The 52,891-nt window shown below is 46.9% G+C and overlaps 1 protein-coding gene across 1 annotated transcript; it reads right to left on the bottom strand.

Moving 5' to 3' along the window:
- Positions 1–3,757: 3,757 nt before the first annotated feature.
- On the bottom strand, positions 3,758–38,969 carry BLK (BLK proto-oncogene, Src family tyrosine kinase). Its single transcript, XM_075089817.1, has 13 exons — positions 38,779–38,969; positions 31,497–31,599; positions 29,325–29,373; positions 22,736–22,829; positions 21,594–21,692; positions 20,481–20,584; positions 13,827–13,976; positions 13,181–13,333; positions 12,086–12,265; positions 11,435–11,511; positions 7,590–7,740; positions 4,895–5,026; positions 3,758–4,518 (listed from the first exon to the last, which is right to left on the bottom strand). The coding sequence occupies exons 1-13, from the start codon at positions 38,856–38,858 to the stop codon at positions 4,310–4,312; spliced, it is 1,581 nt and encodes a 526-aa protein (XP_074945918.1). The 5' UTR covers positions 38,859–38,969; the 3' UTR covers positions 3,758–4,309.
- Positions 38,970–52,891: the final 13,922 nt, after the last annotated feature.

Below are 52,891 nucleotides of genomic sequence, written 5' to 3'. Positions count from 1 at the left end.
AAAAATCCACATTGCAATGAATGCCTGGGTGATGGGAAAAGGCTTAGCTGTAACTCACACCTTACTAGACATCAGAGAAGGCACTTGATTTCCTCAGCGTTGTTGCTTCCAGCAGCCCTGCCCTCTCACTGGTTTTCCTTTGCTCTCCCTCTCACTCCCACCTCTCTCCTCTGAGCACCTGCTGATTTTTCCATGCCTGTCTCACCCCACAGCCCTGGCTCCAAGTTTCCAGATGCACTTTCTGCTTTGCTGAGATGTCACAGTGCACAGCTATTGCCTGGAGAAGGTTATTTCTACATCTGCTAGGTGGAGAACTGAGAAATACCACAGAAACCTTCCCACCAGTGCCTCAAACCACTTGCAAACAGGATGTTACTGCAGATGAACTCAACACCAACAGAAGGCCAGACATTACCTGCACAGACGAAAGTTCAGACAGAGGATGGGGTGAAGTAACAGGACCAAGGCTGCATGGCAAAACAGTAGCAAAGACTGATAATGGAGGTCTGGGTCTTTCGGTATGAGAATTGGAAAGACCATTCCAGTGGTCTTTGGAAAGACCACCTGGCACCTGAGGAAGAAATTAAAGGGCTATCTTGGTTGTCATGCAAGACACATATCATTACGTACACCTTTTAATCCTTGTCTTCGCTATTCAGAGAGTTCCTACTCTGTTTACCATAAAAATTCCCTCTTATCTTGTAAAACACCTTGCACCACCCAATACCTGCAGAAAATTATCAACATGCTGTTCTTGGGTAGCTTTACAGGATCCTTGTAGCCAAGCTGTTTGTGTGAGTGATAGGGTCCCTGCTGCAGATCACGCAAGAATCGCAAACTGAGTGTGAGAACCTGGGTCACTTTTATCACCTTTCTCCTGCTCTGAGACTCACCTGTGAGTCTCTGGCTGGAGCTCACCCATGGTGAAGAGACACCTGTTAGGCTGCCAGGTAAGTATGGGCATGAAGGGGCTCTTGCAGAGCTTGTTAGGGCCATTGGAGCTGTCCTGGTCCCCTGGAGTACTGTTGCCTCCTGAGCTGGAGGTCACAGAAGACAGCATCCCACTTCTCACCTGGGTTTTTGGCTGAGGTCCCAGGATGCAGACAGGGGCATAGGTCCTTTTCTCTCCAATGACCTCTGCTGTGGTGGAGCTGTGTGGAGGAACCATTTCACTGTCATTTTAGTAGCTGTTGCTTAAAACCACGGCTGCTCATGGGGCTCATGGTCTCGCTCCACCCCCTCCTCCAGCCCCAAGTCGCACTTCCCTAAGCAAAGGAAGAGTTGCCAGTGGCTTCTGCAATGGCTTCGTGGTGGAAACACGTGTGACTATGCCTCCAGGTGAATGTCTTCCCCGTTCATTTATCACAGGCATGACAGGGAGCAAAACTCAACAAATATTTGTGCAGCATGAATAAAAAAGGCTATGGTATCCAGTGCAGAGGAAGCACAGCTTACAGTCACTTTGTTGTGTTCACCCTGCGCTTGGCCACGTGTTGCTGTTGGCCATAAAAATATCCATTTCCTTTCTAAATTGAGCTACAATACTTGACTCTTTGGCCTTAGGTGATAATGCAATGCACAAGTGCTTAGCAGAAACCCTGTAACTCTTCTTCCTGTTTTTTTCGAGCACAAATGATCCACCGTTTTCAGTTCAATAAAATATTTGCAGCCAAGGCATCGTATATTGTTCATCTGTATTTATTTGAAGTGTGACACCTCATCAATAGCAATCCCCTCATTCCAGATGGAGTTCCTGGTAAATGTGAAAGACCAAGCTAGAGTTCAAGCAGGGGGGAAGATGGTTTCTTCAACGCCAGTGAAATTATTGAATAAAAGACTAATAAATGCTTCTTGTTTAAAATGGGCTTTGTATAGTTATAGCACAAACAGCTTGTACTTTGGAACCATGAAACAAGTGGACTAAGCCTGTTTCATCTTAAATTAGCGCTAGGACCTACTAGCACTGGGTTCACGGGGCTCAGGAACCAGGCTGTGAAGGTAGATGGATGGGTGAGGTTTGCTCATGTTTTGAGGAAGAGACTTTAACCGTGTCCAGGCCCTGGCCACACAGTTGCTCCCCAGCTGTTCGTGCTGAATTGGAGGATGACTTCTGATGAATCACAGAAATCCTTGGGAGAAAACTTCATCTTCTCCCACAGGGAGTGAAGCTGCCCATGGGTCTGCTGTGGAAAGCTGTTGTAGACCAGATGTGTTATGGGTGGGATAAGAAAAGAGCTCTGAGACACCAGAGGTTGATTCACCTGCGGGTTTGGACAATTTGGGGGTGGGGGAAACCCACCTCCTGAGCACAGGTGTCTAATGCTCTTTTCCATACCCTGGTTTCCCATCCAGCCCCAGCTGCAGTCCTAGAGGGGAGCAGGTCTCCCATAGACCCTTATCCAGCAGCCCGGTGAAAACATCCTGAACACCCTAAGATCTAGGATTTCTGAGGCTCTATCATCTCAAGCAGTTCCCTTCCTCCTGTGGCTGGGACACCTGTTTTCTGCTATTAAAGCCTCCTTCCCTCCTGAGGATGCAGGGAATGACATCTCCAATCTGTGCAAACCAGCCATCTCCAGAGACTTTGGCCTCCTGTGAATGCCAAACCAGTCCCTATGTGCTCTTTCTCCCAGCTGTGAGTCTACAAAGGAGGGATAAACAGCATTTATAGCCAGGCAAAGTGCTATTCACACTGGCACAAGCACACTATCCTGTCAGGAACACCTGGAAAGCGATGCTGGCATCACTGCGGGGGATTTTGTCTCCTCACAGGCATTATGGCAGTGAAGATCAAGGCCTTGGGCTGAATGTAGCTGCTCATAGCCCAGTTGTCCCCACAGATTCGTTATGAATCTTCCCCCTCCTTTTTCCTTCTAGGCTGTCTTGCAGCAGTGCATGCACAGGTAACTCTGTGTCATGTGTTGGTGATGGTCAGGTAGTTTTTCTGCCACACAGGGATCCTCTCTGCTGTTTCTTTCTCATAGCACGTTGTTGACGTTACACTATGAGAAGCTCCCTCTGCAGCAGGACACAAAACCTGGTTCATGGGTAGGAAACAGTGGAACAAGCACCCAAGGGAGATGCTGCTCCGTGCCGTAACCTGAAGGGGAGCCCACCTGGGTCCCAGCCTGGTGCTCACTCCTGTGACCTTCACACCCCTTCAGTGTGCCATGTGTGCCTTATGCCTTCATCTTCCACCCCCCAGCCCAGTGCAACTGCAGATCGGAGACCACCCTGCAGCGTGACAGGGGCATTAACCCGGGGGCTGTGGGTCTGAGATGCACCAGAGAGCAGGGAAAGGGCATTTGAACCCGCCTGGTGCCGAGTGCGGCGCAGCACCTGCTGTGGGTCTGGCACGACGCACCGATGCTGCATCGGGAGCTTGTGCAGTGAAGGGCTCGGCAAAGCAGGGAGGGTATATTTTATTTTTTGCATATTTTAATATTTTTTTTATTCTCCCCTCCAGCAGCCGGGTGGCAGGATCCACCCAGAATTGCGGGGAAGGAGGGACATCTCGTGGCCACACCACGAATATCTCTCCTGCCTCCAAGCTCCAAGGCCGCCTGTGCCTGCAGTTGGTGAGGTGCACCTCGGGCATCCCCCCCTTCCCTCCCCAGGTACCACCCCAGCATCGCCCCGAGCTGCCCGGGGAGCCCCATAGCCTCTCCCCTTCTCCTCCATGGGCTGGGGGTGGGCACAGGGGCCTGTTCTCACCCTGACACCTGAATAAAGAAATGGGAAATGGTTGTATTCAGTTCTTTATTATTAACTTGGGCAGAGGGGTGGCACCACCTGGAGAGTTTGCTCCAGAGCTTGGGGGCCTGGCATGACCCAAGGAGGTGCAGGCAGGACACATTCCCACCCCTGCCCATGGCATGAAGGGGGTTGTAGTATTGCCGGCAGTGGCATCAGAAGGGGGGGAGAGAGACTGTGCACCCCCCATACCGCCACTCCAGCCATGGTCCTTCTTTTGGGGCTGCAGTTGCAGGGCTGAGGGGCTTTTCTTTCTCCAGGTGGGTCACAAAGGAATCTGCTGTCCTTCGTGGCAGAGGCGATGTCTGCGAAGTGGGTACAGACCTCCAAGGTGGATGGGGAAGTAGCTGTGGCGGCTCTCAGCCACCTCTAGTCTCCATGATAACCACAGAGCTGGCAGCACCCACCTCCCTCATGTCCCTTCTCGTTCCCTGTCTCCAAATGCACCATGGTGGCACACAGGAGAAAGGGAAAGGCCTGAAACAAGCCATGGCCGGGCTGCACGGGGTGGTGGCTTTCCCCCAGATCTGTCCCTAGGCGCTGGTGGGACCGTGGCTTACTGCAGAGGCTCTGGCTCATACTGCTTCTCTGTGGCAGTGTAAAAGTCCTCGAGGACCGACTGCAGGTACTCGAAGGTCGGGCGCTCCTCGGGTTTGTTTCGCCAGCATTTCAGGATGATGTTGTAGAGTTCACCAGGGCACATGTCTGGGCAGGGCATGCGGTAGCCACGCTCCAGGTTACGAATCACCTCGGGGTTGGTCATCCCTAGAGGGAAATGCAGCCCAACGGGAGTTACTCAGCACCCTGGGTGTGAAGCTCGGTGCTTCCAGTAGCTCACACCCAGGCAGAGCTGGAGAGGCGTGAAGGACTGCGATGCTGGGCCACATCTGGGCACCATCCCTTCTTCAAGGTTGCACCCTCCGCTCCACCCCTCTATCTCCTCCCCAGCTCCCCACTATAGGTTTTGTCTAGCACAGGTATAACTGAGGCTCATGGGAGCCTAGGGGAGGAAACCCAGCATGAAGAAACAGGGCAGTGCCAGCATCTGTGCACACACTTGGGCGTGTGTCTGCAAGCGTAAAGCAGCACTAGATGCTTCGAAGCTGATGCACACTCAGCCTGCACTCGCAGCGTGCTGTACCTGGGTAAGGGATCCTGCCGTAGGTTATGATTTCTGTCAGGAGGATCCCGAAAGACCACACGTCAGATTTGATGGTGAAAACTCCAAAGTTAATGGCCTCTGGCGCCGTCCATTTGATGGGGAATTTGGCACCTGTCCAGACGAAGCAAAGGGAAATAATGCATGGATGTACAGCATCTCCCTCTGCCCCCACAGGCACCGGCAAGCAGTTCCCCAAAAACCGAGCCCTGGGTCCTGCGGGCTGTTGACCACATCAGGGGGCTGCTATGGGACTTGTAAATCCATAATGGGAGATAAGGCCAGAGGAACGTAATTGCTGCCTGGCTCTTGCTTTCATTAAAAGGTTATTTCTACCTGGCATCTCTTTGCCTTTCTTCGTTCTTTTTCTGGTGTAATCAAGGCTATTTTGTCTTGAAAGGCATTTCCATATGTACATGTTTATAAACATCCATAGATACTGATACACAGAGGCCAAATAATGAAAAAACTTAATTTATTAGGTACGTGATAAAATGCTTATTAAAAAAAAATCTAGGTAAACTATTTTACTGATAAATTTAGAGGAACCTGCAGTCTTATAACACCTTTGCACCTCCTGCGTGTCTAGCAATGGGCTCTCAGGAATGGAGCCAAGAACGGTAGCGCAGACGGGCACCTTGCACGCCGAAGGCATGATGCCGGGGTCGAGCAGCGCCTGCCACAGCCCTCGGGCATCAAGCAGCTCTTGCGAGAGACACATCGCTCTTCAAGTAGCAACCCGCCGTGGGAAACCAGCGTGTTCCTGCAGCCCAAACTATGTGTCTGTGCTATGCAAAGCCAATCACTAGAGTAGGTTTATTAGAGGACACTAACAGTAGAATATTATTCTGTATGAAATCACTCACTGGAAGGGGGCTGTTTTTAGCAAAAGTGCATAAACAATACATCAAATATAAACTCTTCGGGCTTTTAAGCTGCATATGTATATTAAAACCAACAAAAGCCCCATTTTATTTTGCCCACCAAGATTTAGTTTTGCATGCTGCAGGCAGCAATGACAATAAGATTGCAATTTTAGTTTAGCTAAGGCCAAAAAAAACCCCGCCAAAACCCCAAAACACCTTGATATGTAGGAACTGAATGTGTTAAAGGCCGCAGAGGAAATCACATTTTTATTTGTATATATCCTTTCAGGACTGAAAGCCCAAAAGCAGTGGGTGAAATAAGTGCCTTTGTTCTTGCATATCATACTTCTGACAAGTAGACTGACGAGGCTCGGAAATGCGGTCTATGAAGTGAAAATTTTCAAAGTAGATAGAGGGGTAGTTGTTATTTCAGATTAAAGCTAGCTGGAAAAATGCCAATAGGAACTGTTTTCCACTGGAAATGTAAGTCCTTTGGGTATGTTAACAGAACGATACTGATTTCACCAAAACTTCTCTTAAAGATAAAAACTGCCTCAAAAAATTACAATTTCACAGTACCTCTTCATGACATTTCACAAATTACATTTGTGAGCTTTCACTACTTTGAAATAGTTTTACATGTTGAAATTGGCATAATTTGTATCATAAAGTGTTTTGGGAGCAGCAGATTGAAAGAAAGGTTTCCTAACTTGTAAGAAAAAGAAAAATCTACTCAACTTCCTTCCCAGAGATTTTTTTTTTAATGGGGAATTTTAGCTTCATCCCAACTCTAGGGCGGACAGACTTCCAAAATATGGACATCTTCTGGTAAGTGCCACTTATGCCAGACTTAATTGTTTTATTTCAATCATTTCTGCTTGTTTCCCTGATGCTCTATAAAGTCTCTTTGCAATCTGAATGACACTATCTGAGAGTCAGAGGTCAGTACAGAGAAAAAGCTGCCCCCAGAGAAATTTGACTCAACCCTCTTGTGAAATGGCTGTAGATGGACATCTGCACCAACCAAGCCACCCGTCACCTCATGGATTCTCTCCTGCCCGCCACCAGTTCAGATACTCAGTCTCAGCAAGGGGCTTGGCTTTGCAGGCAGAGTCATAAGGAGATTTCACATTAATATGGGGAATACTGGGTTTTGTACGACTTTTTTGTTCGGTTGGTTGGTTTTAGGCGCTTAAGGTACTCTGTTCCCATGAGAAACACCTGCCAAGCTGCAAGCTCTCTCCCATGTTTTGTAAGTTGTCCCTGTTATGGAAGGGACTTGATCTGATCTGGGCTCGGTTTGCCTGGGACATCTGGAAACTGCCATTAGGTCCAGATTTGTGGCTCCAGCTCCCCTCTGCAGTCCCATGGTGCGCGGTGACTGAGTTACACTGCTATTTCCTTCCCTTTGGACTGACTCAGTATGAACACGTAGGCACAGGCAGCAATTTTCATTAGTAGAGGTCAAATTTCTCCAGGAACACAACCTGAGATTCAGCAGGGCTCCTCCAAATGGTGCCAAAAGACTTTTTTGCCTGTTTCCCTCTGCAAACCTCGATTACACTTTTTTGTCCCCAAGCGCTGCTCCCTCTGCTGGGACCCCATTTTTGGCTCTCTTGCTTGCTCTGCCTGCTGCCTGAGTGCTGACAAGGGCAGCAATAGGGGCTCTGGCCTCACGCTGTTGACGGTGGTGCCCCATCCCTGGTCCCAGCCCGGCCCTTGGACACCCCATATCTTGTCACGTCTGCATAGCAGGAGGATTAGAGATAAGGGAAATGTGTTGGTGAGGCAATGCTGGGAACGACACCCACCTTCTTGTGCCAAGTATTCATTCTCGATGATCCTGGCCAGGCCAAAATCAGCAATTTTGCAGCAGAGCGTCTCTGAGACGAGGATGTTGGCAGCTCTCAAGTCGCGGTGGATGGAGTTCATTCGCTCGATGTACGCCATTCCCTCTGCCACCTAGGAGAGGAGGAAAAGTCCACCTTCATGAATAACCTCCCCACGACTACAGGCTAACCAGCCTGCGTCTTACCCACTTTTACAAAAGCACAGCGTGCGTGTAGGGTTGCTCCATAGATGGACAGATAGACAGCTAGATCAACAGACAGACAGATAAACAGGTAGACAGATACATACATAGATAAATAGATATTGCCCACGTACATGTGCATATGTGCAGCTCTACCAGCATGCACCCAGCCTCCAGAAGCTTTAAGCAGCTAAGCCAAGCAGAACAGAAGCATCACTCTCTGTTTTGCTCAGAAGTTCCAGCTGTGAGTCGTGTCTGTAGCGAGAGACAGAAAGTGGAAGCAAACCTGAAGCCACATCACTGGATTCCCAGTTTCTGCCGCAAGATCCTACCCTCTGGTTGGGATTTTAAACACTCCAGATCAAATATGTCAATTAAAAAAAAAACCAAACCCAAAACTCAAAATGCTCATCTGTCCCTCGGTCACAGTAGCAAAGTCCAGATCTAAGAGGACAACTAGATGTTCTTTAGCAGCCTCCTCTGTTCTGCCTCACTGGTCTGCTTTGGGCTGTGGGGTGGAGACCCCTGGACATCCCTCTGCAGTAAAACTGAGACTGGCGTTTGCTTTCCCTGTGCTGGATCCAGACTAGGATCCAGGACACAATTCAGTTCCCCTCTCATACGTACAGGATGCAGTAGAGCAGAACACCCAGATATCGATAGGAACATGACTGGGATAGAGAGTACGTTCCTGGGCAAATCCCTTGTCTTGGGCACGTGGTGCCTTCTTCGACCACCTCCAAATGGCACTTTGGGAGGTTCTTGCTCCCAAGATCATCTTTCACTGCTTAGCTCCTTGGAGGAGGGAGCAGCCCTGGGGAGATGTCTGGTGTGTGGCCAGCCCGCATAAATGACGGCAGCAATCTTTTATTGCTGGGTGGTGGGAGATACAGAAAAAAAGAGGTTGCAAAGTTGCTCTATCTGTCAAGTCTCAGATTTGGGTTAGGCATTTATCAGGAGCATGAGTGGATGCACGCAACCCCTGCTAATAATGGTTAGTGCCTATTAAAGCTTTTATGCGCTTGTGGTTAGGGGCAGAGCAATTTTCCACTCCATACAGATTCACATCAGCATCTTGACTTACATGTGGTTTCAAACAGGATACTAACACGTACTTTCCAATGCTGCATTTCTAACCTGTGTCAACACCCCTTCAGCGCAAGTGCTGTTTACTGCAGTGGAAAATGGAAGAACTGATGTAATTTCCTGACCTGATGTTAATGAGATAGTACCTGGCGATGGGGCTGTTTCAGCCTAGCGTGCTTTCAAGCATTTCCCCTCGAGACTGACCACAGGACCAAGTGCATCAGCCCAGATTTCTAATTTTAACTCCAACGGATGCTATTGGATCTAAAATTGTGCTTGAGCGGGTTGGGTGCCTGTTGGGCCGTGATATCATTCCGACACCATAGATGAACAGATTGCAAAATAGCTTGAGTGACTGCCCTTCTCCTCCTCCCCCCAGAGCTACCCAGTGCGTGTTTGAATACCTGCCCTGGGGAGGTGGTGCCAGGGTGGGAGGGGAATGATGAAAGCTGTCCTTCTGATTGATGCCCATGTCTTGAGGGATGGGCAAACTCCTCCTTACCCCACATGCTGCGGGTGGCTTGTGTGGGGTATTGCATTGCTGGGGTGTGTGAGTTTGGTCTGCATTTGACTGCCCGGGTCCTGGAAGTGGTGCACGGTGCAGGAAGCTGCAAAGAGCATGGAAGGATGCGAGAAGGGTGTGCAGGGTGGGGGAGTGCTTCCAGGTGCCCATGGAGAGGTGACATCCACGTGTAATTGCTCAACCCCAGTGATGGTGCCCACTGTGGGGACTATTTGATATTGTAGTGGACTGGCTTCTGGCCAGGTCAGGCCATGCCAAATGACCATATTCAAGACTTTGACCCTGAACTTGGAGAAGATGTTTGAGTGCACAAGGTTGTCCTGGGACGGGTTTCTCCCAGAGGCTCCAGCAGCCATTGCAATGTCAGACCTATACCCCCCTCGTGCCTGGGGCAGAGAAGGTCACTGACCTCTCCCCAGATGCTTCCACATACCTGCCTAGAAATGCTTCATTATTCTGCATGCTCAGTGCAAATTATAACGTTGCATTAAATAAATGCACGAATACTTGTAGCTTCTGCTGTCCCTGCCTCAAAGCTGAGTATAGCGTTGGCCAACAGCTTTGCTCTGGGTCATCGCTGTGGCTATAGCTGAGGGCAGGTTGCTCTGGCTACGGCACTTTCCTCTCGCATAGAAATGCATCAAGCCAATTTCTGGGGTAACGCTCCCACCAAACCTGAGGGCTCTGTAATACAGATGAATTTGGGTGATTCTGATTATCACCAGGAATTTAAAACTAACCACAAGCTATACCTTTAGAGAGAAGGAATGAAAGAATGAGAAAGGGAGGGAGGGAAGTGGGGAGGTAAAGAGAGAAGGAGGGAAAGAAGGACGAAATTAAAAGAAAGATACTAAACAGGGAGGCTGCCGTTGGCCCATAACTTCTCACAGACAACTAAGATAAAGCTGCAGATATGGAAGATTTATCAGTAGTGAAGAGTGAAGGCACTTAAACATGTTCCCCTACGAAGGGTGAGGACGAAAATGAAAATGATGGATGGGGACATTACTTTAAAGTATTTAAATATTTTCATCCTGGTTAAAGCAAGAAGGAAAATCTTTCGCTATCGCATAACATTTGCTCAAATATTAAGTTTCTCCAGCTTTTAATACATTATAAAACAACCCTGTGTGATGGCTGGAGCCAAGTGGCCAGCCTTTACATGTTGTTTGCTCAGGCTCACTTTGACCCAGGGAGGCCGAGTGATCTTATGGACAAATCCCAGATCTGCGCATCAAAATAGCTGTATTCAGCCATCACACTGATGTTTGGTGGCTTTTTTCCAATATTTCCAAAATTAGCCTAGCTCTTCTCTGGGTGAGCTGAACTCTGTCAACAGCTGGCTAGGACCAAAGTGGAGCGATTTTGCCGATCTCATCCTTCATGTACAACTTGTTGCCAGGTTGCTGCAACAAGTGGTTGTGGTTTCCCTAACTTTGACATGTTTGAGTTTAGATGCAATTGTGGACGAAAATGTTACGGTGCAGCTGCAACTAGTAATATTTACAGACTGGGGATGCTTGGAGGGAAACAACCGTATGAGGACAAATATTTGTTCTCATAAGGAGCAATATTCCCAGATTTGAGGGTCGAGACGTCCTTAATGCCTAATCATCAGAAGGGAAGAATTGCTGAAAGCCAGCGTGTATCTACATTGAAAGTCTCTCTTTTGAGCTTTTTCTCCGCTTTGGTAAGAAGAGAGACAAAATTATTTCTTGCTCAGCCAGATGGAAAAACAAAACAAAGCAAAACAAACCCCAAAACCAAAACCCAAGCCCCAGGTCTCTAGCACTGCATTAAGTTCCCCAGAGGCTGTCCTAAAGACAGCAGAGCGTTGCTGAGCTGACATGCACATCAACACCAGGGCTGAGAGAGAACCCCTAAGAAAGCACACCAGGAGGTGCTGTTTTTCTCCATGAAATCAACGCTCTGGCAGACTTCAGACTTGCAAGAATTTCACTCAGGCAATAACAAATCATGGTCTTGAGTCTGTTTCCCAGAGGCTGTTCACTAACCTGAGCAGACATATCAATGAGTTTTGGGAGGTTCAGCTGGCTTCCTTCTTCTGTCTTCAAGTAATCCAGCAAGCAGCCTGCAAAAGAGGGGAGACTGCTGTGAATCAGCCTACGTATTTGCCTTCCCTGGTGCTTCTCTGAATATATGCAACAAATCTGCCTGCAACCTAGAGAAAATTTGAAGAATCACAGTGGGTGTCCGCTGGAGCATCTTCTATTAGGAAAGTTCCTAAATGCAGCCCATTTGCCCCCTCTATTTTGCACAGACCTTTTGCAAACTGCTGGGAGTACTTCACTCAAAGCCTCATAGACAAGAGGGGCAAAAGAAAGGACAATTTCACTTTGAGAGGAGTAAAAAACTGAAAGAAACTTCCAGTAGGAACAATGGAGATGAGAACTTTAAATACTCTTCAAATGGAACATCACCATCTTGTGAAGTATCTCATGAAACACGAGACCACAAGAGGCAGGATTTCATCACCCACAAAGTCCATTCCAGTACTGGAAACAAACTTGTGAATCACTTCATCCTTCTGCTTACAAATTTGGTACAATGTCCTTCTCCCCAACCCCCTTATAATGGGAGTATGAGCTACCTCGTTGACCTGATTTTGCAGAAACCCAACACAAAAGCTCCATGAGGCTCTTTACCATTGGCCATGTACTCTGTCACAATATAGATTGGCTGCTTCGTGACTACTGCATATAGCCGGACCAGTTTGTTATGCTGGAGCCTCTTCATCAAGTTTGCTTCTGCCAAGAAGGCATCAGGATCCATGCTGCCCTCCTTCATGGTCTTTACAGCCACTTTGATGTTGTTCTTGTAGTAGCCTGCAGAGAGATAATGATGCACTGAGGAATTTCAGCCTCTCTACAGGCTCTATCAGGCTCTGCAATAAGGAACAGAAGAGCCTGTGGATCAAGGAGCAGAAAACCACAGCAAAAACACTTTCAATTTCTCAGAGAGAAACGAATGGTAAATCTCAGTCCCAGTGGGCTCTGAGCAACCAGCAGCTATGAGAGGAAAAGGGAGAGACACAGCACAACTGTTAATCCATGTGGCTTCATCAGGTATCATGCCTGCTCTGGGTGGTGGACATCAATGCAATGAGCCCATCCTCCCAGCCCTGCAAGACTCTTTCTGGATGAAACCCCTGGGGCCTCCCTCCAGCTGAGTTCTCAAATAATCCAAACACCACCAAGAAAGCCAGGACGCTGCAGTCAGGATGTCGACTCAGTCTGATCCTGCCCGCAATCTCAATTGCCAAGGCAGCAGACAACCACAAAAAGGACAGCAAAGGAAGATGAGTTCACCCCATTTCCTCTCCCACTGGCTAGCAGTGGGCAGGAAGGTGTAAGGGATTCAGATCTGGGTTATAAAGTGGAACAAGGAAGCAGAAAAAGTGGGATAGTGTCACCCAGGTACCATATTGTGTGTAACTTAGGATCCTACAACCATGCCCAGGGTTCCCAGGAAGAATGAGAGCACGCCTTAGAAGATGAGTATGTAGTTACTTTGACACCTCTCACACACATCGAACCTGTGAAACCCATGCTCAACCACTGATCTGTGCAAACACAACCTGTTTGGTTCTTCCCAGGAGTATGGCATCTATTGCTGCTTGTATGCCCATAAATATGTGTTTATATTTTATGCTCCCCCCACCCAGACTAGTCCTGTCTTAGGGCTTTCCATCTCCTCTGTTTATATACTTTTTTTCCAGGAATGGGGGAAATTATACTTACCCATCCACACTTCCCCAAACTGCCCACTGCCAAGTTTCTTCACAAGCTTCAGAGACTCCCGTGGGATCTCCCATTCGTCCTGTGCCCAAGGTCTCTGGGGAACCAGGGATATGCAGGGGCTTGTCAGTCGCTGGCACAGGCCATCCCCTTTCTCTGTATGAGGATGAAACACAGGACAGTTTGATGGGATGGCAGAGCTAACCTCCTCCTCCATCTACACGTGCCAGGAAAAAGTCAACCCATGGGAAACCTCCACACAAATGTTTCAGCTACAGGGATCAGGGCACCCAGAATGGACTCAATGAAAAGAAAAAGCTCAAAAGGAGACACAGGGGAGCAGATTGTCCTGCTCAGCAAGTCCAAATCCTGCTTCCCAAACATCTCTTCTCTATATCCCTTCAGCATTCATCTCTTTCCTTTCCCGATGGGAGACACTCCCTGGTTACAGGGCTGTGGGCAGACCTCACCCTTGCAACGCTCTAGGATGAAAGACAGGATGTGGGTGCCCAAGTTCTGCTTGGAGAAGCTCACCTTGACCATGAGAGTGGATGGAGTGATGGTGGCACCTAGTAAGCCTGTCCTCCTTCTGCCCACATGCCCACCTTCTTCTAGAAGACAAACCCATTAGGGGAGGCAAACAACTTACGGCTGTAATGATGGATTAGCTCTGGCAGGCTGGAGAAAGTCATCCTGGGGGAGATGTAATACCCCCCGCCATCTAAGGAGCGGATCCTGTAGTGTTTGATGATGTCCCCGTGAGCAGAGTCACCGTCTCTCACGGACAAGGAATAGGCACCTGAAGAATGAGCAGAAGAGAGAACTGTGAGGACTAGTATGACCCGACCCAGGGACCAGCTGTGTCCTTTTTCCTTGCCTGCCTGCAGCTGCAGACACCCATCCTAGCCCTTGCAGATGCCTTCTCAGGGCAAGTCCCACCAGACTGCAAAGTTACAAACTTCCCTTTCTTCAAGGAAAGTGAGGAGGATAAAGGTTCATCAGAGCTTAACTGGGCCTCTCGAGGCTTGGTTGAGTACGACCCGTCTATGCCATGGCCAACTGCCCCAAAGAAGCAACGTGGCAATTCATAGCACATCTCCAGCCACAGCAATCAGACGTGCCTTAGGCCATGATGGTCTTGCCACAGCTCCACAACGCCCGTCTGAGCTCTGTCAAGCCCACCATCTCATCTGGACGAAGCAAGTGACTGCAGTCTCATCAGTTCGTACAAATGTAGGACTGACAAGAAGGTGAACCACCCAACTAGGACAAACAGAATTTTGGTTAGTGGGAGAGATATGGTCAAGAGATACATGCCCCTTCTCAGCATTATCCAAGGTCCCCATGCCAAGGTCAGTTGTTCAACTGGGAGGTACAGAAGGAGGTACAGAAGAGGGGTGCAGGAGAACTGCCTTGCTCATCCATAAACTTGTGACTTTGGCTAAACCACATCCAGATTCACATCTAGATTCAGGTGCCTTTTGACCTCAAGGGAGCTACTCAACAATCTGCCATTCCAACCTGTTATTGTCTCCTTACAACAGGTTTATAATCTAAACCATGGTTTGTTGGGGTTTTTTTTCAAGCACAAAAACATCGCTAGATGTTGCTACAGAGCAGCAACTTCCAGCCTATGTCAGTGTAAATTTCATTGCAGCTTGGCAATGTTTTCTTTTCCTCTTTGTCTGGATCATATTTCCGGAGTAAGTTGTTACAAGCCTGCTGGGCGGTTAGAAGTCTAATACATCACCTGGGTTGGTAGGCTGTCTTTTTTAATGGTTGAAAAGGTGAGGCTATATATGTTAAAAAGCATGTATCTGTCATGTAGGATCATAAACAGAAGTGGGGCCTTCCACGGTGACTCTGAAACCCTAATCCTTCATGTGAAGGCAAAGTTTACTCAGATATAACACTCACTGGCTGGTGTTCCTCCATTGCAGCACCAGCAGTTCCCTACACTGCGACTGGAAACCATTTGCATTTTTGAAAAACAACAAAAGAAAACCACCTCTGTGGATATTTGATCTGTTGCAGTGATTATAAATCCTTACAAGCAGGATTTGGGTGAGTCTAAAATTTTTCCTAGTGCTAGCAATCGTTTTGCGGGGACTCCCTTTCTGCAGAGATCAGACTACGAGATACGGTGGCATAATGTTCATGGACGACCTGCTGGTTTAAATGCAGAACCAGGGAACCTCAAGACTGGAAGCACACAGGCTCAGCATGGTGGGGTCTTTCTCAACAGAGGTTGCTCTTCTGAAACTCTCCTTCTCCATGAGTGTCAGGCAGAAGACAGACCTGAGAAGCCCTTATGGCTCTATCACTCTTGCAGCTGAGCCTCGAAGAAGCAGCCCTGCAGTGTCTTTAACAGGGCAAAACCAATCTCCAGGGAAGGGCAAAGGAATGGCTCATTTTTGCAGCCTATGTCTCAATGACCAAAGGTCACTACACAGCTAAGGGTGTCTTTCCCAGGGAGTGAACTCTGGTCCCTGGTGGGTGTAGAGAGGTGTTGGTATGACTTGTGCTCGCAGTACTCAGCACAAGTCCTTCTAGAGTGGATTAGTCGCATTCACACTCCATAGCACTTGGCCCCAGAACTCCTCTGGCTCCTCTGTGGTACTTATATGGCCCTAAGCTGCAAAGAATAATAATAACAACAACTTCTATTATTGTTTTTGAGGATGATGATGTTATCTGAATATCAAAGTGATTGAAATAATGTACAGGCCAGGCTGCAGCCCATCAGAGTTGGGCTTATATAGCACAAGTCTAGGAGGTTGCTTTGCATGCCTGGGACATGGTGTAGGGTATGTGTGGGTCTCGTACAATGCAAGGCCTGCTAAAGGAAGGAGCCAAACATGGTGTGAACCCAGCCGTACTGACGACAGACAGCATTGTAGAAGGGAACGCAGGAATTAACAGCTGACATGTGTGCAAGTCCGTGCTTGGGGCCAAGAGTCAGCAGAGAAGAGGAGACCTGATCTGTTTGTTAGCGTGGTTGCACCCAAAATGCCTTCTGTCCTGCAGGACCTCCTCTCCAGACCCCACTGACCCTCCTGCATCTTTCAGACCAGTGACATGCAGCATGCAGAGGTGACAGGGGCTCCAGGCACCCTCCAGGCCACTCCATCAGCTGCCTACTATCAGCATTAATACTTATCCTGTCATTAGAGCTAATGACTGTATTTCACCCAAGACAGAGTTTAGTTTGCTGGAGTGAGTGTGGTAGAGTTTTCCCTGTCATTCCCCATGACCGATTACTCTTCCCTGGGGACCTGCAAAGCACTAGGGCTGAAAAGCTTCAAATCTCTCTTCTCCCAGTGACAGCAGCAAATGAAAAATGTTAAGTGGAGCTGGACAGATGGCAGGGCTCCTAATCTCCCCAGATGACAGCCAGGATGGCCGAAAGGAGTTCCTGCTCCTCAGCCACAAGGGACAATCACCCATCCTACAGTCCTGCATCGCATCCCAGCACAGAGCTGGGCTGATACAGAGGCCCACGCCTGCACTCGACACCAGCTCAGAGCAGTGTGAGCACAACCCAGCCTTGCCCTGGGCAGCTCTGGGTGTCACACCCTCCTGTTCTGAGTCTGGGATCCCCAAACCATTCCACAAGGGCTCTCAGGTCCTTTCTGTTCAAAGGGTCGCAAGTTTTGTATGGGAAAGAGCACCAGAATATATGAAGGATGGGATTCAACTTCACATCATTCAGTCATCTAAACAGGGGTGTCTGGTACCACTTGAGGTGCTCTGGGACATCTACATGGGCTTGTCAGATACGGTGAAAAACCACACCTTCTACTGGAGCACCTGGAGATGACTCCAAGACTTTCAGGGCTTGGCAACCAAAGCAAGCCCCACTGGCTACAGCAGGAGCCCAGGCAACAACGTGTGGTATTTACATTTTGATGCCTGCATCTCAGACTGAGTCCCATTTTCACGTTGCACACGTGGCATCTCCTGTTCCTACAGGTCTCATCGGGCTCTCAGCTCCTTCCTGATGGGAAACCCAGGAGCTCAGCTGGATATGGCAGCTGAGCTCTGTGAGGTCCCTCCTGCCAGGAGCACAGACACAGCGGTCTTGCTGCAAGCCGAGAGATTGTGACTCGGCACAGCTGTGCAACGGCATTCTCGCAGGTTTCAGAATGATTACTGCTTCAGGGGAAGATTTGTTTATTTCCAGCAGCTTCGGCAAGGCTAGCTCTCTGCCAATGACTTCACTGCTGGTCTGCTTCCCACACGAGGACCCATCTTCCTGGGATGTTGAATGTGCCTTTCATGGCCTCTGCAAAATGTTGGCTGAAAGTGAGGGCCCCAGGTTTGCAGGTCTTCAGTATCTTTAATCATGAGCAAAACGAGACACTGCTTGGGATGGGCTGTGAATAGGTGCTACTCTTAGGCAGGGTGCAGAATGCATCCTGCTGTGGCTGAGACAACCCAATAGGAGACAACAACCCTGCAGTGCAGGCAGCTAAGGGCACTACACCCTTAGCTTGCATCAGTGCTTGGCCCTGAAGGTCAAATGTCACTGATGATGTCCAAAGCAAATGAAAATATGTGTCAAGGAGGAAGAAAATAGGAAGAACCTGTGGGGTTTGAAGGGCAGCATTAATTCCATGGCATTGCTCTGGACGTGTCATGGTGGGTCACAAGGTACTTTACATTAGCGAACTCAGCTTCACAGCATGTTTGGAGACGCGGGGCTTTCTTTTTTCTCCTTCTCTTTGGAGGGGAGGAAGCTGTGGTTAGGACAGATCAAACGGTGTCACCATGTCCATTCAAACCATCTAAGGTACAGGGTATTCAGGTAGAAGCTGAACACACAGGATGATTCAGAGGATGAGATGTTTGAAGGAATAAAGCTGTATTTTGAGACAAAATACTGAATATCAGAAAAGGCACAGGTGAGGCTCTCATTTCAGAGCAGAAGATGATCTCTGACCACTTGGGACTAACATGGGACTTTCACGGAGTGGAACATGCCACATCTGCTAATGCAGAATATCACACACCTCCAGCTAAGTCTGCTTCTAGCCAGCAGAGACAGGGCATTAAAGACTGGGTCTAGCCTGGTTATTTCTCTTGAATCTCAGGACTCCACCACCTCTGTCCAAGCCTTGTGCAACCTAGACCCAAGCATGCTCCAGGGAACTGCAGGGAATGCTTTTTTTCCTGTGTTTGTAGTTCATGGCTAGCAGAAGCAGGGGACAATAGTCCTGAGCAAATATGGGGAAAGGTCTGATCCCATCCATGTGTGGCATCTAGAGATGCCACAAAGACTAGGCCAGAGGGCCTCACTTCTTCTTAGCCCCTCAGATACAATGCACAAGTGTCTGCTGGTCTTGTGCACGGCACATGTGTTGCTCCCTACCCTTCCTAGGTGCAATGCACAGTCATGCCAGCTACCCAAATACCCCAGCGAGTGGGAAGGGGATAAACAGAAGAGAAGCATGTGGGGACTAGTCCAAGCCTGATCATTTCAAAGACACCCCAAAGGCAGTGGGGAAAACAATATATGAGCAGAATGAGTTCCTTGTAAAGGGAAAGGCTTAGAAATAAGTTTTTTCAATGTTTCCTCACCTGAACATTCCCTAAAAATTCTGAAAACTGCAAATCCACATTGAAAGCAGCCTTCTTACTTGGCATCAACTCAGCAGGGACATGTAGAGGTGAGCCCAGGCATGGGGCAGGAGGGAAAGTCAAAGTAGGCTGTTATAGTGCTAACACAGCACCCCTGCCTGGTGGCTGGAGGGAGAGGGCTACAGGAAGATGAGCATCTTGTTGCCCCACTTAGCACACTAGATACCACACCAGTTCAAGACCAGCTCTCTAGTTTGACTCTGTCAAATCCTGCTGTTGGAGGTGGCTGGAATGGCCAGGTCTGCAACCCAGCCAAGGCTCAGAATACATCTATGAGTAAACTACACCATGCCAGAGCCTGCTTTCTAGCCCTGGCATCACATCCACACCACGATGTGCGGCCTCTGAAACAGGATGACTGCGCTCAAATTGGCTATTGGGAATGGTGCCTGGTTGACACGAGGACAGAGACTGTGTGGATGACGCAGCTGTTGCACCCAGGCTCTGGCACTATTTAATTTACTGGTAAAGGTGTAGCCACAGAGGAAGGGGCAGACACTGCCTTGGAGACCTCCCATGTGAATGGGGGAAAACAGAGACAAGAAAGAAAGAAGGAGATGTGACTGTAGGCAAGAACTAGTTGTAAAATGGAGGATCCATCTATCTGTTCCCACTCTTACAATTTGGCCAGGACCTTGTAGAAGCATTTGGGAAGCAAGTCAAGGAAAAGAAGGTCCCATAGTACTTCAGGTGGATGCTCCAAGTCTCTACTGATCTATCAGGAAGGCACAAACCACTTTTCCCTTGTGGCAAGGAAAGACTCCATTTCACAGGAAAGAAACCAGAGCACAGCAAGGCTGAAGTACTTTCCTGAACTGCTTCAAGGAGCTGGTTCAGAGCAGAACCATAGGACCACCATGAGCATCATTTCCTCCATGCTATAAACATACCTGCTGGCCCAGAAGATGCAAGGAGAGAAAAGTAGGAAAGAAACAATATGAAAATCCCATGCGACAACCTAAACTAGCTTCCAGACTCTCTACAAATTAACAACACAGAACAGAGAAGTTTCAGTTACACTCAATTCAATATCCGCTGCCCAAGAGAAGTGACCACAATGCTCTGCCCTTTGGATCATGTCTTCAAAAGCCAGCCACATTCATAGGGAAGGAAGGTGGATGAAGTCCACCTTTCCTGCTCCAGTCAGTCCCCTTCCAAAAGTCCTGGTCTGGATCAACCCCCCCTGCTACAGACTATCAGGAAAAACAGGTTTCCTCTGGGAAGATGTTTCACCAGAAGGCTTTTTCCAAAATTCTGCAAGTTTCTGCTGCAACCAAGAGAAATGCTTCTTCAAGAGTGCGTAAAAGAATCTTAATTTGCTGAAAAAGTAACGTTTCCTCCGGGAGAAAAGGACAAGAAACCCCCTACACATTGTTTTGGAAAGTCTTTTCTGATTATCTGTATTCCTGCATGTCTGCCACAAACTATGGTGACAAAAAGCACCCTTACCCCAGCCTGAAATACACATACAAGTAGCATCATGAGTAAATCTTTGCCCTCCAAATCCCCAGCTCACTTCTACAGCCCTGCTGAGCCTAGAAAGTGCTATTTTGCCCAGCCAAATCCAAGAAACACTGACATGGCTGAACTTTGCAGCCCAGCTCTGAAAGGTTTTCGAAGCCATGGCAATAACAAGGAGTTATCCTTGCTCGCTATATCTCACCTTTGCTGGTTTCACTCTCTCGGACAAGGAAAGAGCCGACTTTGTTACCAGAAGACAACAGCAGCCGTTCAGCATCTTTTCTGCTCAGAGTTTTAAAATACCATCTGGGAGACAGAAAAGGCAAAATTGTTTTTTGAAAAGGAAAAGTTCTACAAACAAGCAAATTCTGTCCAGTTAGGTTTGTTTTTTTTTACCGTTAGACTCCGAAACTGAGGGTTGTTTTTATCAGCAAAGAGTTTTTTATCTGCTGGAAAGAGCCAGTAATAGACTGTTCTCAGTAGATTAACACCAGATTTCAGTCACTTTGGGCTTGTTTCACAGCCTAGAAATTCAAGCCAGAGCAGAGACTACACGGTACGTGCAGTACCCTGTATGCGGGAGAGGTGCAGGCTCAGCCAGAGCACAGCCTCTGAGGCACACAAGGACCCACAGCTCACCTGGCGAGTGAGTAAGCCCTGAGCAGTGCCCAGGCAAGCTGTGTATAAAGCAGTTACGTGAGCTGGAGGCTGAGCATAGGGTGCCCATAGCCATTTAAATGTACCCTTTGGATACAAGGAGTATTTATGTCCCAACCACATTACTGGTTACTGTTAAACATTTGCTGAATTCAGCGATGGTTGGGTCATTCCAAGAGGAGATTGCAAGAGGGGCTGATCATTTATAGCTGAATGCCATAGAGGAGAATAAGTAATGGAAACAATTTCTTATGCTGCTTGTATTATAGGCATAATAAATCCTTTTGGCTCAAGTCTTTCCTACTATCTTCTTTGCTGGGAGACAAACATGAAGGCTGCATCTGGGCTAATTTACCAGTGCAATCATAAGCTTTATGTTCTTTCCCCCAAGTCCTTGTTTTCCACAGCAGATACAATCAATAGGACAGGAACCTTTGCCCACATTCCCCATAACAACCACATCCTCCCTGCTCCTCACCCACATGGTGCTTAAAACTCCTCCTGAACTTTTGGGCGGCATTGCTGAGGATGATGAAACATCTTTTATCACCCAGCCCAGCAGTGACGTCTTCCTGCTGTCAAGTGAATCTGTTCCCATAGCTTGTTGAGAGGCTGGGCACTGCATCAGCGTTCACCATTCATAAGCTTATGTACTTACTTTTCTTCTTCCAAACTGTCCACTTGTGCAACGAAGTTACTGGGGATGTAGCCTTTCCTCCCGCTGCTGAGGGATTTTGCCAGCCACCAGTCACCCTCGCTGCAAAGCAAGCGGAAGAAAAACCATGAGTGCTCAGAGCAGGTTTCGTGCCAAACTAAGGCTGCGGGGACAGCGTGGTCTCTGGGATTTTGAGCACTGCAAATAGGCCAGCACTCCTTATATCCATTCCACAGGTCCCTCTCGATTTCTTAGGACCACCAGCAGGTTGAACACTCTTGGCATCTCAGGTACTGCTGGAGGTGACAGTCTTTCTTCATGAATGCAGAGGAAGTGTGGAGTGACCACAGATCCAAACATTTGCTATGCACCCCAAGTGAGAGGAGGGAAACCTGGGTCACCGTAGGTTGTCGCTTGCATAAGGACATTGGAGTTCTTCTCTTCTGCAACGTCCTTCATCTGCCAGACACCTCAATGCTTTGGTCTCCCACCACTGACTCAGCCACTGGCCGTGACCAAAAGCCATCCCCACCCAGCAGGCTCCCCTGCTCCATGGGTCCCAGCCAACGGCATCTGGGTGAGAAATGCACTTCCGGAGGCCACCTCACAGAGATGTCAAGGATGGAGCAGCCCTTCAAGGCCAAATGAGCAGGGGACCCAAGTCCATCTCTGCCCTGTTACGGACTGGGCAGATGGACTGTCTGCTGCTCCTTCTCTCATGACTTTGAGAAGAAGGTGAAATGAAACCACGCTCACCTCTGGCTTGATTCTGTCCTTTCCTCTGACTACACCCAACCCACATCCTTTGCAAAAGCACAATCAGCACAAAATAAGAAACAGGAGCTAGGTTATTGTTATTTATGCTACTTCTGTGCCCACGCACACCGGCAGTGAAGAAGGTCCCAGTAGTATCCAGGCAGGGACACTACCTGACCCCAAAGTATCCATAACTCAAGGAAAGCATGGAAGTGTCACCTTTTCCACCTTGCAGAGAGAAGAGAGTGCCCAGAGTCTCACTCTGGAGCAAATCTAAGACATAGGCTCAGCTCTGGTGAGCTGCAGATTGGTGTCTGACCCAAAGGTCCACCCTTTCCCAGCCTCATGATGGTCATCTTTGAACCTCCCTTGGGCAGCAGGTCACTTACTTGGAGAGGACTTGGAGTTTTTCCCCCTTGGACAGCTGCAGGTCACGGTCACTTGAGGCAGCAAAATCATACAGTGCAACCACAACAAAGGTATCTGAAAGAAGAAGCAGCACCACTGAATCCAGCCTGCTCCCTGCCAGGGCAGTGATGCACACCCGGGTGTATGGTGGGGCATTTCACCCCCCCGCACACAGGGGCTGTCACCCCACCTGTCCCCCAAAAGCCAAGCTTTCCGCCCACCCAGCTTTCCTGCCAACCACAACTTCTGCTTGGGGATTAACACCGATTCACCAAAGTGTTTCCTGCATATGTGTTTTTAAAGCATTCCAGACCCCCCCAGTCCACAAAACCCAGTGTGTCAACAAGAAAAAAGGGTTTGTGTTGAATAAGAAGGGTCATAAATAACCTGTCAGTGTCTGGCCTGAGTTTTACACGGCGGTAAATGAAAACTGCTGTAGCAACATTTCCCAGGGTGGCTCTGGGTTTTGACTAAATAAGATGAGGCTTTCTTGATTGAAAAAGGTATAAAGTCATCTCAGTTTCTGTTGTTTGAGCCCTTTGCTAGGATTTAACTCTCCCTGCAGATGCTCTCAACTCAGCCTGTATCTTGCCATCCCTTTTACGTCCTGTTCCTTGCAGATGTGCCGCCATGTTTAAGTCATGCTGCCACTTCCGACCCAGCGCCTCTACAGCGCCTGGCTGCTTTGCTCAGCTGAAAGTCCCAGGGGAGCGGTGAGGGCTCCAGGATCCGCTTCCCCCTCCCTGGTCCTGATGCACTTTAGATGCTCTGCACCACAAAACTGATGCTTTGCGTCACCCATTTCACTTGCAACCTGCCTGGACCAAGGCTGTGAGTCCCCATCCCCTACCCTAACACATGCTTTTACTCCAGCCATGTTGGTTGAGCCTAAATTTTGGCACAGTAGAATGAAGTTTCGCTCTCTGGTGCGTGCGAGCCATGCTGCGCGTGGCCAAGCTGCTGCCTGGTACGTGTGTGCAAGGCTGCTAACCCACCCCGGGCAGGTCTCTGCGGGCTGGAGCTGAATCACTATGTTTGCATGCAGGCTTGCACCTACTGAAGCAGAAATGAGCAGCTATTTTGGGGCAGATCAAACTCTATAAAGAGGATCAGCACACACTCAGAAACACAAAAATCAGATCAAAACACAATGGTGAAAAAGAAAAAAGAAAACAAAAAATAAAAGGAAAAAGAAGGAGAAAAAGAAAAAAGGAAAGAAAAAGGAGAAAGAAAAAGGAGAAAGAAAAAGAAAAAGAAAAAGAAAAAGAAAAAGAAAAAGAAAAAGAAAAAGAAAAAGAAAAAGAAAAAGAAAAAGAAAAAGAAAAAGAAAAAGAAAAAGAAAAAGAAAAAGAAAAAGAAGAAAAGAAGAAAAAGAAGAAGGAAAAGAAGAAGAAGAAGAAGAAGAAGAAGAAGAAGAAGAAGAAGAAGAAGAAGAAGAAAAGAAGAAAAAGAAAAAGAAAAAGAAAAAGAAAAAGAAAAAGAAAAAGAAAAAGAAAAAGAAAAAGAAAAAGAAAAAGAAAAAGAAAAAGAAAAAGAAAAAGAAAAAGAAAAAGAAAAAGAAAAAGAAAAAGAAAAAGAAGAAAAAGAAGAAAAGAAGAAAAAGAAGAAGGAAAAGAAGAAGAAGAAGAAGAAGAAGAAGAAGAAGAAGAAGAAGAAGAAGAAGAAAAGAAGAAAAAGAAAAAGAAAAAGAAAAAGAAAAAGAAAAAGAAAAAGAAAAAGAAAAAGAAAAAGAAAAAGAAAAAGAAAAAGAAAAAGAAAAAGAAAAAGAAAAAGAAGAAAAAGAAGAAAAAGAAGAAAAAGAAGAAAAGAAGAAAAAGAAGAAGGAAAAGAAGAAGAAGAAGAAGAAGAAGAAGAAGAAGAAGAAGAAAAGAAGAAAAAGAAAAAGAAAAAGAAAAAGAAAAAGAAAAAGAAAAAGAAAAAGAAAAAGAAAAAGAAAAAGAAAAAGAAAAAGAAAAAGAAAAAGAAAAAGAAAAAGAAAAAGAAAAAGAAAAAGAAAAAGGAAAAGAAAAAGAAAAAGAAAAAGAAAAAGAAGAAAAGAAGAAAAAGAAGAAAAAGAAGAAAGAAAAGAAGAAGAAAAAGAAGAAAAAGAAAAAGAAAAAGAAAAAGAAAAAAAAGAAAAAGAAAAAGAAAAAGAAAAAGAAAAAGAAAAAGAAGGAGAAAGAAAAAAAAAGTAGACCATTTGCTGTGGAAAGGTTTTAGTTTGTACACAGCCTAATTAATGCACCGAGAGCAATGGATGGTCTATTATTAGCATTTTTCAAAACAGACTGTCAAGCCACAGTCTCTGTGTGACCTTTTCAAATAATGCCACCAGCAAGAGAGCCAGACTGGCCCTTTGTCATCACAAGATAACACGTCTCTGGGGCGACTTGGGTTTTGTGTCTGTGCAAGGCCTGGCTGCTGCTCTGCCGGCAATTTGTTGGAGAGGAGGGAGGAGAAAGGGTCAGCGTGGGAGGAAATGTAGCTTTGTAAACTGAAGCCCTGGGCAGTTCCTTTCGGGCTTACAAGGAGGAACTTGGAGATCCATGAAAGGTTTCAGCAGAGCCCCGCTCTCTCCTGCGTACGGGGAAAAGGATGATTGGTCACAAGGGAGAATGCTTTGAAGTCTTAAAATAACCTGCAGGGTTGGGGGCTTCCCCTCGAGGGATCTCAAAGCGTTTGGTGTTAGCAATGCGCCCAAACCCTTGTTGCCTCCTTGAGAAAGTTATTATCACGCAGCTTCTCGGACGTGAAAGGTTTTGGCGCGTGCGTGCCTACTGCAAGCTGTCCACAACAAACACGCTCATCCACACGCACCGTCCTGCTCCTCTTGAAAGTAAAATCATACAGCGGTCACACTTTTGCTTTGAAAAATAGAAGCAAATGTGTCAACATCTTCAAGCACAGAGTGGCTGTGTGTTCCAGAAAATAAAATGAAAAATGTAGTTTTGATCATGAAGCTACTGATGTAAACGAAACAAAAAACAAAAAGGAGAGAGGGAGAAAGAAAAATAACAAATATAGGTTCAACAAAAAAAGGACAAAAAGGTTTTATATGCTGAAAAAATATTATGATCACCTCTTACCCCCTGCTCAACATGGATGTTGAGAAACACTGCACACTTAAGTGAGCCAGAAGAAAAGCTCTCTCTGCTCAAGCCAGCAAGACTCGCTGTCTCATGATGAAAGTGACTCTTCCTGTCTCCGAGTCTGTCACCCCACTGAGAAACAGTGTCGATAATACTTTCTTGGCCTATTTGATCAAGTTAGGCCATGAGTGACTTTACAGCAGAGAAGCCGTTGGGGCTGCTAGGAGTGACTGCCTTGCAGATAATGCTAGCAGCCCAGAGACTTTGATTGCAAGCCAAATACATCTTGGCTCAGAGCTGCTGTCAGGAAAGTTAGATACCAGCTCGGTTTGCATAGGCTGAGCGCCAGTTTGATGGCTTAATAGAAATGATTCAACCAGTTCTTCCCACCGCTGCCCCTTCATGAATGGAAGGTATTTGTAACCATCCCATGGCCATGGAGCCAGGCGGAGACTGTCCCTCAGAGGACCATGAATTGGTTTAGAGCCATGCTCGGGTGGTCGTGGGGTAAACGACAACTCGCACACACGCGTCGGTTGGCTGGGTGCGCTGAACTATGAGTTACTGCTGCTGAAAAGGGCTCCAGCTTTCCGTTTCAGCGTGGCATGAGCTAGTTCATCAAGGTAAACGTGCTAGAAAAGCATGCCTTCAAAACACAGAGCTGCTGGTGGCACTCCGGCCTGGTTGCTGCCCTTGCCACGAGGAACGCTGTTAGATGCCATTGGTGGAGATGCAGAAGACTGTGGCCTGGGACTGCTGCATCTCCCAGGTGTGGTTGCACAGGAGGTGTCTCCTGCAACATCCAGCCTTGCACGGAGAGAGGGCTTTCTGCCAAACACCCTTCTGCTTTGTGTTTTGACACACTGAATGTTTTTTGCAGATAATTTCTGCTTTCCTCATAAAATCATATCAGGCCCAAGCTCATAACTTTTTCATTAGGAAATCTGAACACTTTGGGCATTTCCCTCTAATCTTCCTTCCCTGTCTTACTTTGGATTGGCAACGCCCATTTTTTATGAGAAGTTATAATTTCTTGTTGAAAAGTCAGCCTTTTCCATAGAAGCAACCCGTCCTATTTCTAATAAAGCTCAAAAGCACATTTCTGACAGCATTCCTTTCAAACTCAAATCCGTATTCAGGAAACAACAAAAATAACTAAGGGCTTTGATGTTAATCTTGAGATGCCTCAAAAGACCTCAGTCTCCAGACCATGCTTAGCTCCCACCCCTGAAAATCAGTCTTATTCATACTATGGTTAGCCAAAGCAAGTGAAAAGAGCTGAAAGAAGTTGCAGTTCCTCAATCAGAAGAAACCGCCTCGCAGAGGGACTGATTCTTTGTGCAGTCACAGGTTGTTATAATGTCTGAAAGACATACATCCAAAACAACCATCTCTTTCCACCACTGGTACTTAAATCCAGCTGTGAGCAGGTGGCAGGACGAGGGCGGGGATTATTCTACCTGTCTGCTATGTCATATCTATCCAACGTAAGTGAATAGCAGCACCTGTATCAATGGAGCTGTTGTGTTTGCCAACCGCCATCATGGGCCAAGACTTTACTGTGCAGGGAGCTTTAGAGGTAAGTTTTGACCCTAAAGAGGTATAGAGCCAACCTTAAAGATATCATGAGTGATTAGGGAACCACCTGAAAATGATGAAAGACTCAGTCAATGGAAGACCCCACCCCACGTGAAAAGTGGATTGGCGATGCTGCCAACACCTCAGTCAGATTCAGAAGTGTACTCCTTGCCTGCCTTTGTGTTACTTCTGTTAAGCTAAATAATGCCAGGAGGAATTAGGCTTTTGTTAACAATTAAAAAAATAAATTCTGAGGCAACTGTGAGAAAGCTGGAAACTGTGAAAGAAGTTGCACAGCACCAAGATCTGAAAGAAAATTAAAAAATCAAAATGCAAGGAATGCAAAAAAAAAAAATGAAAGAAAACCTGAAAGAAAAAGGTTTTGATTTTACATTGCACTTCTATAGTCAATAATTTTGCCTGATTGAACCTGAAGTGCTCCCACAGGATATAATTTGGATCTTTGATTTTTTAATATGATTGAATTGTCTGGATTTTGTGCTTTCTCTAACAATTCACTTGAATTGCCTTCTTTCACGAGAATCTCTCCAATATGTCAAATATTGTGCATGGTCCTATCAGCCCATTTTGCCACATAGGACAGTCAAACTTAGCATCATTTCTGCAAACTCAGGCACTGGTAGAGAAAAATAAGAAGTTCCCCAGGCTGTCACCATGAATATTCCTCCAAAACTGGAACCGAACCTAACAAACCAAAATATTTTTGAGAGCTGAAAATGGCTAACATGGTGCTTAATGTATTTTTTATCATCTTTCCACTTCTGCCTTCTGGCATGAAGCAGAAGTAAAAGCTGCCTCCCTGAAGTTAGCTTCTGTTGTGCTTCTCACCAGAGTGAGAAGGTCGATAAAAACCCTGTGAAAAACGGGCAAAATTTACTCGGTTGTGGAGGTGGGAGAGCACGGCCACTTGGAAATGTGCCATGGAAACAATTTTGCAAAAGAAAGGATCATTTCTGGAAAAATGGCACTTCCATAGAAACGCACCCCGATTCACGTGGTTGAAGAGCTACACCTCCCACTAATTTCACCTCTGTAACAAATGAAGAACATTTTGACATTGCAGGAGTTCCTCTCTCTGCCCCATGGCAGAGACCATCCGTCATCATCCATAGCACCTAAGACCTAATTCTGCTGTTCCACCCATCCTATTTATTTGTCACCTCACTTTTTCCTTTCCTCCTGCCTTGTCTCCCCTAATCCTACACTTTCGCCCACAAGGGGAACTTTTGTGTGTTGGTGCTTTCTTCCAAGCTTCCTCTATTTTTTGCCCTCTTCTAATTCTCTGTCTCTCTCTATCCTTAATCCGCAGAACTTCTTTGACAGAAATATATACAAGTTGCTGTCAGAGACTGGGCGAGGTGGCAGAGGACTTTCTGCTAAAATGCAGTCATTTACCAAACGGCATCTGCAACCTGCAGATAATCGCAGAGGTGGATAAAGCCAACAAACAGGGGCTCTGCGCATCCTTATTTTATACTCTTTTCTTTCTTCTCATTCTCTTTGTAGTCCCTCTGGGCTCTCTGATGCCTGCTATTTTCTCCGGATTTTTCAGCTGGCTGGATATAACATCCACAAGTTGTCATGCTGCAGACAGGGCAGCAGACAGAGAAATCTCACGCAGTTGATGTCTCAGATGTCACTTTCCTCAACCGATGAAGAAAGAGTGCTTTTCCCGCTTAATTTCTTTGATGAGCAGGGGAAACTGGCAGCTACAAACAGTTAGTGATGTAAACTGAATCTTCCGAAACATGCTGATAAACTCCCCACCTGTCAATGCTAAAGATGCGGAAACCGCATGCCTGCAGCATGACGGCTTGTTCTCAAGACCTGCTGTTGGGGGACCACCATCTTGCAAAACCCCACGGGAAGGTGAAGAAAACAGCAATTGAGCTGAGAATCTTACCTTGTACAGAGGCTTGGTTTAGATGAGAGACGTTGATAAATTGTCTGTCCTTTGGTAGAAATAGAAAGAAAAAAGAACACATTTATTACTTTGTTGTGTTTGCAGGAAGACCTGCTCTCAGCTTCACAGATGAGTGGGATTCTGATCCAGAGCCCACTGTAGTCAGTCAACAGCCTCTGCATCTGGCTCCGTATGTGTCGTGATGGCTTTAGCACATTTTGCCATGATGTGTTCATAGCTGTCTCGGCAGTCAGCTTGAATAATCCTTGGCTCCCCTCTGAATAAAAGCATAAATCTGCTATCCACGCATTTAGACCCTGCTCTGTCTAACTCTTGCTCATTGACGCCAGATTTCAGATCAATGAGGGATGAGACATGAATGGTCCCACTGAGAAGTGACAATTGCAATATTATCTGAAGCAGAAAACCCAGGATACTCTGCCATAATTGTCCCAAGGCTCGTGGGATATCCTTTGCTCAGGGGTACGTTAAAAAAATATGGAGGCAGTGGTTATATGAGCAAAACAGCAGCAAGGCACTGCAACTCATCTAGGCACACTTTTAAAACATTGATCTGGTCCCTAGTTTGGTTTGGCCTAAACCCTAAGAGCGGCCAATTGACCATAGACTACTCCTAATCCACAGCTGGGGTGCAACCACCTTGTTTTGTGGACTAAGAGTTTAGTACTATGGAAATGGCCAGGTGGGTTCTATCCAACTTCAGACGCCAACCCTGTGATCAGTCCAAGGTACAGTACCTAGTGCCTAAAGTGGGTGTTTGAACACTGCCAGGTATTTTTATACACATGCAGAAGTTGTGAATTACAGGCACTGAATTAAAAACATCTAGTGCTTTCTGTCCGCAACACACTTTGACTCCTACTTAGAATTACTGTGGGGTGGGAAAACTGTTCACCCACTGCCCTTTCTAATTTAACTGAAAGAAATACGGACCTTCCTTGACATGTGAGAGCTTGGTGCCCGTGGGAAAAATATGAGTGTCAGAAGGTGATTGATGATACTCTATTTACACTGATAGTTGTTTCTCTCCAGTGAGCTGGAGAGAAGGAAATTTAGGAAAAGAACATCCTCTTGAACAATCTGACGTTTGCGGTCATGAAAACTGGACTTCATAACCATAGGAGAACCCAGAAATGAAACTAAAGGAGGAAATAGAACTCCACCTGTCATCAAAAGCAATGACAGGTAATTCCTTCCCCCTCTCAGAGCTCAAGACCTAAGATGTTTTTCACATGATAGTTTCACCTACAGTTTCTCTTGTGCTGGCTGCTGGATGCAGCGCTGACAAGTGCAAGAGAAGAGAAAACAACTTCATGTTCTCTGTACAGCAACAGACAGATACATAAAGTGATTTCCAAAGTTTAAACAAGAAGTTTGTCATTTGAGGTCTCCTAAATCCTGGCCCAGTGTCTTACTGATTAGTGCCCACGCAAGCAGAGGCCATACAAACTCAAAGGAAGCAGCAGATGCTCAGATTTCTGATTCTCAGCCCACCCCAACACAGATTAGTTATGGACCCTCTTTATTGAACCTGTTGCCCTCCCTGATGGTAAAGTTTCCATTGCGGTTTGCAGCTTTGAATCTTAGCCTGAATCTGACCCATCTTTGTGCCGTTTGCAAGTCAGCAACATCAGCTTGGGTTGCAGAGTGCTGAGGGCAGCAGCCCTGTCCAAGAGATACGGGTATCAGCTCAGAGGACTTGTGTCCAAGCGATACAAGGCATGCAGACCATGGCCTCTCGCGCCTTGTCTTCCTGAGCCCTGCCCTGCTCTCCAGTCCAGCCCATGCAAATAATTGTGGGAGGCTTGACATGACATAGCGCTTCAGAGCATCACCATCCCTAGCCCACTCAGAAAATTCATGGCCATAAGATATCCCCCCCCAAAAAATGGCATCCTTTTTGACAGAGAAAAAACCCAGAGCAAGGAAAGGTTGATTGAACAGTTCAGCCCATATAAATAATCTCGTTGGGGAAAGCCAGGCATAAACATTTGTTTTCTGCCCTTTAAACAACATTTCCCAATTGGTGACCCAATTTTAGGAAATAGAAGTACTCAAGTTCCTGCTGGCACACACAAGTATTGCCTGCATCACTGCAGACACTAACTGAGTGGTGGAGGACCCCAAAAGGACATAAAACTGCACGCTTACCTTGGGTGGGGCAGGAGGAGGTTTACTCCTGTGTTTTGGGTTGCTTCCGGAAGCATGTTTGTCATGGGACATCAGCTGATTTTTGCTCCCAAGCAGCCCCATCCTGGAAAGAAGACCAGAAATGTCTTTTTAATGAGACAGCTCTTGGGAAAGGGAGCAGGCTCCGAGCAACAAAACAGTCTTCCCATTCGTGAAGAACAAGTTGGAGAAGATGAGAATGCAGGGCAACGGGACAGTGGAGAGAAGAGTATAAAATCATTTCATCTACAGTCCTCCTACTACCTTGGACCTTGTGAAACCCATAGTTTCTGTTCCCACACAACTCTGGTGTTTCACACTTTGCAGACGAGGCTTAGACAGACGTTATAAGTCACCAGAAAAAAATGAGCACAAATGACTACTTTGGATATGTCCCCTCTCCAATGCAGTGATCCCCAGCTGGCATTGAGCAGACTTGCTCCAGAGCTGGGTGATGCTGCAGGCATGCATAGCATGAAGACGGGGTGCTGGAGATCCTGGGAATATCATTGTGCTGAGCTGTTCAGATGTACCAGGGCTTCAAGTGTGTCACTATCCCCAGACCAAGCCCAAGCCCTACCCATGCTGCTCAGTGCTTTCTGTAGGTCATGTCCCTCCTATGAAGCAAAAGCAGCAGATAGATGTGATAGCTTTCTGCATGGTATCAGTCCCACCCTTCCTTGTTCTTAAGCAGCACAGACACACACTCAGCTTGCCCATGAAGGCGTGGGTCCTGATGGGACACTTTGGATGACTGCAAGACGTTTAGGGCGTCAAATACAGTGAGTTTGCATCTCTCCCACCTGTAAAGTGTGGGCCTAGGGCTTGACTCAGTTGTCCATCTGCAGTGCCCTAGTACCTTTTGATGTGCGCTGGGGTCTCACAAGGTGTGGGTCTCCCATACATCATGGATTATGTTTCCCAACCCCCATCTGTGTGTCTCAGACATTCTGGACACCTCCAGGAGCACTAGACACAAGGGAATCAAACCCTTTCCATGGACTATCCTCTGGTTCACACTAGGGTTTCCACACTTGTGCTTAAAGGCTCGTTTAACTTGCAGCCAAGAAATGTAATTTCAGCTCTGGTCAATACTTCTAGCGTAATACTGGATCTGGGTAGCCAAGATAGCCAAACCACAGCAAACTTGGCCTGCTCAGCCCCCTGGAAAAGTAGAGACCAGTTGAAGCCAGCACTACAGAAGTGCTATTGCTATGTAGGTACCTTATATAAGGTATCTACACCACCCAGCACCAAAGTCTGTCCCAGTCCCTGCTTTGAACCAAAAGCATTGATAGGTGTGGGCTACAGGTCCAGCTCTTGCCAAAATACCTCAAGGTCTTCAATGAACGTGAAGGACTGGGGACTGGATGTCCACGGACCAATGGGATTAGTCAGTTCCCCCAAATGTCAGTCTGGCGCTGTGTTATGACAGCCAAACTCCAATAGATGGGTTCCAAAAAGATATTCCAGCAAACCAGGCTTGTTGGAAAAAAATCGTCCAGTAAAAGCAACTTTTTTGATTTCTAGCACATAGCTAATATTTCAAAAACTGGGACTCTGAAATGAGGTTTCTAACAGAGCCATCCCAATATTTTAAGGTGCTACTTTTCTGAAATATCTTCTCCCTTCTGCCTCATTTTTATTTTCACTGATAAAGTGAGAAAAACGGAAGGAATTGATGAAATATTTCAGGATAGCCCAACACACAATGTTCCCCCCAGTCAAAAGTTTTTAACATCCAAACTTCTCAGAGCTTTTCTTTGCCCTGAGTTCACAGATGGCCCATCCATCTGTACCCAGGTCTCAGCAACACTCCGGGCACTGAACACACAGTTGGAGGGGAAGTTTTGCCCACTGAATCAGCCACTGCATTTCCTGCAGCAAGTTAATTTTAATTTGGCAGTCTCCAGGTTGCAGAAGATCTGGTTGTTGTGCAATGGCACATGATTTAAGTGAGCTTTTCCCACTTTCCCACTTGCAAATTGGTGGAAGATAACTTTGTGCCAGGGTTTCTGATTCTGAATGGTGTTATTTGCCAGGATAGTTAGTGAGAGAAGCTGGAGTTCCCTTTTCACCCAGGGAACTGCAAGGTATCATTTTAAGTCAAAGCTGGATGATAGACAAGTTTCAGGTACCATTCATTACCAACCATGAAAGGCACAAGGTCTACCTATGTGTTGTACATCTATCAACGGTCCTTGTTACTACCTCACCGGAGCATCTCGGGGTCTCTGATGTACTCTGCTCCTGAATGGGAGATACAGACGTGGCAATTACCATCCTTTCCACAGAGTTAGGGGACATGAGATACAGCATGAGTCAGCCACATGGTTCGACCCCCAGTTGTGTCACCAGGATGGCCTTATGAGAGGATTGATGGACTGCCTATGGGATGGTGGATGCACCCTTTGGGATTTCAGGCTGCTCTCAGTGATGGCGCTGGTGGGGCAGAGTGGAGAAGGGCATGGGGGAAGGTCAACCTCAGCAAGTCCTATAGGGGCCCAACTCCCCTGGCAGGGTTTTAGAGGAGTGGGGACCACGCTCTAACCTCTCTATCTCCCAACGGTGCTCCTGTGTCCAGGGGAACATTGCATCCCCCTTTCTGCACCGTGCTGAGACTGGAAGCACCTCTCTGCATGCTTGCACAAGCTGAGCTTTTCCCCCACACATCCGTGCAAAGCAGCACAGCAAAGTGAGCAGCGTGTCCCAGCATAGGTGGGAAATGGAGCCGGCAAAAAGCCTCCCACAAAGGCCACTTGCTCCCACCCACACACAAAAGACATTAGCGCAGCTCTAGGTATTCACAGTCCCTACGAAATCCACGCTTTGCGCTCTTCGTGTCACCTCTGCAACCTTCGGCAGTCAACACGACCATCCTTCACGCCGGCAGGTGCTATATGAAATCCCAAAATAGTGCTCAGATGTGGGGAGCTGCTGGTGAGCTCCCAGCCTGCAGCTGGTGGAGTGTTCATTTCTTAAAAAGTAATTTTTTTTTTTTTTTTTTTTAAAAAAAAGGTTTCTGAGTTGAATATATGTTGCTCCGCAGTGCTTCTGCTTCTGATTAATGTTTTTTAAAATTAGCTTCACTAAAAAAAAATTTGAGAAAAGTAACTTTAGTAGTTTTCCCAGCCCTTTTTCTGTTTTTACCCCAGTGGAAAAGAGTGCTGGGGAGATAAGGGAGATAACAGTAACTCAGAAAAACATGAAAATTTCCTTTTGTGAATTTACAGTTTTTCACATCTAAAAATGTTTGCTTATATTTAATAACTTTAATAAAGTGGGTAAACTTGTTCCCTCAACTTTACTCAAGTTCAAAAAAAAGCAAATTTATAAAACAAATTCTTTTTAAAGCAACCAGAAATCAAAACACAACAAAAATTTTTAAGGCAAAGCAAAATTTTTCCATATGCTTGAAAAGTTTTAGCAAAAATTAGTCCAGCTTAGCTGCTGATAAGTTTTAAGTAAAAATATTTGACGCAGAAGTCTTCCTGGGAGAGTCAAGCAAGCCTTTGCTGAAGAAGTCAACACACACCAGGATGGTGAGCCCTGTGTGGCGTCCAGCTCCAAACACGTGTAGGACAGACGTGCAGGCCACAGGAACGCTGGATGCTTATATAGGGCCTCAGAAACATGTTGCGTGCCCCGTGTTGCAGGACGACAGAAGGTAATTTTAGTAACCTTCAGAGGGGCAGTTGGGGTGACGTTTTTTCTAGCAAGAGCTGCATGCAGGTACAGATGTTCCCACAGTAATGGGCCAAGGGGATGCCTTCTGAAGATGCCACCACAAGGGTCTGCTCCAGCAACGCTTCCGCTGGCATTTGGACAACATCTTTGTGGTGGAGAGGAGATGATGTGACTAAATGTCCTATCGCTTGCCCATCTTCAAAGAGAGTTGGAGAACATACCAGGAGCAACCCATCAGGCTGAACTTGGAACTCCAGGGGGACCAGGGTCCCGTAGAGGTAGATACAAGTCTCATTGACCACAGGGTTTGGAGACCTGCCTTACCCCTACTCTCGACACGTTTTGAGTGCCCAGGATGGTCTAAAGCAAACAAGACAGTGTCGAATTGGACCTACCGGATGCACTTGCTCCTTGTGTTGCAGCAGATCAGAGGGTCGGCTGCAAGCATTTGCCCATCTCATCTTTACGGTAAGCAGCCCTGCATCATGGGCGCACCATCTACTGCGGTTGGCTGGTTTCCGCTACCAGAGCAAGAGAGCTCAAAAGTTGTTTCAGACACGAATGCAGCAATGTCTTCTGCGACAGGGATGGGGAAGACACAGACAAACAGCCTTGGGATTGCATGGGCGGGCATGGGGAAAAAACAAGACAGAATCTAGAAGAAAAGCAGAAGTTTCGGCTCATCATTTGCCTCACCCCCGTGAAACTGTGCCATGGAAAAGTAGGTTATGACCCAAGCAAGCCAATAATGTTTCACTGTGAGGGAGGCTCCAAAAAAACCCCCAAGTCCAGTGAAATCACAAAATGAGCCCCCTTTCCGTTCAGATTCTAGGGTGGGTCCAACGAAGTGTTTTCATAGTTCACCAACATTAGATATTTTACTTCATTTTAAAACTTCAGAATGTCTTTTTTAAGAAATTGCATTTTAAAAGGAAATGGTATTAAAAGCCCTAAAAATAATACTTTGAAAATGCAGATATAGACAATTATGAAGGGTTTTAAATGCTTAATTTCTCTTTGCAAGTCCTCCCCCTTCCAGATGCATTAAATTCTCTTTTCCTCAATAAAATAGCTCTTCAGTACACTTCCCAACATGGCACTCTTAGATTGCTTTGCAAGACACAAAACCAGAGAATTACCAAAGATCTTGGTGATATCAGCTACTTAAATAGGAATGAAGATTATCTATCAAAGCGTTTTTTTATTGTAACTGTTTTCCACTTTTGCTGGGTTTTGGTAAAGTTCTTTTTATCTTTTTTTTTTTTTCAATGATTAGTGGGTTTGTTGCTGGGAGGTGGTTAGAAGACAGCTATAAACAAACGTGCTGTGCTATAAACAGCACTGACCATGCAGAAGGTCTTTCTCGGAGGCAGAAGGCAGAGGCTATGGCCACCCTCCTCTATAACACAGTGGCCAAAGTCTTGCTGAAGACGTCTCCCTGCAAGTGGGAGAGCAGTGAGACCTCCTGTGATGATACACACAGTGCTGGGTCTCCAGCTAACATCAGGGGGACTTTCATAGCCAAAAGCTGCTGCTGCTCAGTAGGACCAGGCTGTGCCAGCAACACAGAAAGTCCCCATGAAGAGCTGGAGAGCTCAGAGCAAGAAGCATCATGGTCTTTGCTGAGGAGTGAAGCAGATGTCTGGCTTGCATGTTGCATCCTTGCTGGACAACTGGGAATATCCTACTGGCAATGTTCAGATCCCATCCAGTCCTGGTCCTTGTTGGATAAATATACCAAGTTGTATTTGTGCTGCATTGAGGCCTCTTTCAAACACTCTGGCCTGTGTAAAATGTCTTTGAGGGAGCATGAAGCGCAACCCCCAGGAGCAGCAAGACTCTTCAGCTAATGCTGGTGAGGTGCTAATGTGGGTGCTGCGCTGCTGCAGGTCCCAGTCTCGAGCAGAGCCAGTGTGGCCAAACTGGTCTCAGCAATGTCTGTTCCCTGCCAGCCCAGGGCAGCCAGAGGACAAACCCAGGAGTGCTGTGCTCCTGCGACTTACCCCCCAGGGAGGGCTAGGCATTGCAAAAATGAGATTGGAGCCCACTGGTTTATCTGGGGATCTCTTGCTACAGTCAGATCCTAGCCAGCTTGACATTTCCATTGCAACTTAAGTCTGCCCTGAATCTACCATCTTTCTTAAGCCATGCTTTGCAGGTGAACGTGGCCTAAACAAATGAACCAAACAGAAAATCTGGCTGTTTCAGGCCTTTCTGAAGAGCTGGGACACCCCCATGGGAGGAGGCTGTGTGCAAGGCTGGGGGGTGGGAGTGCACAGATTTCCAGGACCCTGAGTTTAAGCAGATGTAAAAAGTTTCTTGACAGGAAAGGAAAAATGGGAAAAAAAAAAAGATAACAAAAGCTTCTTGCTCTCTCCTGAAGTAGAAAACAGCCGTCTGCTGCCAGAGTGGTCATTCACTAATCAAAACATCTGTCTGGAGGAAAAATGGCTGCTTACATTGAGCATTGCGCCCTGCTGGAACCTGGCAGATGCTCAGCTGAGCTGCCAGAGACTCTGGGCCAGGAAGCAGAGCCAAGGCTCAGGGTCCCGGCGGGGGGAAGAGCAGGAGGGCAGACTGCTTATCCCACCTCCCTTAAGCATGCTTTCCTCGTGAGCTCACCCCAGGCATGGCCTCAGCCAGGTGGGATGTCTGCTGGGGATGGCTCTGGGGGACCTGAGGTCCTGCAGCACAGGGAGGTGGGATGCACTGGAGCAGGGAAGGGGGAGGTTGGGGCCAGAAGCAGGTGCTTCTCTTCAGGTACGTGCAGCATCTCTGGGGCTCTTCAGGTGTGAGAGGTCTTATGAAACTGCATTGATCAACAGCAATTTCTGTGGTGGCTGGAACTTCAACCCAAATCTATCTGGTGCCCAAAGCATCTGGGCAGACTTGTGGACGGGCTATGGACAAGTTGGAGCACGGCAGGGAGAAATCCTCTCCAGAGGCCACCCCTAACTGAGGTCTAAGTCCTGTGGAAGTGGGCACAGTCTATACAGCTGCCTTTTCCTAATAAGGGGACAGCATTTATTGGGACTTGCTAGCCATGTCCCAAGAGGAGCAATGAAGCTGGTGGCAGGCATTCGATGCTCCCTGGGTCGGGTCTCAGAGGGAATGATGCTCCCTCCCACCACCCTCAGGTGAGGCAAAGGGCTGTAGGGAAAGATGTACAACTCCAGTTCCCCACCTGAACACCTCCAACCACCTGGAAAGCCATGTGAGAAATGCTGGATGGATGCAGAGCACTTCTACTCATCACAGCTGTGTCCAGCTCCAGCTTTCCCCACACATATACCCTCTCTCTGCCCCCAAGCCCTGGCATTTACTTGTCATCCTCTCCTTTTGCAGTAAACCAAGGGAAAAACAACTCTGCAGACCATCCCCTCAGGCTGAATCTTAGCAGTCACTGGGTAGTGCCCCCATCATCTGTCCACCCCACAGATTTTGGGGAAGAAAAAAAGCGCAGGGGCATCATCACGTGAAGGAGAAATAGGAAAGAGGAACAGGATACATAAAAACCTGATGGGCTTCTTCCCACCCTCAGGGGAATGTGGATGGGGGTGCGATATTCCCTACTTGCCTGCTTCCTACGCAGATGCTCCTGGAGGCACGATCCGAGGATGGACGAACAACCGGTCCGACCCATGACAGATGCTCCATGGGGCTGGGGGCCCTTGCAGAATTTCTCTTTAGAGACCTCTGGCTCCCACTGCGTCCACACCATCCATGGGACTGACTGCTTTGAATGTTACACCCTCAGATTGCAGGAGCAGCCTGATTTTGCAAATGCTTTTAATGGACTTTCTTTTTTTAATCAGGTCTTTGTGTCAGAACTGACTCTTTCCTTCCCCCCAAGGATTCCTTGCTCTATTTTGAATATAAAAATTATCATCTGGGAGGGGGTGGGAGCTGCACTTCCCAGACAACCTGGCCAATGAGAATAACAGTGGGGAAGGCGAGAAACCCAAAGAGAATCCAGACACAAAACCCAGCAAAACTCACAGGCTATTAACAACAGTCATTAAAAACAGCTACAATGACTGTGAATGGGTTGTGTTTCCCCTATGCAAACCACCAAATTTTAGGAAACAGCTGAACAAACTGGCTTTGCAATGATCTTTCCTTTCTGTGATTAAAAAAAAAAAGACCTTTTTCAGATGAAATGCCTCTTGTTCCAGTGAGCCCCAACCCTCTATGAACCTACTCAACCGTAGCAGTGTGGTCTAACGAATGAAGACCTGGACAGGGACTCGTGGGTGACTCTGAGAAAGTGACTTTCTCATTCTGCCTCAGCATGTTCGATAGGGAGACTGAAACACCTCTGTCTTAGGAGATAAATATTGTATAAGGAGCAGGATTTGTTTCTACAGACTCCTGAGGCTTTCTGTAGGGTGCAAAAAGAGCCGGCTTCTCTGGGGTGTTTTCAATGTATTTGTTTAAGCTGTTGCAGAGATGAGGCCTGCAGAAATCCGCTGTGTAAACCTCTGCGGATAATTGCATGACATCATTTTTGTGTTATACGGGGCAGCAGGGGGGGAACGGACTCCTGGTCTCAGCTGCTTTGAGGCTGGAATGACCTCGTGTAGTTTGCACTTCAGCTGCCCTCACTGAGAAGGACAAACACAAACCAACATCCACCGAGTGTGGTGTACAACCTAAGGGTCGCCCACACGCTGGTCATGTTGTTTACAGGAGGAAAGGCTTTGCAGAGCAGATCTAAGCTGAGGTCAAAGAGAAGGACCTTTACCAGCCATAAGACCCAAGGACAAGATGAGGCTGGCTGAGGACACCATGCTGTGTGAGATGGGAGCAGCTGCTCCAGGATGCACGTGCCCGGTGGCCCAGCTCTGCTCACGGCGCTCTGAAGTGCCGTCCCCAGTAAGCCCCCACTGGATGCATGACATGGAAATCAGCCTTTGCTCTGCAACAGCTCCGTGCTTCTGACAAAGGAAGAAAACCCCGTGGAGGGTTGCAAGGCTGTCTGGGCCAAAGTGCGTGGGCGTCACACCATGCCCCTTACTCTAGAGGGTCAGCACAGGGTGCTCTGAAGATATCCAGGACAGACACCCACCCCATCTCCCCTCAGCCAGGTGTGCCGCAGTCAGGCCTGCCGTTTGCATACCAAGGACATACAGAAGTGAGAGAGCCCTTGCAGATTTGCCAAACTTCTCCCTTGCCGGCTTGCATTTTGCCTGCTCAATTGTACTCCAGCTAAGGGCAGGGGAGAGAGATGGAGGTGCTTGTGTTGGGGCTGGGGAAGGAGAGAACAGCTTCAGGGTTAGATGGAATGCTTTGAGCTTTATGGCAGGGGTTTGTCCTTTGAAGAGAGTGTATTTGATGTACCTGACCTCTCTTTGCTAAGCGAGCTTCACTTCCTATTCCTATGAAAAGGGAAGTTGCTTTTTTAGAAAGCTGCTTGTCATCCACCGCTGTGTTAGGAAGGAGGAGCTACCACGAGGTGCAGCAAAGGCTTAGAAATAAGCTAGTGGCTGCCAAGTCATCTTGGGAAACAGGGTGATAGTGTGGCAGCTCCAGACAGAAACCTGCTTCTGATTTGAGACACACTCCCGATGCTGACTGTGGGGAAACCCAGCAGCTGCAGCCGGGCTGCTGCAAAGACCCTTCCAGCAACAGCCACGGTTCAAGAAGCTGAGAAGCAAGAAGTAAAACTAAAAAGGATTAAGTATGGTGTAGTCTATCTATTGCATCCCAGGGAGGTTTTTTGGTATCTAGGATACCTGTGCCCCTGCATGTCACCTGGGGCACATCCCTTCATCCTTGCACCTCCTCTGTTTCCTCCAGGGTGGGCACCTCGTGGCAATGAGATGAGACCCGGAGTCAAGAAGCCCAGACAGAGGGTGGCCTTTGCAATTTACTTACTCAAAAATCATGAAGCTACAGCCCAGGGACATCCTTGGAAAGCAACTGGAGGGAGATGACTGAGAAACCATGTGAAAAAGAGTATTAAAAAGAAAGAAAGTCTCTCATATGCAGATCCTGTGTCACTCCAGACAGGCTCCATCTGTCCCCCCTTCCCCGACCTGAAAGCATAGTCTGTAATCTCACCCAGCAGAGTAGGCTCTGTCTGGCAGTAGTTTCCACCCTGTTTTCATACATCAGACCCCAGATGTTCTCCAGCATTTTTGCAGGCCTCTACACAAATGTGCAAACCCAAGGCTGGCTTGTCTCTGCTGCCTTTTACAGTTTCCTATAAGGCATACATGAAGACCAGAGGTCCAGCCCATGTCATAAATGCCCGTGGGCTCTTAGGCTTGCCCATAAGAAATAGCTCTAGGATCCACCACTCCACAGGATGTGGAGAGGGACCAGAAAATGTGGCAGCCTGCCTCCACATGACCCACAGCCCACCAGGATGACCCTACAGCCGGACACCTGCATCGGTGGCCCACTGCCTAGCCTCCTTCTGCAGCAGCACCCACTCCCACTGCATTTTATCCAGTTCACACTGAACCAAAAGTGTTCCTGTTAAGGTGTCTGCTGCAGATGTGACTCCAGCTTTGATCTGAAACCACCAGGAGAGATGAAGGCACCTCTCCTCTTCCTGCTGGCCCCCATACTGGCTTCCCTATAGTGCTACTGTGAAAGCTGGGCAGCTCGCTCCTTCCAGATGTTTTTTTCACTGTCTGGCCATGTTTTCCTCTTCCCTGTTAAGAATGAGTAGCCCAATTTACCATCTGAAGCTCCCTGTTTCCATTCCTCTAGCAGATTAAAAGCTTATTTAATGCAATATACTGTTGCTCCTGGAAGATGCCGATGCATTATAACCAGCCCACCAGCCTCCATTTTGAGCACTTAGACTTTCTGAGCTCTCCGAGGCAGCATCTCGACTAGTGAAACAGGCAGTATTGGCGCTTGTTCTCCCACTCTTCAAAATTAGGTGGCTGCATCCAAGCCCCTTGTAGTATCCATGCCGTGCTAACTCCTGGACTGTGTTTAGAAGAGTCTAGCCTGATTGCTCAGGTTGCGCTGCCTGCCTCTTGGGTCTCCGCTTTCCAAGAGACAGGCTGTCCCTTTTCCCCTGATTTGCACTCTAAACACGTCACTCTGTTTGGGATGACAGACACAGGTGCCTTGCGTAGCCCCTGGTACCAGACCACCCCAAGTGCAGGGTGGTGATGGGCTCCCTCTTGTTTCACTATCATTATTTATTGCTGAATCCCGTGGGCATCGCAGGGATGTCTCGAGGTAATGGGATGAAAATGCAGCAGTGGCTTTGGCTGATGGTAACTGGGTAATATTCTGCTAGTTGGGACCACAAAAAGGTTTTATCTGGCCCCAGTTAGGAAAAGCCTTTTTTGAGGGATAAAGCGATTTTGTTTTCTTTTTCCTCTTCTCACATATGAATAAAAGAACTAATGAGGAGAATTGCAAACATTTTAAAGCAGACACCTTCCTGGTCACTTCATGGAAGTGTGAATTTCTACCATCCAGAATCACTGCAACAGCTTGCAGAAAATAGCCACTGGAGAAGCATCTAGCACAGGCATCTGCCCCGAGGCAGGATAAGCTCTCACAAAACCTTGCTGGAGGAGTGTGTGGTCCTTGCTCCCAAGAGCCTGCCCATGCTGGAAATGATGGTGTTGATTCTTCTCTTCTACGCACACCAGTCCTCCCTGCCAGGCTTCCTCTACAGTGCTCACACCATGCCTATTCCTGGCTACTTGCAGCAGCCGAGACACTGCCTCAACATAATTTCCCTTTTCATGCTAGTAAAGAAAAAAAACCCCACCCCACTGTTTTTTAATCCCTCATTCAAAATTAGAAGGTGACCTTGCCTTTCAAAGTTATAAGAATATTCAAACTTCCCTATGACGCTCAAAGGAGATAGAAACGTGGCAAAACAAGGCCAGACCTTGCAGCCAGGTCTTTTGCAGAAGTCATTATTTATGGCACAGAAGTGATGGGGCTGATCCACTCTCAGGTTACCTTGTCTTTGACCTGGTCTAATTCTATTGCATCAGAGCCAGAAGGAATCTTATTTCCTCGGGTTTCTTGCCTTGCCAGCGTTCATACTCTCACTAGCGTCAACAGGACAGGTTGATGTCCGTGCAGTACTGCATTTATGCAACCAGGCTTTCTTCCCATCTCTTTGTACAGAGTTCCACGTTCATGCTTCCCTTCTGTGCACAGTTGTTATTCATCGGCAGCCCACCCCGTGACTTTTACACAGAATGTTTTTTCCCACTTTTCCACCAAAATTTCCAGGGAAAAAAAAAAAAAAAGAGCATTCCAGTGGAAATCACCACCCTTGAAAAGGTTCTGTCACAAATGCATATTGGCATCTTTCACTGGAAAAAGAATGATTCCCCATGCAAGTTTGCTATATTAATGTCTCAAGCAGCTGCGGTCTTCCTGTGGTTCTAAAATGGTGGAGGCCAAATACGTAAGAGACAGCGGGGAAAAACTCTTCAGCTAAAAGTCAAGTTAAAGCTTTTATATTATTCGTCCATTTGCTTAGTATGACCTTAGTTCTTCCTCCTTCTATCAAGTATTGCGGGTGATGTTTTGATTTTTCAGTAGATCAAGTTTAAGCTCTATTCAAAGCCCACTTTTAAGCATCATCCTCTCATATACATATTTTGAGATGTTCTGCCCCAAATTTTTATGGCTCCAAGCCATTCACCATTAGCTGCTATTCATATAAACATGGATGCCATAATGGCTTGGGTGTTGGGCAGGCAACCGGCTGGGCTGAAAGAAGTCCTGCAGCTCTTATGCTTGCAGCATTTTGTCGATGTTTTTCTTTCTCACCTCAGGGTTTCATGGAGAAGTGAGGTACCTTCTTATGAGGACACCTCATATGTCCTGATGGTCCTTCAACACTAGCCACCATAACCCTGGAAAGCACAGAGATCTGAGAAATGGGGAGGCTGTGACCTTCTGTGAACAAGGATACACCATAATGTAGTAAATTGGGACCCCGGGGACCTGGGCACAGGGACGATCGCCTCTTTTGCCTCTTGGCCGTAAGGACCCTTAAGCCGGTGGCACAAAGGATTTTTCAGCCAACCTTCATCCACCAAAAGTGTTGCATATTCAAACATCAGTAAGTCAGAATGGATGTCCCAGACAGCTGAATAATTTTTCACTCTTCTCCCCTCATTAGGTAGCAAAGAGTTCATTTGTAAGCCATGTGTTTTCTATTTCTGCTCTGTCTCCTGCATGCCTGACGCACAGGACCCAAGGGGTTCTGCACGCTGTTTTCTGAAAAGCAACACATTTCACAGTTTCCAGAGGAGCAGAAATGATCTTTGTGATTTGGTGAAATTTGGAGAATAATATCATAAATACATAAATAAATAAGGAGGGGGGAAATAAAGGAGAGAGATTTTGAAAAACACTTTTCACTTCAGAAGTCACACATATTTTGCAGGATGGCAGAAATGTATGACTGGCCCCTAGGTCATTAATCTGGTGGACCTACATTGCATCTGAGAGGCTACCTAACTTGCGCTTCAAAGCTTACAGTGATGGAAACTCCCACTGCTCCCCACCAGTCTATCCCAGCCTTCCAATTCCCATAGCCTTAAAATGAATTCCTAAAGATCAGCACTAATTTCCTTCACTGAAAGACCTGCAACTACTTGTCCTGCCCATGGTGGACAAGAAGCTTTATTCCTTCCTTCTTCGCAGTGGCTCCAGCTAGAGAAGCAACATTCCTTCTTGCAAAAATTCCTCATTGATCACACTTTCCACACCTTTGCTCATCTGTGTCCCTTTCCTTCAGGCATTTATAATTGGGTTTGGAAGTTTGAACAGGCAAGTCCACAATGTTTTCCGAATTAAAACTGACCAACATTAACAAAGGCAAAATTGCTCTGTAAGACCGCAGAAACATTGTTCTCCCACTCAGTTGCAACATTTTCTTGGAAAAAAATTATAATTAGAAACCTATTTTTTATTTCAACACAAGGAGCTGCTGTGTTTTGAGTTTTGCTTTTTGGGGGGATATTTTTGGCTGGCCAGTGAAATGAATTCACATGGATTTAACTCTGATAATGAAAACAGGCTGACCTGTGAGAAGCACGTGGCTTGTCCAGCATGAAGTACTGGAGGTCTGGTTTACAGTCATGTTGCATATGTTGTGCCTTAGCATTTATTTTTAAGCAGTAACCATGACCCTGTATATCCTGTTTCGTACAGCAAGGTACTTTCTTTTGAGTTTCATGGTGATGTCCAGTGGTGCAGCCACTTCTCCCACAACAAGCAGCAGGACCCTAAGGCTGTAATCTGTTGCCAAGACCTCTGCCAAGGGGCAATTGCGTCCTTTTTAATGCCCCCAGCTACTTCTAATCTTGCAATGTGGTGCTGACCTAATGAGAAAGCTGACTTGCACCACATAAAATTAAGCTGTAAATGGAAACTTTGAGGACGCTAAGGGCTCCAGCAGGATTAGCCCCAGGTATCCTGCTAAATTCTTGCCCATGATTGAACCCCATGGGCCTGCAGGAAGCGATTGGCTAGAGGGGAGCTCACCCACATGGAGTCAACGCTTGGTTGCCTCCAGAGTCTCTTCAACCGTGGAAGAGCAGCGAGGAAACTCCCTTTTTAACATAGAGAGAATAGAAAGAATGAGGGAAAGGAAGGAAGACAAATAATGAGAAGTAATAGTGTGCCCAAGTGTTCCTACTCTGCTCAACACAGTGCTGTGACCCCCCGTGAAATCCATGGTGACCTGTTTCCACACCTGACGGAGATTACAAAAAGCCTTGTCTGCACCTAAATACATCCTTAAGACCTTTTTGGATTCTGAGGTGCCCATAAAGTTGCCACTGAGAATTGAAGACTGAAAGGTCAGTCGAGAGGAAAGCCACAAAGCAAAAATAAAAGAGCTGATATCCTTGTCTGAAATGGATGCGCAGCCCAAATTGCACAGAAATGGGATGCTCAGCCTGGGATACCCTGGGCTTATTTAACAGGGAGCGGGGGGCACAGCATCTAGCTGAGAGCCCAGGGTATAAAAGCATGCCGGAACACCTCACGCTGATTAAGCAGAACATGGAAATTCATTAGAAAAACAGATAAAGAAAAATCAATAGCACCTTTGCAAATTTTTCACTTAAATATATCTTGGGTCTTTCCTCCTCCATCAGAAAATCCAGCCTTTGACTTCATGACCCTCAGGGCGCAGCAATAGCCCTATTTTGGCAGAACAAAACAAGAATGGGCCAGAAGTTTTTTTCCACAGATTTTTGTGCATCAGTATAATGATAATGCTGCAGGAGGTCTTGGAGAAAAAACTAAATGTGGGCAAGAAATCATAAGCTCTGCCGCCCTCAAATCTGATAAAAATTACTTAAACCTTGACAGAATGACTAATGGAGCATATTAATGAGGGTGCCTTTGCTTCCCTGCAGCTGTCCTTTTTAATTCTTTATTTCCACCTGCCTTCTCTTCTCCAGCATGTACCAAAGCAGGGACCACGTGTGTGTGCTCTGCATGCAGCAGGAACCCTCGCTGCTGACCGTGTACACACCTTGTCCTGATTTTGTACTTTTAAAGATCTATAATCAATTAAATATGACAGCAGCCCTGCACGAAAGGCAAGAAATGCCCCCATTTCACAAATAGGGTAACTGAAGCGCCTTGAAAAGCATTGGCTTGCCGGTCATCGCTGGCCACAAAGCCCCGAGTGAACACCTGAGGAGGTCTGAGATGCAAATACCCCACAACACTACGACTGCTCTTCCCTCCCAGAGGTGGCACAGCAAACAAGGTGCCTTACGAGACATCCAGGCCCCAAGTTAAAGCGCTGTTGAATTTTGAGTCTGCCCTAAATTTTAATCAGGAATGAAATATATGGACTTAGTGTAAATTCTGCATGTGTGGGGATGGGAATCGACATGGGGAAGAAGCAGTAAGTCCATCCTTTCCATAACTCCCTTGGAGATCTCCAACTTGACAGAAGCTTTGTCCACAACCAGCATTAACCTGCGGCTGGTTTTACCAGCTTGAATGGAGGAACTGGTGTAAACAAAATCTTACCTCCGAGGAGACCATCCAACCCACCTGCGGGGCAAAAGGAAGCAAAGATCCTCAGCCCCAAGTCCCCTCGGCAGAAGGGGAATTAAACTCTCAATCCTTCTCCACACCATACACAGCATCCACAGCTTTGAATGAGCAACGGTTGCTGAGTTGGAGCATGAGCAGCCAAACTTCCACCTTCCCTTCAATTCTCTCTCATCTTCAAGGAATTCAGCTGGAAGAAACTAATTCACCCCTTGCTATTTAAAGGGCTTTCATCTACTTTTATGTTTTTTTTTACGAGAAAGAGGTTAACCTGTGCGCACAACCTGCCGGGTCAATGGCTGACTTAGAGCAGCAGTCCCACCTCCGAGTGTGCCCCGATTTCAGCACTGAGACACCACCAGAAGGAAAGAAAGAGATGCACCCTGCCCAAATCTGCAACGGCCCATTCCCTTGAACATCCCACTCCAAATCTTTAACGGCTTAATTACTGCTAGTCCATAGACAATAACCAGAGATGGGCCAAATCTTGAAATGCTCTGAGGGGATGCATCCAGTGGAGCTCCTGGCAATAAATTAGCAGCAGGAATGAAGCAAAGCTGCTGGAAAATAACTTGCACTTACCTGGCGAGTCCTATGTTCAGATTAAATCATATCCTGCTCGATCCTAGTTGTCCACCAGAGTTAAAAAATTCCTTGCAGGGTGCCCACTTAAGAACATAAGCGTATCTTGATAAGTTTTAATCCTTAGAGCACGTAGAAAGAGAAACCCTAATTCTTCCTGACGTTGTCAGTTGACTGCTGTTAGTGGTTTCCTGTCGACAACAGCTGAATGACAAATCAAACTGGTTTGTTACACTTATAGCAATTAAGGACTGGCAGTATAACCATACCGTTCATTTAGCACTAATGTTAGCACGGTCTCTACCTTAGAAGAACTGTTACCCTCAAAGGCTCGGCAGGCTATAAAAAGTACAGTCCCACTACAAATGATGCCCCGAATCACTCTCATTCAGGCTGGTGTGAGTTGAAAGTCATCCCCTGGAGCCACAGGGTGTAAAACTGGTCTGCAAATGGGAGGAGAAATATAGGTACTTGAGTTTTCTAGATTGGCCCATTCACCGCCAAGAGTAGTCTGAGCCAATAGCAGGGGTGGAGATATTTATTGCATGTGCTTAACCTTTGGGAGAGTTTATCTCCAGTCAGATTCTAGTCTGAACAGTTTCCCCTTTTGCAATCATGTAGGTTACAATGCTGTAATCTTACTCATTTTCCATTTGAGGTCCTGTTTCTGCTTAAAATCTCATCTAAAGAGAGTGGTCATGTTCCTCTTCAGATCTGACTGCCTTTCGGCAGCGAGTATGAGATTGCTGATGCCATTTACGGCATGGGGGGAAGAGAGGTACAGGAGACAGCTGACAGCACATCCTGATATCTCTTTATCGCTTGTATGTACGATCTTGTAAGATCTGCCTTCCTTCTACTTTGTGCAATTAGCTACTCGCTGTATTGCAAAAAGTGTTGCCTGGGCTGAGCACCCAGTGCCCACCTGGAGCTGTTGTGAGCAGGGATCAGCTCAGATCTCACTACACTGGGGTGTTTTGCTGTCTGCAAGTGTCTTTGGGCACAGCTTTTTTTCCAGCCATGGAATACTGTGAAGCTCCATCATTCTCATTTCCACCCTCATCAGCAGGGTTTCAGACCCACCAACCCACCTGAAGGCCAGGAAGCTGATGTGTGCCACCTGCTGATCCTGCTGGATTTTGGATAGCACCTCTGTCACATCGAGACAAGCATAAAGGCAAATCAGCCAAAGCTTCATCAAACAGGACAACAGGGATCCCGCCTGAGGCTGGTTGAACAATGGGCTGTTTGTCAACTCTTTTGAGATGAGGGACGACAACTTTATGTAAGAGAAGGTTGAGTCTTGAGTCTTGGTCCTGCAGTTTTAAGTAGCATCATTGGCTGAGATAACAGCCTCCTGCTGATGGCTCTCTGGGGGATGGGGACAATCTTCCAGCTATGGACCTCTCTGGAATAGTGGTCATTGGAAGTGTTGCAAACGTTTGATTTTATGGTTCATTCACTAGGCTGAAAAACCAACAAAGCAGAAGAATCTAACAAGCAACAAAATTTTACTTGCTTTCATTTTAACATCCCCCAAAATGGGTCAGTTTGGTCCAGGAGCATGAAAAAAAAAAGCAGAAGAATCTAACAAGCAAGAACACTTCACCTTTTGTTTCCATTTTAATGCCCAAAAAAGTGGGCTGAAAAAAAACCTCAAAACCAATTATTCATCTTCCATATTTTGCCCTGAGCAGAAGCTACTGTCCAGACTCAGTTTGTCAATCCACCAAGGGTTAAAGTGAAACTGTGTTTTCTGACAAGCAGCTACAAATCCAGGAAATTTCACCCAGCTTTTGTCATGGGAGTGAGCAGAAACTGACTCTGACACCGAGCGGGGTGACAAGGACAGGGACGCCGCAGCTTGTCTCTTAATCATCCCAACCTAAAGCAGGTATCTGAGATGGGCTTTCCTTTCCTTTCCCTTCCTTGGCTCAGGAAGCCAAGGAAATTAGTTGAATCTAAACACAGAATTTTTTAACTGAAGTCTGGGGAGATGGTGTCCACCCAAGATGCCTCCACTCTTGGGTTTTTCAGTGAAGGCGCCTTACTGGGTAGCCAGGTAAGACTGGAAGGGGAATTTTGGGTTCACTAGCAGTTCTGGAAAATAATTTACAACAAATATTAAGGGTGAAAGTGGAACTCAAATCCTTTTTCCAGCAAAGTAGAGGGGTGGAAAAAACTACATATCTGTCCTGATATTTTAAATCTCAGAAGCAAACTATAGGTTGCTGCAATGAATTGTATTAGCAAATTTATCAAAAGAAAGTCATTACAAATGAGCCGCTTCAAATCTTTGGAAAAGGTTTTGATTTTCTTTGGAAATGCCTTCTTGTTCTTCAGGGCTTGGGAACTTTTCTGGAGTTGGAGGTAAGAATAATTTGCTAATACATACTTGCAAAGTTAGTTCTGGAGTTACCAAATTGATTTCTTTTTACCTATGAAAAATAGATGGGCTGAAACGTGCCACCATGATTTCAGTAGGACTCCAGACGCAATTGTCCTTTGCGTTTCTCTGTAATGTTGACTCACCTGGAAGAAACCTGTGGAGAAATTATCGCTGACACCCTGAGACAGCACACAACACAAAAACCATCACAACGTTCCATGACGCCAAAGCTTATGAAATCTGATTTCCTCTTGATGTTTTGGTGTTTAACACCCTGGTGGTGCTTACTGCTCAGCTTTTCCCCTAGTGGACTTAGTCTCCTCGCTCCTCTGCTCAGCCACCTCTTTGCATCTTTAAAACGTCTTCTCCTTTACCAAATTCATCTAGAATTCACCAGAAAGTTTACAAGTTATTTGGTAGGAGGGGTTGATGGATGGACCAAGAATACCATTGATTTGGAAATTCAAAGGAAAACAAAATACCAACCTGTGAAAATACTGAGAAAGAAATTTAACGGCTCACAAGGATGGTATTTGAATGAGGAGGGTCAAGGTTAAGAACTATTCCGAATAGCAGCAAAACATTTACAGCTCCTTGCCTTGTTCTTGAAGCACTTGACATAGCAACATCTCTCCCTGCATCCCTACATGACTGCTCTACCTCCATCTACGTGCAGGATATACAGTCCAAAAACCAGCTTCCCTCTTTCTCGCACCTTTTTTTTAAGATGGGACATCCCCAGCTCTTTCTACCACATTATTCCAGATTCCCAGGAGCACAGTTACTGCCTGTGCCACTTCCCAGTAATTGGCAATTAACCCGCATCACACTCCAGGCTGGGCCTGAAGGCAGGGTGGACAACCCTTTCTGTGGGAAAAGGCAATTCCTCAGTCCCAGCATGCACATCGTTTCAGCAGGGTGAGGGGCGGATTCTCAGCATCATCCAGAAGCAGAGCGGGGCCAAACACAGGTGATATTTCCCCTGTGTTGTTCAGAAACCTTGTGCCATCCCAGCTGGGAAAAAACACCTCTTAAACAAGCTGACCCAGACTAAACAACAGAGCAATACTGAGAATGGCCAGTCCTGGGTCCCTCAGTGATCCGTGGAGATGAGCAGCCACGTGACCACAACCCTCTGCGCATCATCTGTGCTTGCACCAGTTCCCTTGGGGTGACCAGGGGACAGCATTAGCTGGAGACCTGCTGCCCTCTGTAGGTGCCTCTGACACATTTCCAGGTTGACTGGCTCCCAGGTGACCCTCCAACGATGTCAGAGGACTTTCCTGGTACAAGTCCCTGTGCAGGGAGTGGAGGCTGCACCTGGCTAGGATGGTGACGGTTGAGAGCACCACAGCATCCTCTTCCCATCCCAGTCTGGGCAGAATGATCCCCAGGAACTTTGCTTTGGGAGAAAGGCATTTATTTGGTGATCACTGATGCTCCTCCAAGATGCTCCCACCACATGGTCCCACAGAATGGCCACACTCCCCTTCCAGGAGGCCCAGCTCCTCCATGCTCTGTTGGCAGGATGCCTACAAGGAGAAATTCCCCAAAGCTGGGAGCCAGGGCAGGAAGCAGATGGTTCAAATCCAAACTGCATTGAACTGCTGCCGTTATGGAAGAGGAATGGCCATTTCTTCCCATTTCTGCTGATACAGAGGCAGCTCAGAAGGTCCAGATGAGATTTAACTGGCTATAGGGCACATCTACCTCACAGCATTTGTGGTGCTCAGATTGACACAGGAGATTTGGGTTCCAAAGAAAGCCTGAAAGGAATTACTGCTAAAGCAGAAAATTGCCAGCTTGGGTTTTGCAAAACCGCATTCCAGCAAGGACCCAGGCTCGGATCCAAGTGTTTCCAAGGATTCAGGAGTCCACTTGAAAAGGCGCTGTGCCCAGGGATGATGTGGGACGTAGCTCTGGGAACTGGCAGCTTCTGCATCTCCGAGTGCAACGGAAAGACCTCGCTGTTCCTGAGCAAAAGAAAAACCTCTGACCCATAGGTACAGACGGTGTTAGTGTTGCACAGGTTTATTTTGATTCATCACACCTAATTCCAGGTGTCTACCACAGGTGGTTGGGGTTCGAGCCTCGTTACTGGGAGCGTTACTGCTCTTCAACAGCTCCCCACCACAGTCCTTTTGGGTGAAGACAACTTAAATGAAAGAAATTCAGGCCAAAAACCCATTCAAAATCCATGAGGAAACTTCAGAGGGTCCTGGTTTCAGCCTTTCACTGGTGTCTTATGGCAGCTCATTTGAAATCCATTACACAACTAAATTAAAAATAAACATTTACAGAAGAGGGAGCGGGTGGCAGTGTGTGGTCTGTTACTGCGATGAGATAGATGTCCAGCCTCAGTAGCAACACTTCTGCTAGTAAACTAACCCGTGCTAGATCTGGTCTCTGGCCCGGAGGCCAGCTGACCCTGTCTGGCCACTTTCATGCACTTAAATGCTCTTGGCTATCAAATCCGGGTGGCTGCACCCAACTAGTCTGTGGGGAAGACACCTTGCTCATTCCCGAGCCATGCCCCAGGATTGCCCATCTCACGTCAAAACCAGACCAGGGATTGTGTTTCCCCAGGCTCCTGTGCCCGTGGCCATTCCCTGACACCATTTGGTTCTTCGGCACGGACCCTTTTTTTTTTTTATGAGACATTGCAGGAAATATTGAACCTCCCATTTGCTGC

This window comes from Phalacrocorax aristotelis, chromosome 3, assembly GCF_949628215.1.
Source record: "Phalacrocorax aristotelis chromosome 3, bGulAri2.1, whole genome shotgun sequence".
Taxonomy (NCBI): domain Eukaryota; kingdom Metazoa; phylum Chordata; class Aves; order Suliformes; family Phalacrocoracidae; genus Phalacrocorax; species Phalacrocorax aristotelis.
The sequence above is the reverse complement of the archived record's forward strand: the minus strand, read 5'-3'. Positions and strand labels throughout refer to the sequence as shown.

Coding starts and splice junctions, on each gene's coding strand:
- BLK (XM_075089817.1), bottom strand. CDS start 38,858: ATGGAGCATCTGTCATGGGTCGGACCGGTTGTTCGTCCATCCTCGGAT. Junction 31,600..38,778: donor AGCATCTGCGTAGGAAGCAG/GCAAGTAGGGAA, acceptor TCTTCTTTCCAG/GATGGGGCTGCTTGGGAGCA. Junction 22,830..29,324: donor AAACCAAGCCTCTGTACAAG/GTAAGATTCTCA, acceptor TTCTTCTTTCAG/ATACCTTTGTTGTGGTTGCA.